At 38.4% G+C, this 72089-nt stretch overlaps 4 protein-coding genes across 4 annotated transcripts; 3 read left to right on the top strand and 1 right to left on the bottom strand.

Moving 5' to 3' along the window:
- Positions 1-7807: 7807 nt before the first annotated feature.
- LOC579568 (zinc finger protein 271) lies at positions 7808-20885 on the top strand. Its single transcript, XM_030987841.1, has 4 exons — positions 7808-7993; positions 15653-15974; positions 16213-17002; positions 17951-20885. The coding sequence occupies exons 3-4, from the start codon at positions 16219-16221 to the stop codon at positions 20080-20082; spliced, it is 2916 nt and encodes a 971-aa protein (XP_030843701.1). The 5' UTR covers positions 7808-7993; positions 15653-15974; positions 16213-16218; the 3' UTR covers positions 20083-20885.
- Positions 20886-25855: 4970 nt separating this feature from the next.
- LOC587802 (PRELI domain-containing protein 2) lies at positions 25856-34596 on the top strand. The gene is made up of 6 exons (XM_787510.5): positions 25856-26270; positions 27918-27972; positions 29223-29296; positions 30934-31094; positions 32781-32886; positions 33839-34596. Exons 1-6 carry the CDS (start codon positions 26196-26198, stop codon positions 33914-33916), a joined length of 549 nt encoding a protein of 182 aa, XP_792603.4. The 5' UTR covers positions 25856-26195; the 3' UTR covers positions 33917-34596.
- A 4687-nt stretch (positions 34597-39283) lies between these two features.
- Positions 39284-62394, bottom strand: LOC587780 (transaldolase). The gene is made up of 9 exons (XM_030987840.1): positions 62240-62394; positions 49875-49998; positions 48848-48955; positions 46720-46851; positions 45874-45934; positions 44519-44633; positions 42850-42979; positions 42015-42082; positions 39284-41219 (listed from the first exon to the last, which is right to left on the bottom strand). The coding sequence occupies exons 1-9, from the start codon at positions 62328-62330 to the stop codon at positions 41056-41058; spliced, it is 993 nt and encodes a 330-aa protein (XP_030843700.1). The 5' UTR covers positions 62331-62394; the 3' UTR covers positions 39284-41055.
- A 2326-nt stretch (positions 62395-64720) lies between these two features.
- LOC100888035 (phosphonoacetaldehyde hydrolase) lies at positions 64721-70614 on the top strand. Its single transcript, XM_011681279.2, has 6 exons — positions 64721-64958; positions 66654-66853; positions 67438-67594; positions 68346-68578; positions 69040-69111; positions 70063-70614. Exons 1-6 carry the CDS (start codon positions 64931-64933, stop codon positions 70249-70251), a joined length of 879 nt encoding a protein of 292 aa, XP_011679581.2. The 5' UTR covers positions 64721-64930; the 3' UTR covers positions 70252-70614.
- The last annotated feature ends 1475 nt before the right edge of the window (positions 70615-72089 follow it).

Below are 72089 nucleotides of genomic sequence, written 5' to 3'. Positions count from 1 at the left end.
TTTGCACTTTATAGTATTATCTTTTAACAACTATTTGTATCTGACTTGAAGTCAATTGTTGGATGACTGGAATGTACCAAAGTTCTTAGCAGTTCTTAATTTTGGCATGAAATTCATTACTCACCATTTACATGTAGGTGCCATTAGCATATATACCATTCACGATCCACATTGTTCTCCCATAGGTTTACTGTTATCATTCAATGCAACCACTGGCATAACATAACATTCTCTATCTACCATTTATTGTGACATACCATTGGTAAACCATTCACCACCACCATTGACCTACCATTGACAAACCATTTACCATCCACCTTTGGTCTTTTCATTGGTATACCATTCACTGTCCACTATTCGTGTACCATTGTCAGGCCAATGGTGGATGGTCAATGGTAGTCCAATGGTGGATGGTCAATGGTAGGCCAATGGTGGATGGTCAATGGTAGGCCAATGGTTGATGGTCAATGGTAGGCCAATGGTGGGCGGTGAATGGTAGGCCAATGGTGAATGGTGAATGGTAGGCCAATGGTGAATGGTGAATGGTAGGCCAATGGTGAATGGTGAATGGTAGGCCAATGGTGAATGGTGAATGGTAGGCCAATGGTGGAGGGTGAATGGTAGGCCAATGGTGGAGGGTGAATGGTAGGCCAATGGTGGAGGGTGAATGGTAGGCCAATGGTGGATGGTGAATGGTAGGCCAATGGTGGATGGTCAATGGTAGACCAATGGTGGATGGTAAATGGTAGGCCAATGGTGGATGGTCAATGGTAGGCCAATGGTTGATGGCCAATGGTAGGCCAATGGTGGGTGGTGAATGGTAGGCCAATGGTGAATGGTGAATGGTAGGCCAATGGTGAATGGTGAATGGTAGGCCAATGGTGAATGGTGAATGGTAGGCCAATGGTGAATGGTAAATGGTAGGCAAATGGTGGATGGTGAATGGTAGGCCAATGGTGGATGGTAAATGGTAGGCCAATGGTGAATGGTATGTGACTGGTATGTCAATGGTCAATGGTAGATTAATCGTACAAAATTTGCATATTTCATATTCAAATTTCAATGGTGAATGGTATTCCAATGGTGAATGGTAGAATAATTGTAACAAATTTGCATATTTTATATTCAAATTTCAATGTGTCAATGGTACCATTCATCTACCATTGGTGATTATGCAAATGAGCGTCCAAAAAATTATTATTAGGTTGATATGGTTGAATGCAATTTCACTGGTAGATGAATGGTGCCCACTGGTACGTTGCAAGCGTAATCTCATTGGTATCCGAATGGTATTTTCAGTGGTACTTCTGAATGATATACCATTGGTATACCATTGAACATTTTTTTGTAAGGGTTTACTCTTACAGATAAATTCCAAGCTAAGCACCAGATAGACCTGGTGTCAGAACAGATGAAATTTATTTTCAAATTACTAGCAATTAAAATTGTAGGCAAAATCATTCTTTCAGCTATTGCACTTAAGTGACACTACTAATAAAGGTAAAATAAAACACTTATGCTACGCTCCTATATATATATATATATATATATATATATATATATATAAGTAAACAGAAATGTTAGAAAAAAAAGAGGCAAAATGGATTTAAAATGATTTAAATTCTAAAAGGGAGGAGAGAACTTGTTGATACTTACTGTCTGGAATCTTCGTGCGAAACGAGCGAGAAGTGAAGGCTGATAATTTTACAATACGAGACACAAATAACACCTTTCCTCGGCAAAATTGGTAAAAATTCAGCCTCAAACAGTATAACAAGTGTATCATCAATATCCTGAGAAGGATTTAATGAAAATCTTCAGAGATGGTGATGATTTTCTGTGATTGTGAAGGAGCAAAAAATCCATATGCACAAGCCCAAGCACGTACAGGCTATTTTCGTAATGTAATACAATTTAACGCATACATCTTTGTTAAGCGCCTCAGTACAAAGTATTTCATTCACCTGTTCACGGATAAATGTAATTCCATAGTCAGTGTGCGAATTGCATACATTACGTGTTGTGTGGTGGGGCTAAATGTTTGTCCTACCTAGCAACAACTAAAGTATGCATTTGCATTCTGACTATTGAAATACATTTATTCGTAACAGGTGAATGACATCACTTGTAATGAGGCACTTTATAAAGAATTGTATAAACATGAATGTCAACTGGGGTCAATAGAAGATTTCTTTTATCGTTTCATCGAGATGTCATTCCTAGTCGGCAAAAAAAGGGACTTTTCGATTTGCACGTCGACATAGTGGAATGCTACATAATGGACTGCTACATGTGATGTCCTTAAAAGGACGTCACACATAGCAGTCCACTATGTCGACGTGCAAATCGAAAAGTCCTTAAAGTCGACGTGCAAGACTTTACTCTCGTGCTCCATCGTGTACGTCATGAATTGGGCACTATAAAGACAGGGCTGTCGTTACGTCCATCCCCTACAAATCAAGTAATAATAATATTATTGATTTGAAAAAGTTTCTTTTTTCATTCAGGTTTTCATCAAATTTTAATACTCTTTGCAATAAGTAAACGAATGATCAAAACCTTTTCAGCAAAAGTCCGGTGTGTAAAGTCAATACGGGTCGACCTTTTTCTTTTGTGACGAAAAGGACATTTTGGCAACACGCATGGGGTCCGTCCGTTCTCGGAGTGGGGGGGGGGGGGGGCGGGAGGTAACATAGTGCATCTCTATCTTATAAATACAATAATTTCTAATGTTATAATTAACCTTCTTTTGTCTTTCTGTTATTCTTTTGCTTCCGTCGCGCCTCTTCTTCCAAAAGTAGAAGGGCCACTGATTTATGAAGGCATTACGCATAGCATTCGGTGGGGGTGGGGTTTTCACCCAGCCACCCGTTACTCAGCTCTTTTTCTCTCTTTAACTCTCTCTCCGGCTCTCTCTCTCTCTCTCTCTCTCTCTCCCTTTCCCTTTCTTTCTCCTTTTCTCTCTCTCTCTTCCCCTCTCTCTTTCTCATTTCCCCCTTCTTTCCTTCTCTTGTTCCCTCCCCCTTTTCCCATCTCTTTCTATATTTCCCCTTTTACCATTCGAAAGGGGGAGGGTCAGGGGCGTCGCCAAAGGGGGGATGTGGGGGTGCGACACCCCCCCCCCCCACACCTGTCAGGATATTGTCGGTAAAATTGCGCTGCCGTCGGAAAAGGAAAAGGGGGAGGGAAAAAAAGAGAGGGAAAAAAAGGAGGGGAAAAAAAGAGAGGGAAAAAAGAAAGGGAAAAAGAGAGGGAAAGGGAAAGAAAGAAAAAAGAAAAGGAAAAGAAAAGAAAGAAAGTAAAAGAAAGGAAAAGAAAGGAAAGAAAAGAAGAAGAAAGAGAAAAAAAAAGAAGAAGAGGGAGGAGAGGAAAGAAAGGAAAAGGAAGAAAAGAAAGAAAAGGAAGAAAAGAAAGAAAAGGAAAAAAAGAAGAAAAAGACTGAAAGGGAAACAAAAGAAACGGGGATGAAAGGGAGGAGAGAGAGGGGAGGTAAGAGTCTTAGAGAGGAGGAGTGGGAGTAAAAGAGAGAAGGGGGTTGTTGGGTGGAGTCGTCTCGTCGAGGGAGCAAGAAAGACACGGGTAAATATGTTGCTGTGTCGGGTCAGCTGTGTCGGTATTCTTGCACAATCAATGCAGAAGTTTGAAGTCGGTGAGATGTATATCGTCGGTCGGCCGACAAGTTTTTTTTCCCGACGAACTGTGACTTCTTATGACGAATTCGAGAGTGACTACAAGTACAATACTTGTATTTTCCCGAAGATTCGCTTTCCGATAATATCAGCTAAAGAAATCAGAGGTTTAAAATTTTCGGGGAACTAAATTCGAACAAGGTTTAAGAGTCAACAACGGTACGACGAATCGTCTTCCTTTCTTTATATTGTGATGAAACGCCAAAAAGGGGAAACTTCATTTAGACGAGTCGAGACAAAACAATGAATCGTCTTCTTTCTCTAATAATTTAAGGAAACATCAAAGCTTCGCGCGAGAGTGGGAAACTGAATTCAGACAAATAGGGCTTATTAAAAGTCGAAGACGGTACAACGAATCGTGTTCTTTCTCTAATGATATGAGGAAGATTCAAAGCTTTCGCGCTTCGCGCGAGAGGGGAAAACTGAATTCAGATGAATAGGGCTTAATAAGATTCGAAAACGGTACGACGAATCGTCTTCTTTCTCTAATAATTTAATGAAACGTCAAAACTTCCGCGCTTCGCGCGGGAGGGGGAAGCTTCATTCAGATAAGGATTAAGAGTCGAGAACAGTATACCGAATCATCTGCTTTTTCTCATAATTTAATGAAACGTCGAAGCTTCCGCGCTTCGCGCGGGAGGGGGGGGGAACTTCATTCAGCCAAGGATTACCAGTCAAAAACGGTACAATTTATTAATCGTCTTCTTTTCGTAATAATTTAAGAAAACGTCTAAGCTTCCGCGCTTCGCGCGGGGGGCCCATCACCCACACCCCCTAATAAGCGCGTTTAAGTGATTCTCTTCCTCACTACCGCCCAGTGGCGGATCCAGGGGGGGGGCCCGGGCCCCCCCCCCCCCCCCTTGAGAAAAAAAAATCATGTAAAATCACTCGATTTTTACCTTTTTGGGGGTTTGGCCCCCACCCCCCCCCCCCTGGCGCTCAAGGGGGGGGGGGGGGGTGCAAATTTCAAAATTTTCGAGGACCAAAAAAAATAAAAATGTGCTCACTACACCCCCCCCCCCCCCCCCCCCCCCCCCCCCCCCCCCCCCCACACTGAGCGACTTTTCGGCTGGTTGAGTCGTTGCGATTTTTTTTTTGGGACTCCAAAAAAAAAAAAAAAAAGTGTCCGCTTACCCAATCAATTAAACACAAATTGGCAGCTCGGTAAAGGATCTTGCGAGCTCCCCTCCCATTTGCCATGTACTAAAAACTATTTAAAAAATCTGTATTTTCCATTTTAAAAAGTTTCGATCATTCATGCACCCTCAACATTATTATTTGTATACAACTCCCGTATGAAACAAATCTATTCCGTCACCAATAAATAAGAAAATGAAAGCTGATAATATCTTCTGTACGAGCCAATCGGAGTAGACCTTGAAAGATACCTCAGAGCGTTGACAACTTGCGTTTCACTGATCACAACTTTATAAATTCATACCTATTAAAAAAAAGGATATTGCTCAGACTTTCACCGATTTGCACCTCTCATTTTCTGCTTTTATTAAAACTAATATTATTTCAGGGTAGACTTCCCCTTTAAGATAGAAACATGGGCCGAGAAATGTTATTGAGCGTTTTTGAACGTGTCTGTATATTGCGAGAAGCTATATCTTATTGAAACAATCACGACGGTCAGATTTCTAATGCGACTAATATAATGCGTTCAAATGATAATGCTCGCAATAATTTTGTTTAAAGGATTTTGAGATCCATGATGATTTACTGTGATATATAAATTAAAGAATCAATAAGAGACTTGATTTAAATCTTTTCTACCCGGTAAAATATCTTTCTAGGTGAAAAAAGTGTGAAGATTAAGAAATTATCTAATATTTCTGCTTTATCTTAATGTTCTTCTTTTTCTTTTACTTCTTCTTCTTCCTCCTCTTTGTCTTTCCATCTTCTTCCTCCCCCTCCTCCTCCTCCTCCTCCTCCCCTCCTCCTCTTCACCCCTTCCCCCTTCCTTTTTGTCAACAAGATGTTCGAATTTCATTTTTTTTTAAATCAGAATTCCATGAACTAAAAGGGAAAAGTTACAAGATTCTAGACTAACACCAGGGCGACACCAGGCCGACGCCAGACCGACGATTGACCGACGCAAGACCGACACCAGACCGACACCAGACCAGACCGAATATAAAACTACATAACCCCGAATGACCAAATCTTGGTGGGATCGTCATGGAGTCGGTGTCGTAGGAGTGACTATATTGGATACCACATTAACACTTTCTTTTGTTTCACCTTTCGTGTCTATGCATTCGCGTGCGTTAAACGTGCGCACCCACCCCATTGATTTGGGTGTAAATGGTTTCCTTGAACTGCGCTGCTATTCTTTATATCCGTGGTATTAGTTTAGATTTAAAATATAAACACTGGTCTGAGCTGAATCGCGATCCTCTCCCCCCCCCCCCCCCCCCCCCTACAGAAGATGATCTGCTTCTAGCGCTGCATGCCTTTATAGAGAACTACAAAGTCTAGTGATGTCTTACGTATATTGACAATGAAAATGTTATTGCCAAGTATGGTATATATTCTTTTATTTTCGTTATAATTGCGACTGATCGTGATCGATTCGACCGTGCATAAAATTATTGTTTTCTTCATCTAATCATCATAATCATAGTCAGTGGCGGAATGAGCAAAAACTTTTAGGGGGTCAGAACAAAATCCTTATCACCACCGAGTAGCATAATGCAGGGGCGGCGGAGTGGGGAGGGTGGAGGGGGCACCAACAAAAAGGGGCCCTTTCTGGAAAAAGGGGCATCTACAAAGGGAAACATCAACAAAACCTACACCCTTTTTAGACATTGGTATATTCCCCTACATCGTCTTGATTGTGATTACACTACCAGGGATGATATCAATATTTGTTTCTTTCTTTACGTGGTACAAGATACTGCTTAGTTAGGCAACGTTCTTTGCAGTTAGGTGTGATGGTCTAAATATGAATTTTTGAGTGAGCGAAGCGAGCGAGCAAAAAAATTAAGATTTGTGAGGACCCAGTGCAAAAAATTACATCATTTAAAGAGGACCCCCCCCCCCCCCCCCAAAAAAAAACCCTAATGAAGAAATACTGAAAAATTCTTTTATAAGTAACATAATCATAACATCTATAAATGGAAGTGAGCGTAGCGAGCGAGTTTAGGGAAAAAAAATTAAAAAAGGATGCATGTTACGGAGAAAGGAAAAGTAGGCACTTATCAAAAAGGAAAGGACAGTTATCAGAAAAGAAAAGGTGCTATAGTGTCAAAGTAAAAAGGGCAATTGGCGGAGCCTGAATCAGGACACTCAACAGGGTACTTGAAAAGTTGGGTAGCATAGTGCCCCCCCCCAATCACTGTAAATCACTGGTATCGAGTTATAAATGAACCACGTTTGAATTTTCTTGGGGGCGGTCAACTTACCCCCCCCCCCCATCAGTACGTCAGTGATTTTATGAGTGGGACGGTAGGTATTGTGTGCACAAGGCAGGAGCGGTGACTTCTTTTTATGACCGGGCGGGAGGGGACGAAATGCGAGGGACGGGGGAGCAGTGGCGTATATTAGCAAAAAAATATTTTTTGAGGGGGGAGAGGAAAAAAAATCCGAATCACCCCTACTCTTACATGGTACATGCAGGCCTCGCAAAACGTTTTCAAAGTGGGGGAGGGGGCTATAGAATTTTCGATCAGGTAGAGCAAAGCGAGCGTAAATTGGCGTTGGGTCCAGGGGCAAAGCCCCGGTGGGGGCTCAAGGGGCGTAACCCCATAAAGCTCAGGGGTTTTAGGCATTTAATAACGGTGAGATGATGATCCAGAGGCCCGCCTTAGGGTCCCTCAGTGGCGGATCCAGGGGGGGGGCCGCCCCCCCCCCCCCTTGAGAAAAAAAATCATGTTAAAACACGTGATTTTTACCTTTTTGGGGGGTTGGGCCCCCCCCCCCCCCCCTGGCGCTCATGGGGGGGGGTGCAAATTTTAAAATTTCGAGTTGTCCCCGAGTAGGAGTTAGCCATCGAATTTCAAGTCTTTGGAGTTAGCCCGAGATGGTGCACACCTCTTCTCAATGCAACCTCAATCAAGCTTGCTATCGAACGGCGCTCTATTTTGCTGCGCCGCTAGCCTATACGCTACCTATACCGCACACACGTAGGGTAGGCCTAACGTTAGAATGCGTACTTTCTCTTCGCCATGTTGAATCGACGAAACAACGTGGATGAATTATCGGGTTAGAACGAAAAATCACCATTTTTCCCATCGAAGACCTCTTCTAATTATCATTTCAAGTTGTTGGAAAGATGCCAAGAGGAGTCGAAAAACATTGTAAGTCAAAATTGTAATTTAATACTACTACTAGCCTACCTCTTACATTACTTTACATTTCGAAAAAAACTGTGACCCAACCCACACATAGTCGATCAAAGTGCATTACTATCCTGGCTGTGTAGTACAAGCTGTGCTATTGATTCTCAACATTTTAAACACCACTGTACAAAACTCGACTGATTTCACTAAATATCGATACTTTAGTGACGATTGATGACACCTAAATAGCAGTAAAATACATTTTTTCTTCAAATTTCTGATGTTAGAAACAATAATTTTAAAACTCAAATTGTGAGTCCACTGTCAAACTTGCCGATCAGCCGCATCGGCATGATTGTGTGCATCTGTGTGTTGTGAGTGTATTGACTATTCATGTATTCAAATGCTGCCTATTTACACGTACTACGTAGTGCAGTGCTAGAGCAAACATAGGAGCATCACTATCCTGGCCGTGTAGTAAAAGCTGTGCTTTTGATTCTCAACATTTCAAACACCACTGTACAAAACTCGACTGATTTCAAGATTTTAAGAAAGTGAACAGCTCTGCTTTGACTGCAGAGGTAGTTGTGGCAAAAATTATTGAAGAAGGTAGGTTGCCGGTTGGTCCATTCCTTTGTGACTAGCATGTTTAGGGAAGAACGAGTTTGCATGGACATCAGTTCTTGTGTGATAAAGCTGGAATGGGTGGTCATGCCCCTGTGTTCTGTTGTGGGTATCTTTATCTGTATCTGTCCGTGACGTACAATCACCAACATCTGGTTGTCGCGTACGTTGGGTTAGGGTCAAACGCTTAACACGTAAATATTGAAGTGTGCTTAGGCTACGAGGTTTATAATGTCTCGTGAGTCCAATTTAATTTTAAAAGTTTTCACATCGGGTGGAAAGACAGAAAGAGAAAGTGATAGAATGATAAAAACAGAGAATAACATAAGAGAAGATAAAGGAAGAAACAAAGAAAGACAGAAAGAGAAGGTGAAAGAAGGGAAAAACAAAGAATAACATAAGGAAAATAGAGAGAGTACAATAGAATAATAAATGAAAAATAACATAAGAAGGAGAAATTGAATAAGTGCCGGCGGGGGCATTACGTCATCGTGTAGAGAATGGGCGTCGACTAAAATCAAAAAGGGTTATATCCTAGTGAACAGGGCGGGTGTCTGATGCCAAAAGCCCCTAATAATGATGGGTGGGTGGTCAAAAGTTGTGTAAGATGAGTTTCTTGAATGAAATGAATGAGTGCTTTGTGGAAAGCATTCTTCGGTCCCACAGGATCCTCTGACCAGTCGAGTCCAGGGACAAATCACCTCCTAGGATTATGTGTGGTGACTTTTTGCTTTTGCAGATTTTAGTGAGAGCATCTCCTAGATTCTCTTGGGTCTTTTTTCATTTGGGGGTCTATAGTAGGTTCCGAACAAGACAGTATCATCAGCTTGGTTCGATAATTAAGCTGGCACCAGACCGATTCGATGTCCGGTTGTGAAAGATCTTTTCGTTCAAAACAGGGTATATTCTTGTTTACAGCTGTAAGAACTCCTCCTCCCTTAGAGTTTCGGTCCTTTCTGAAGATGTTGAAGGAACTAGGACAAATTTCTGCAGAGTTAATGCTTGCATCATGCCTAGTTTCTGTTCCTGTACATGTACGTCTGGTTTCTCTTGATCCAATAGTGATTTAAGGACAGCGACTTTCCCATTAATGCTTCTGAAATTAACTATGATGACCTTGAGATCTCTGCGGTGATTTCTCGTTTTCTCCTTTTCGGCCGGGTATGACTGATGATCAGCATGGTTCCTTGGGTGGAACAGGTTCTTTTTTACTGATTGTGGGATTCCAATGCAGGGCTGACTGGTCGCACTCATTAGCGGTGTACTTGTAGTTGTACTCCCACATGCGTGTCCGACACTGTGTGTGGATTTATTCTTCCCTTTTACTATTATCCATTAACCCAGGCAGTTTAAAATCTTTATTGGAGAGACAGTTTGGTGGTCAACTCTATGCCAATTATTATCCTTTTTCCTAATCTTCACATCAGGCTTCTCACCACGGAGACTAGGCCCTTTAGTCTCACTTGAATGAGGCGTGTCCTTTGGTAAATTCTCTTTAAGTTTCACTTCAAGTTCATTAAGGGAGGACAAAATATTAAAAGAGTTACTTGTTGGCAGGTTACTATTGGAGTTTGACAAATTCATGTCATCACACACTGGGCATAAAATGAGGCTAGGGTGGTCAGCATGCAGTTTCATTGTATCGTTGGAGATTCCTGAGCAATTTTCATGGAACCATGCATCACAGCTTGAGCACTGTTTGCAACCAGTTTTGGCAGCATAGCCACAAAGGCCACATGGAAATTTAGGTTTGCGGCCTCTGTGTCTCTTTTTCTCAGGGGCCAGGTTTACAAGGCGATTTCTAGTGGTAGTGCAAGGGTCTATTTCTGTAGTCGAGTTACTTGTGACTGGGCCTGGATTTAGGCTTATACTGTATCTCCAGCCAGGAGGTTTATCAAAATTAGGAGTGGTAGCCTCCCATGTGGCAATCCAAGAAAAGGTGTTGAGTTTAATCTTGATCTCCCTACTAGATTAACTTAAGTTGCATCAAGTACGCGTACAGCGGTTCTGGTAGTGGTAGTAAAAGATTGAATTTCTTTACTAAATCTCGGGTTGAAAGTAGTATAAAAAAATGGTAAGATCCTACCGTATGTGCTCTCTTCCTGTAGTTCCCGTTGTAAATGTTGTGAGAAGCGCATTCCAGTGATCGGAAGTGTGATACAAACCAATGTATACAGGGCAAAGGCTGTTGGTGTGGTTGGTCCACTTTTATTATTATTATTATTATTATTTATTCGACCATAAAAACACATTCAGCATGTACAGTGTATATAGGTGTATACAGAGTGAAATAGGAAAAATACAAAGTAAGATAAAGAAGGAATAGCATGTGGGTCAGGGTGCACAAAAGCGAAATTCTTCCCTGTTGCCCGGGGGCATGTGCACCCTCACATGCCATTCCGAGACATAATAGAATATATTGCAAGGTTCACATTATATAAGTATACAAAATAATTACAAACAATCATTCAGAAAATCATGATTAAATTAAATTTCGATAAATGCATTAAGAGGATATGAAGCTGCAATGAATAGAGTGCTTTAAGATTTGTATGCAGAAAAAACTTAAAACTTAAAATAACCAGAACACAATTAACATAAATCGTCATTATTCAATTGATCCAACGGTGTCTCATTCAAAGAAATTCTAATTAAAAAGAAAAAAGAAGAGATGTGTAATTGTTCAAGGTAAATCTGACCAGCAATTTCTTGTATATAACAAAAATATACATATGAATAGAGCGTAAATATAGTTTTGGGCTATACAATCAAGGAAATTATAAAACGTCATGTACCACAATAATGTACAATTTTTGCAGAAATTAAAGGTGCAATAAGCATTAGGATTGATAATCATTCACAAAATATTGAGTAGGGCCTATGGTGTTATCATTTAAGAAGAGTGGCATAATGTGGATATGTATCAATGTGGACCATTGTTCCAGGTTCAATTAATATAATCATTGTATCATTGAAAGAGAAAAAAAAAAAAGAAAAAAAAAAAAAAAAAAAAAAATATTAAACAAGTAACATTCTGAATCCAGTGTTTCAATAAGTTCTTGGATATTGATAAACAATGATTATTAAAGAAAAGGAGGAATCCCCCACTCTCAGTGAGGAAGCCCCTCTCAGTTTGAAAATTAGTTAGAATCGAGAAGGGACCGCTTCATAGAGAGTAGAAAGGATGAAAGTGAGGAGACCACCGATGCATCCCTAACCTCTAACGGTAATTCATCCCATACCCGAGGAAATCTCCGGGAAGCGGACAGGAACAGGGCCTGTGTTCGTGATTGCTGATGAATGAAGGACAGTGTAAAGAGGCGTCTCTTGCTAATGGCTATGTTTTCTATTAGTGTTTCACAGTCACAACAAAAGTACAGACATTTGAAGGTAAATGAACATAAAAGATAATTTTGTCTATATATCTCTATTGCGTTAGGGGATGAAGGCAAGATGGCGGATATCCGGGTATTTATCAGGCTCGTCCAAAGCACGTTAGTTAAAATACAGTTAAATCACAAAATAACCAAAGGAAAAAAGACTAAACAATTCCACAGGAACGATGACCAAGTTTTAATCACAAAAACGCTAAAAAGTTGAGTTAAAAACTTTTAAAATCCCGATAGGCGCTGGATTGAAAAATTTGCAGAGTCATGTGGCACGATGTATCTTCAATGTACGCATACTCCACGCTGTATATCATGTACATTCGCTACTACACGAAATGCCACTCCTTCCAATAAGGGAGTTTACAGATACAATCTGCGCATGGGCAGATAAAGGTCATTTGTACCAAAATGGTAAAACCCACAGAGATGAATACTGGATATGCGCTCATGAACGTTATGTAACATTATTCATTTATGCACCAACGGTACATTCTATGATACGCAGATCTGTGGATATTTGGGGTCATTTGTACCATGTGCTATCTGTAAACTCCCTCATTGAAATAGCGCGAAAAGTAAGTCAGCTTAAAATGCTGAATTAGTGATCAGAATCTACTCTAACAGGTTCAAAATTAATCACTCAGGTTCAATAAGTATTTAAACCGTTTTCAAAATTGGGCTTTGGGGCAGTATTCTGAATATTGTTGTAAGTTGGTATTCTGAAAATCATTTTATCCCTGTGTTATCTCTTGAAGGACCGCCTCTATCTTATCTTTGACCACTGTTGACACGCCCATTTGCATGGACCCTACCATTAGTCCATTACCAATCAAAATCTGTTTTATATAAGCATGATAAGTAGGTCAACCAATAGGAATACTTTTTGCCATATCTGAAGATGCGCCTAGCGCATACTAATAAGTTATTTGAGGGCTTATTACGTGCGTCATCATATGCGCTGTGGCATGTGGATCATGAAGACAAGTCACGCTTTCACTATATTGGTTCAGATGAGAGCATTAAAAAAATCGTCATATCCTACATGTAGCATGTAATTTTTTAGAAAGTTGTCATCTGTGATGTTTCCGGTCAACACATAATCTTCTTCTACCTCGTCTATTGGCACAAAGTTGGTTCAGGGTAAGAAATATTGCCACCATTATATCACCACGAAAGATACAACAACCCCCTACCTGTTGTAAATATTGTTGTAAATACCATGCTAGATAAGATAAGATAAAAGATACAACAATTTTCAGAATACCAATTATCTTGTCATATTATATCTCAAGCGCATATGCAAATGAGGATTAAGCGCCATTTTATTACTAATAAGCACATTCACAAGCGCCCAAAAGTTTGAACGCAGGCACGACCAAACAGATGAGAGAAATGATACAACAAAAGTTACAACAATGTTCAGGATACCAACTTTATCTTATCTCCAAAGATACAACAAAATTAGAGATAACACAGGGTTCAGAATACGGCCCCTCGTCTGGAGCTCTGACGCCTTCGGCATCGGCGTAGGAGCTCCCGGCTCCCTGGAGTAAAGATTCGATGAGTGATTTCAAGTTCGGTGTTGTGAGAACACCAACACCAGCTACAACACCGAACTTGAAGTCATGCTGGTGTTGCAGAGATGCCAAGTTCAAAGATCAGCTATGCGTGACATTTTCATGAATCGGCGCGCGGGCGAGGGTATAGCGTATAGCCATAGTGTAAGTTTCGAAATCGCGTGCACATGAAGCGACTCGGGCATGTTACTGTTAGACTGATCCAAAGGTACCTTAATTGTGTGGGTACTAATTCTTAGTAATGCCCTCACTTTTGTGTATTATTTGTTTACTCCTAAACTACAAACAATGGCAATTTGTGAGGTCTATTAACCGTTGACGTTATGGACCATAAGACCTCGTACAAGCACTAGCGTTTAAAAGTACACACTTTTCGCACACATCCCACGTATAAATAAATGGCCAAAAAATGAAAAATCATAGTTGGACCAAAAAAAAAGTGCTTTACTTAGTTTTACTTTTACATCTTTTTAAAGAACTCCTGCTCAATTATTGCCCGGGCTTTTTCAATTTATGTTGACCTACATGTAATAATAATATTTTATTTTTATATAGCGCTTAATACAAATATCTCTAAACGCTTTATAAATATACTATTACCCCGGTCATTGGATTCAGTGCTTGCCCGCACACACTGTGTGCACAATCTCCACTCTCTGGGGAGCATTCCAGACGGGCGTTACTTGACACTCACAAGCTGTTTGACCAACAATGACGGTCGCATCCTACCGGGTACTCATTTAACACAGGGGTGCATGAAGAGTAGCAAGTGCAGGTTAATATCTTGCCAAAAGATATTAGTGCCGTGTAGGCATGATGCTTCAGAAAATTGATGTCCGAACAATATCGATCTTGCCCAACATGTCGACATATTATACTGATACCCCATTCACAGTGGTTTTGAAATTTGTAGCGGCGTTGTAGCGGAGCGGCGACACCGCCATAACACCGCTACAAATGCATTCACAGTAGAAAAGTTATCCCGCTGCAGCAGCGGGATAAATATCATGTACCCATTCACGCTGCAGCGGGTGATTTTTATTACCTCCGTAACAAACACGTGTATGCATGGCTCATGACCCGCGAGTGACCCCGATATGACCGGAAATACTTGCTTGAAATTGCGCGGTAAACATGTCAAGTTGCTTTTTGTATCCTCGATCATATTACTTTTTAAAAAACTAGCATTTTTATTGCTTCCAGTCAGAATATTTTAATTTTTTGAAGTGTGAAATATTTTTATTTGGATAATTATAATACCTACATAATAATAAAATCAATTTGAATCCACTGGTTACTTTATTTCTATTTCACTTTATGTTCCCCATTGCTGTAGAAAAGAGGTCAGTGATAGGTAAGTAAACAAATCACACGTGTTTGTCGCGGTGTTATAGCGGAGAGCCTTCACACTGAGTAAACACCGCGACAGCAGCGGGACTGTCCCGCTGCTGTAGCTAGGCGTCCCTAGCGATAGTTTGTGTCGGCGTTATCGCTAGGCGGTGTTATCCCGCGATAGTTTATAACGGGTCCGAGCCTTCACACTGAAGACAACACCGCGACAGCAGCGGGACAGTCCCGCTGCTGTCGCGGTGTTTGAGGCCACTGTGAATGGGGTATGAGTGCATGAATTTATTTTTGAGATTCTTCAGAAATTGGCAATCATGGGTGAGCAGTTGCTAGTTGAGAGCAATAGGTTGCCCCACTGTCATTTACAAATATCACGCTCTTTTAAAGTTGTATGTTAAACATTTAGGAGAGTGCTCTACTGCTCTGCATAACAATACCAATGTTTACCAGTTTATACCTGTATACAACTTTTTTTTCACTTTTGACCCTGCCCCTTATTCTGATGTACTTCTTATTCCATGGCTGCAAAATAATACCAAATATGGTACCATTTTAAAGATGAATAAACTAGATAAACACACTTTCAATTATATTATCCAAAGTAATGATTATCCCATGACAAGAGAGATATAATCAATCAAACTTTAGTTTACAAACTTTTTTTGAAGGGTTTTAGTTGAAAAAAGCAGGGAGAAATTAAGTTGTGGTTGTTATCTTCATTTTCTTTGGATTCCTTGCAGATTCTGGAATTCAACACCTGACAGCTGGTCCAACAATAATGGAGCCCGTTATGATACCAGCCACAGCCAGTAAATCTGCGAGCAGTGCTTCTAAGACCGGCGTTATAGCATGAACTACTCCTCTGGAATGCAGTATTTACGACAGCTACAGAGATCTGGTAATCATGGCAATACCTCACTCTTCAAGTCATGTTATTACTCAAGAAAAGAATGAACAAGACAAAGAGTAGCAGAAACATGTGAAAAAAACATTTGTGAGAGAGGAGAAGATGCCAAAATGACTGCATTGGCGATGTCCAGTCTTTGAATACGAGCAGTATAGGTTTATTTTATTTATTTATTTATTTATTTATTTATTTATTAGTCTTTTTTTTAGTAGGGTGGCTCCATCAGTAGTTCAATACTGTTTTCCGTGGAGGCCCTACAACATAAATACAAAATTAACAAACATATTGAAAAACAAACAATCCAAATCGAAACAAAGTGAATTAAGTTTAACAACATTAACAACATTTTCGAACAAAAGAAAAGAAACAAACACAACACAATGGACCAGAGAGGTTGCCATGTTGAATCCGAAAATGGCAAGCAATTTTAAAGAGAATGATGTTCAAAGGAATTGTTATGCACATGTTGCTACGATCGATTATAATATTGATCTTGCAGATAGACTTAACACTGAAAAAGATAACGTAACTAAGGACCCTCCCCCAGTAGCCATGACTGAGTTGCAGACCCCTTTATTGTCATCGTCGGCTCAATCGGAAACGGGCGACAGTGAGGAAGTGAAGGGAGAAATAAAGGTTCACAATCATTCTCTAAGCGATTCTTATCAAAATAATGATTGTGCTGATCTGCCTAACAAATCTACTGTGCCATGCTTTGTGTACGGAATCTCATCCAGCTTTAAGAGAAGAAAGAAGGAAGTGGTTAAAAGTCAAATCAGACGACAGACCTCGTCACTTTCCTTGAGTTTTAATGAGGAAAAACTGACGGACGAAAAGCACTTATCCTTGCCAATGTTCTGTAATGAGAACAAGCACCAGTCGTCATCGGCTAGCCCCAGAGATATGGCTGAATACCATTCTCACAGGACTGGAGATGAGAACGATTCCTCAGGACCACTTCTAACCTCAGAATCAAGTACAGGTGGTATTAATGATGAAACCAATGCGCCTTACGTCGACAGTGCCGACTCCAGAGTTCCATCTGAGTTGTGTTTGCAAGACAAAGCCTACGATTTAACAACTGCCCAGAGCATGAAAGATGTTGACTCGTGTGATCAAGACACTAAACATATATCCTACATTGCAGAGTTCAGTGAAGAGACCGAGAGCAGCAGTGCAGGAGGTAAATATACAGTATGTGTATATCATTTGGTTTTAAACTTTTAAATAGATATTTTATTCTCCAACCAATAGGCCACTTTCATAATGTAATCAAATTGAATGCAATCAAATTGAATGCACTAAACTTTGTTAAACTTGTGCCTTGTTACAAATAATTTAATTCACCTGTAATGAATAATTGTTTTTCAATAGTCAGAATGCCAATTCCATAAATTAATTGTTGCTACATACATGTAACTACGACAAACATGACAGCTTTTTCTACCTAACAGGTAACAACTAACAACACAAAGATATGTGCCTTAAATTTGATTACATTTATGAAAATGGTCTACATGTATACTGACAAATACAGCTGTAAGATGGGAATTAAAAAAACATTTCGTGGTAAATGTTCCTGTAAAGGAGTGGTTGAAGTTTAGTATACAGTTCATGAAAATAAATGAAAATGAAGGGGAAGCCAACCCTGATATTACTGTAGGTGGGTTTTGATAGATGATTTTAAAAAAGCAGAAAAATGAGAGAAAAATATTAGATCAGTGTAAGATTGAGCCAAAAAAAAAATTACAATTCTTCTTGTCAAACATTCCCATTTTTAATCGGATATTGCTCAAACATTCACTAATGTGTTTCTCTCATTTCATTTTCTGCTTTTATTAAAACCAAATAAGGTTGACTTCCCCTTTAAATGAATTACATTGTAGCATCTTGCAATTGGCATTAGAAATGAAATTTATAGCCAGTACTCTCTTTGTTTAGTGGTTTGTTTTGTTCAGGTTCATTTGTACATATGGCTCTTTCTATAAATTTTTTAACAAGGAATGGCATATATACCATTCCTTGTTAAAAAAGATTGAAGTAGAGGAAAAACATACCGGTAGTGCCAATATGGAAATGTAAAACTGATGAAAATTTCTTTTCCTCACATTTTTTCTCCATCCTCTCACAGATGAAGAGCAAGGTCTCAAGGGGAAGCCATCAAAACGGGGATTCCTAAGCATTACAGGGCTAATCCAGAAGCGAAGAACACCCATGATGAAACGCTATGAGATGAAAGACGTTGAACCAGTGACAGCACGTAAGGATGAGTTTCACACCGAGAGGCATCTCACCTGTGAATCAGAGCGCCTAAAGAGTGTGGCTTTAGCCCATCCTATGATGAAGTACTACGAGACGATACAAAGAGATTGTCAGTCAGTGCGACTGTCGGAGGATGATGTCTCTGAGTTCTTGGGAGACCCAAGCAGGGAGGTGAAAGATGATGTCTCAGGACCCTCAGAAGAGTGTTCAACAGATGGAGGTCTTGATGGTATGTCAAATTGTGAAGATAGCGGAGCGGAGTACTATCAGTTCATGCAGGGCTTGCCTCAGACAGGAGGGGAATCAGAGGAAGAGGACCTTGAAGATGACGAAGACATGGGCAGTATAACTCAAGAAAGGGAAGGTATTTCTGTAGTCAAACATGCAGATACTGAAAATGATACAAGCAAACGGTTTAAGTGCAAGGAGTGTGGTCGAGCGTTCCGTAATTCACAAGGATTATTTGCTCACAAGAAAATCCACACCAACGAGCGACCGTTCGCGTGTCATCATTGTGACAAGAAATTCCGATCCAAGCGGAATCTGATCACCCACATCCGGACTCACACGGGAGAGAAACCGCACTCGTGTGAGATCTGCGGACGTGGATTCGCCCAGCAGTCCACCATGGTGCGACACGTACGCAGCCATACAAAGGAGAAGCATGCAGAGACAGATACTGAAAATGAAACAAGTAAACAGTTTAAGTGCAAGATATGTGATCGAGCATTCCGTCAGTACCAAGGATTGACCGCTCACGAGAAGATCCACACCAACGAGCGACCGTTCGCGTGCCAGTATTGTGACAAGAAATTCCTAGCCAAGCGGAATCTGATAACCCACGTCCGAACTCACACGGGAGAGAAACCGCACTCGTGCGAGATCTGCGGACGTGGATTCGCCCAGCAATCCACCCTGGTGACGCACCTACGCCGCCATACAGGGGACAAGCCGTACACATGTGAGTGTGGTCAAGCATTCAGTCAAGCACAAGGATTATTATCGCACCAAAAAATCCACAGCAATGAGCGACCCTTTGCGTGCCAGCATTGTGACCTGAAATTCCGATCCACGCAGAATCTGAAAAGCCACGTCCGGACTCACACGGGAGAGAAACCGTACTCTTGTGAGATCTGCGGACGTGGATTCAGCCAGCGGTCCACCATGATGACGCACCTACGCCGCCATACAGGAGAGAAGCCTTACACGTGCGAGTGTGGTCAAGCATTCCGTCAAGCGCAAGGATTATTATCACACCAAAAAATCCACAGTGATGAGCGACCCTTTGCGTGCCATCATTGTGACCTGAAATTCCGATCCAAGCAGAATCTGATTAACCACGTCCGGACGCACACGGGAGAGAAACCGCACTCGTGCGAGATCTGCGGACGTGGATTCGCCCAGCGGTCCACCATGATGCGGCACGTACGCCGACATACAGGAGAGATGCATGCAGAGACAGATACTGAAAATGATACAAGTAAACGGTTTAAGTGCAAGATATGTGGTCGAGCATTCCGTCAGTCACAAGGATTAACCGCTCACAAGAAAATCCACACCAACGAGCGACCGTTCCCGTGCCAGCATTGTGACCTGAAATTCCGAGTAAAGCAGAATCTGATCACCCACGTCCGAACTCACACGGGAGAGAAACCGCACTCGTGCGAGATCTGCGGACGTGGATTCGGCCAGCAGTCCACCCTAGTGCGGCACCTGCGCAGCCATACAGGGGAGAAGCCGTACACGTGCGAGTACTGCCAGCGGAAGTTCAGCCAGCGGCACGTCATGATAAATCACGCCCGAATACATACTGGAGAGAAACCCTATTCGTGTGAAGTGTGCGGGAAAGACTTCAAGGAACAGCACAACCTCGTTAGGCATGTACGAACGCATACAGGAGAGAAGCCTTATACGTGTGATGAATGTGGGAATAAGTTCACTCAGAAGAATCATCTCATGAGGCATTCCAAAGTACATATTCCCAAAATACATACCATATAATGCTCATTACTCTGTTCTTGTTCTGATGGTGCCAAATTATTCAAAATAATAGGGGACAGACCTATCATTTTTGTGAAAGTTTCAATCTATGGTTCTATTGAGCACAGGTTACTGTACATGTTTATTGATAAGGTTTTTTTTGGGGGGGGGGGTAGGGGTCTTTGGAAAGTGTGGAGCAAAATTATTTTATTTTGGTAAAAGATTTCGGCAACTTTCTTTGTTATCTGATGGCATCAAGTTTTTTGTTGAAGCCACATAGTAGTCAGTGTCCATGTGTGTGGCATCATAATTTGCTGACATCAGATTTGGTTGAATTACCAACTAATGTGTGCAGAGCCACAGGTCTCTCAGACAGCAAAACTCCAACCAGAAAATTACTCCTGCTTGTCCTCCATATCTGGTGGGTGAGGAAAGCTTTATTATGATGAGAATTCCTTATGACAGTAGGTTCAGGGCACAGTGCATTGCTAAGACCTGTAGATTATTACTATGAAGTCCACTCTTGTGTTATTTCATTGTAAAAGGAAGCATTAATAGACCAGTCTACCAACCTATTCTAATTTATGGATGTTTCTTTCCTAGTGACCTACATGTAATGACGAGTTAATTCATCAACCCGTTATTCATGTATGAACTACAATATTTGGAATTCATTCTGCATATCACTTGTTGCTATGTCAGGCAAGCATTGGGCAAGCTTTTGGGTTGTCAAGAAGAACCTTTGTCTAAAGAGTATGCATAAGATTTGAATACGGTATGTTGTTAAACTGGTCCATTGAGAAAGATTGATTACGTCGTACATATATAATGTAAGGGTTTGGAATCATCAAATGATACGAAATTGATTGATCACATGCATTGCACACACAACTGGGACTCAACAATACACACACATGTGGCGTGATAGTTTAGATCAAGCTATTCAGCTTATTCTTGTTGTATTTTGAATAAAAGGGCTTGCAAGTAATGTGACCTTTTTATGCCTCCGTTACGAAGTACATGTAGCCGGAGGCATTGTTTTTCGGATTGTCCGTCCGTACGTACATGTACGTCCTTTTCGTGATCGCGTTATCTCAAGAACTGATTGATGGATTCCTGCCAAACTTGGGTCATGAATGTATCTTGCAGAGCTAATGATCCGAGTAGATTTTGGGGTCATGAGGTCAAAGGTCACGGGGCTCATTATGTATACAAAAATAGCTTGTGAACGCATTCTCATTAGAACTGATGGATGGATAACTATCAAACTCAGGACATGTACATGGATGCGCAGAGCAAATGAACTGGTTAGATTTTAGGGTCATGAGATCAAAGATTAAAGGGTCATACATGTACCTGTATATGAAAAACAGCTTGTAATCACGATATTCTGAGAACCTGTTAATGGATTATAATCAAACTTGAATTTTAAAAATTGCTTCTATTTTGGTTTGTAAAATGGCTCTATGGCGGAGGCATCATTTTCGACTGCACGCAGTCGTAGGGTCCATCTAGTTTGTTAATAATAATAATAATAATAATGTTTTAAAGTCCACCGAAATTCTTTTTGCCCAATTGATCGGCAGCCACTGAGCAACCCCAGATCGACGTTGCTCTATCCCTTATTGTTGAACGCCAAACAAGGTAGCAGCAACTCCCGTCTTTTAAACGTCTTTTGGTATGACGCGGACAAGGTTCGAACCCAAGCCTCCCGGTTGTGAGGCGGATGCTCTACTGACTTTGAAAGATGCTCCACCTCCCTGAAGGTTGTTTTTAACAAAAGAACCATTGAGACCTCGGTCTAACATACTTAATTTTTAATCTCCTGTAGAATACAGTATACAAGCTGAAATACAAATTTACCTGCACAAACTTCACAATGTATAAAATGTAGGAATCATGACAATGAACAACATTTTTATTTGTGGTACTGTGTTGCAATAATACTTAATGTTACATCGATACAACTCATGGTATTGTTGATTATGAATTCATTAATGATATTTGTTTAATGTCATGTTATCAGTTGAAGAATTCTGTTTAGAAGTCTTTTAGAACAATTATTTGTTTAAATCAGTAATGTGTGTAGCAAGGTTGTATTTTAGATTTACATGTAAGATCTACATGTACAGTATATGTTTGATAATTTGTCGGCCGGCTGGCAGAAGGGCGTTAGCGTGCGAGCCGCTCGAAAACTACTTTTCGAATTATTTGCATTTAAAGATTTGTTTGATATTTAAACTGCTTTCCGTCCTGAAAATTGGTTTAAAACATAAAAGACTAATAGAGATGTTGTGTAGTAGAACATGGCCACAATTTTTTTCTCGGAAATAAGTCAGTTTTTCATGAAAGTTTGAGGCGATTTAGTGCTAACGCCCTTCTGCTTAAAGTTTCATTATTGAGCTAACGCCCTTCTGCCACCCAGGCGACGAATTCTCCCTACCTCAAATACAATGTTTGACATAGATTTGGCAACCTACATTACCTCCCACACTGTGCAGATACTGGGAAGATGATTAGACAATTAAGGTTTCTTCCGGCTTCCGTAGAGAATGTACATGTACAACAGAGCAGTGTCAACAAATTAATTATTTTACTAGAATATCGTTATGGTTTCATGAACTCTCCCGATGATTTTATGAGATTTACAGTATATATGTAGGCACTATATTATTAATCTATTAGTTATTACTTGTACTTTATTTGTTCCAAAACTTATCGTTTCTATTAGACTTGCCAGTTCTTGACCCATATACACTATGAAAATGACGGACAAAGAAAGCGGACAAAATATACAGTTCCTCAGGTAGACAAAGGAACATCCCTTCACTGCTATTATGTAAAAAGTGAATATGCATGTGACACCTGTTCTACAAATTTTTACATAATAGCAGTGAAGGGATGTTCCTTTGTCTACCTGAGGAACTGTATATTTTGTCGGCTTTCTTTGTCAGTCATATTCATAGTGATATTTGCATCGAAACCGGAAGTGCCTCTGCCAAATATAGTATATCCACCACCGATGCTGCCCTCTCTGGCCAACTACCGTATTTGAGCTAGCAAGAATTATTACAGATAATGTTTTACTTGACTTTATGATGTATAACTTTTGTATTTTTTGTCAAATTTCATTCAAACTTTTACCAGTCTACTTCTCTGATTTTGTTCTGCTTTCCTCTAGTCTAGTACCGGTAGTTTGTTATCAACATGAGATCTTGTTGGATGTTAGTGAACATCTTCTCTAAAGCTTGTTTGATCTTCTCATTATAGTTTTCTATCAAGGTTGGATTTCCCTTTATTAAGTCCATGTACAATGTATTTCATTTCTCGCTTGGTATAGACAATGATGTTACATATAATGCGAAAAAGAGTCGCGTTATGACTGAATTGTAAAGAGCATTGTAAGTTGGTATTTCCAGAGATTTATTTGTGTGGTGCTAAACTTAATGTTTTTAAAGAGGGAAAGTACATACCTGTAGGTCATTTTTTTGACTGAGGACCTTTGTAATGTTAAAGATATTTATAGACAGTGTCGTAAACTTTGTGCAGAAAGTTTCATATGTGCTCTTGTAAAGTTAAGGTTGAATTATTTCGAGCATATTGTACACCTTTATATACTGCACATCTTTGGAATAGGTATAATAGGTATAAAAAGAGCAGTATTAAGAAACTCACGGTAGGGTATAATGATAATAATAATAATAATAGCTAGTTCTTATGTAGCGCTTTTCAGGACCGAAGGCCCTCTCAAAGTGCTTTACAGATATGAAGATACTCTTACCTACATGTAAGCACTCTAGTAGAAGTAAAATGTTTTCAGATGTGAATATACCTGCATGTCAAGCTGTTGTAAGAAATCTAATTTTCAAGTTTATTCAGAGGAGTGACATTTCAGAAAATATGATTGTTAAAATGTTGCATAGCAGTACAAGGTTCACCTCAGACCTGTCAAAGTTCTGGTTCTGTAGCTTGTTGTCATAGTCGGCAGAGGCTGATTAAAGTAGTTTAGTTTTATTTCTCGTATAATATCCATATGTGTTCATAGTAGTACAAGCTTCACCTCAGACTTGTCTGAGTTCTGGTTCTGTAGCTAATTGTCACAGTCGGCAGAGGTTGATTAAAGTAGTTTAGTTTTGCTACTTGTAAGTATCGGCTTGCATGGTGATGTAGATATACAGTAGGCAGTACAGTACTCCACCCATCCTCTCCAATCAGCGCTATAGTTCTCCTTAGAACTATAAGCTAAGAAAGATAACAAACTGTCTTTTTCAAGACTACACACCCTCAGGAAAGATTGCTGAGTCCTTTTCAGGACTCCTCAATCCTCCCTCTCTCTCACATGGTGCATCCGCAAGCCTACTGTATATTTAGTTTTGTTTCCTGTATATCCATATGTGTTCCCCTCTTAGTCTTGTTCATTGTTTATATATTGTTTGTACATGTAAATTTGTAAGTTTTTGATAGTATGTTCTTCTCTTATTCTTGATCATTGTTTATATCTACATGTACATGTAAATATGTTATATGGACCTCTGCTCTTGCAGCCGAGTCTGGAATAAAGTTTTGAATAGAATTGAAGTAAATCATATTGAAAAATTGCAATTTTTACATGCGTGACAAACTGCTTCTAGACCCTTTAAAGCCTATCTGCACTAGTTTGTCCAGGAGGGATTACCTCCCTGCATGATCACTGACAGGTGATTATCTCATCAAATCAGCTCTCAATTAACATACCGTAAGAAAAAGAGGATCATGGGGGACCAATGGGCACCACTTAGAGAGAGCAAGTAGATTGAAGTAGTACAGTGGGGCTTAAAGCCTATCTGCACTAGTTTGGCCAGGAGGGATAAGACCTCCCTGTATGATCACTGACAGATGTTTACCTCATCAAATAAGCTCAAATAACATACAAAAAAGGGGACAATGGGGGACCAACGGTCACCGATTAGGTATTGTTTGCTATATAGAGGGCGCAAGTAGCTACAATTAGTGCAGTGGGGCTTTAAAATGTTAAAGTTTATATATCATGTAATACTATCTGTAATGTACATGTAGCATCACTAAAGGCCTTGTTTAGATAAATACTTATTCTTGCCAATTGATGTTATTATTGATTACATATATTGAGTTACTTTTTGCAGATTTTAAGTATCTTAACTCAGTTCAACTCATATTGACTTTAAAAAAATTAAGTCATGAATTCATAGCATGTAATGTAGTGTTCCATTTTATGATTTTTTTTTTAAATTTCGTGCTGTGGGGAGTTAGGGTTAGGAAGGTCTGGCAAAAGTTTTCTTATTTATGAGAGATTACAACCGATGTTTAAAAAAGGGATGTCTACATGTTGCTCCTCCTTTATTTTTTTTAATTTTCTATCATGAGAACACAAAATGATAAAGGACTTCATGTGTATATGCGATAGACATTATTAGTATACCTCACATTACTTAGTGGCAGATCTAAGATGCTTTCGCAATATTCTCTGACCTGTGGGTTGGGGAACCATTTCAGCTAGGGTAGTTTTGTATATCACCTGTCAAATTTTCAGTCTTGTTTACTAGTTTGTTACGTTTTTATTCACTTCTTTCACTCAGTTTTCCATTCACATATATATCTATACCCTTTGGGGCATCTTATTTGATGGGCTTCTGTTCATATTTGTCTTCAAAAGTGAGTAAAGGTGATCGAAACTATTTGATAATAAAAAAATATATATAAACATTTGTTTTCTTCTTCAAGAGGCGTGCCCGGCAGCGTTCCATAGTTTCGTAAATAAACGTGTGTTATGAAATCACCTAATGCGTATGAGAAGAGGTGGCGCCGTTGATAATTTTGAGCAAATAGTCATTAATCCATGTTATAAAGTTCTCTTTGCTGTGTATGTTTGTATATTTTCAAAAATTAACAACGAAGTTGTCGGGGTGCCCTGTTTCAAAAGTAAGGAAGATCATCAATGTCTGAAGAACTGACGTAAGCTTAGCTAGTTTTGGCTTGCCTTGACTCGAGATTCCGCTCATCGACGAACGGACCGCACTCAAGCACCCTGGCCTGAGCTGATCCCGAGGTTTCGGGGTGATCGCTCTCATAGCTCCCGCTGGGCATCGGCGCGGCGCTAGTGTTGGAATCTGAACAAGATGGTCTTCGAGGTTGTTCTTGATCATGTCTACAAATTTCCGCTAGATCTTGTGATCAACACCCATCTGACCAAGGTAAGAGTCTAATTTCTGTTGTTGTTTTTTGGACAAAGTACAGTAGACCTCTAGGCCTAGGAGTTTAATAGACAGAAATAATCATCTGATTTGGGTCATTTCTTTAATAAAAGTTAAAACTGACATTTGTTGTAGACCAATCGGAGGTCTAGTGGAGCCAGGCCAGACGTAGACCGAATTTTCCGTCTCTTTCGTTCGTTAGCCTCTTATTGGGGTAGGGTCGGCTCTCTCTTTAGAGACGGAAACCGTCTATACACATTCCCTTGATAACGCCACGGCCATTTCAGGTCGTAGCGTTTTGCCCCCAAATTCCCCCAAAATGTCATTTTACCTCGTGCATATCCACATGTAAATTAGGCCTAGGCTATAATACATCGGTTCCACTTAACAACTTGACTGAAATAATCAGTTTAATAGTCCCTTTTAAGGAAATTATGGGTCAAAATCGAAATCCATTTTGAAAATCTTTTTCAACATGGATTTCGATTTTGACCCATAAATTCCTAAAAAGGGACTATTAAACTGATTATTTCAGTCAAGTTGGTAAGTTGAACTGATTTATTATAGCCTAGGCCTAATTTACAATATAACATGCACGAGGTAAAATGACATTTTGGGGGATTTTGGGGGCAAAACGCTACGACCTGAAATGGCCGTGGCGTTATCAAGGGAATGTGTATAGACGGTTTCCGTCTCTAAAGAGAGAGCCGGCCGACCCTACACCTATAAGAGGCTAACGAACGAAAGAGACGGAAAATTCGGTCTAGGCCAGACGTAGACAGCAATAACCATCTGATTTGGGTCATTTCTTTAATAAAACTGACATTTGTTGTCATATAATCGGAGGTCTAGTGGAGCCAGACGTAGTCTCAGTGGAACAACCGACGATTAGAAAGACTGAAGCTTTCGGTCTAGGCCAGACGTAGTCTCAGTGGAACAACCGACGATTAGAGAGACTGAAGTTTTCGGTCTAAGTAGGAGTAGGACGCTAGCATGTCAATTAGTCAGGCAAGAGTGGAGTGGGAGGCAGAGGCTGGCTGGGAGCAATTATTTTATTTTAAATTAATAAATTAAAAAATAGTACTTGGCCTACAGGGGAAGATAGATGCGAAATACTTCAGAACTCATCATGGTCATGATGGATTGGAGATTATACCGCAGAATTACTTGTAAAATACAAACAATTACAATTGTGAGTACTTTCATTTCATGAGTATGAATTTTTCCTCTATTTCCTCTATTCATAATTATAGTACTTGGCTATTTCTTTATAATAATGGCAAGAGAACGTATTTCACCCTCGGCTGTGTAAAGTACTCAAGTAAATATATTTGGCAATCATTTCATTCAAGAAATAACTACCGGTAGTAGACAGAAAAGGACATGTGGAATTCTTGTGGGAGGGATATATCAGCGGAACTGCTGAACATGCATATCCCCAATCTTGTTTGGGGGTCTAGAATTAACTTGCACTGTACCAATATTATTTAACTTACTTATCAGTGGATTGTATGGTACAGTGTACAGTGTATAGTGTAACATTGTACAAATCATGTGCCAAGACCTGAGACAAATGAGACTTATATTGAATCATTGCTACAATAATAATTAACTTAATTTAGAGTCTTTGTTTTTTCTTTACCATAGTATCCAAACAAAAAGCTGGATGTCCTAGAAGTAAGACTAGAGGAATATCGTCATGGTAAGCATGAAATGTTTGTTACGTTTGATAATTAAAATGGGTCTCGAGCTGAACTTTCATTTTATGTCAAAATACAAGTGGATGTGTTGGCAATTGTATGTCGCCACGGTACCAAAACTACTAACCCTGTTTAGGCCATCATGCCTCTCTTAGACTCTAATAAATAAATCAAGCATGGCCATTAGCAAGTGTTTCCATGAAATAGATTACAAGACATTTCATTGAAACGTGCTTTGACAGAAAGAATGTACATGTATACATCCTTATGCAAAGACCTTGATTAAATCATACTAATAAAGGAAACCTAACCCCAAAGAATATGTGTAGGTATTATGACAAATGAGATGTGGCCGGCCCTTTGATAGTTTGATGTATAATATTCCTTACGAAAATGTACAACAGATATAAATGAAGATATTCCTGGCATGATGTGATGCCTTTTAGCATGACATGGGCGCAGCCATTTTCTTGAAAATGTGACGGACCAGTTGAAGTTGTACATGTATCATACACCAAGCTTTACTTGGAAAGAATTTTTAAATCAATAACGAAACCTTTACTTTTCGATGAGGAAAAATCATAACTGAGAAGATAGAAATTATATTTGGTGAAAAATAAATAAAAGGGGAACAATTGTAACCAAATTCATGTATAAATACTACATTATAGCAGTTGACAAATCTATTTCATTTATGAGAAACCTTCACCGCAGAAGAGTACCAACTTATTTATGCAATTTGCGTTCTGGCAATTGTAGTACAAAGGATAATAGCAGGTGAATGAAATGCTTCATCACCACACAAGTCTGTAAGTATAGTACCTCAAGTTATCAAAATAATGGCGATGCCCGTGTCGTGCTGAGAAGCTGTACATTATTCTTGCTTTATGCCTCACTCATACACTTTGGTGGGCAATCTTGTAGATTAAAGGTAATACAAAGTTTTGGTATGGGGTCATGAATTTGGTTCAAATGAACATATTGGAAGCATATGCGATCCTACAATATTCAGTGATCAAATTTTTTAGTGGTTATATTACATCCACAAGGGCATCCAAATATATCAAAATTGTAAAGAATTACTATCCTGCCTATTTTCAAAATTTCCCAAAACTTTGTATTACCTTTAATGGGCAATAATATAATAAATCTCTCAGAATAAGTAAAGTTATTTCTTGGGGTTCGGTTTCCTTTAAATGAAAGATAAGATTTTCTCTGTAATATTTTGTTCTTGTGTCATATTTGATTTCAGATCCTAAAGATGATGTGGAGTATTGGAAAAGAGTCATGGTTTGCAGAAACATCATGCCATCAATCCTCAAAATGGTTAGACCAGTGCCCTGTTTCATAAAACTTGTTATCAATCACAAGTTACAACAACTGTTATCACAATTAGGTACTGAAATGTTGTCATTTGCTTGGCTGAGAGCAAATTTGTCACGGAAAGTAATTGTTATTGATAACAAGTTTCATGAAACCGGGCCCAGATTCCAGATTGTGTAAAGTAAAACTGTAAAGGTCTTTCTCTGACTGTCATTTTGTCTCATTAAATTTTGATTTTGACAAGCTTGCAGACGATGTAGAATTTTTGGAGATTTTATACTAGGCGAGGATCGATCAAGATGATGAACGTTGCAGGCGCAAATCAATATTTAAAAAAAAGAATTGTAAAGTTATCTGTTGTGACAGTGCACTTGAAATTGCTTTATCACTCAAGTCATTTGTTTATTGCACCATTGATGCATGACATATGACTACATGCATGTTATGTAATAGCACTTCCTCAGGCAATGTGTGTAGCATAGCACCATTTATTGCTGCGTGCACTTGATGCACACTTAGAAGTCGACATGAATTTGGTTGTGTTGTGAGGATCAAAGATCCCCTTTATGCCAACGCATCATGGGAATTTGAGCCATATTATTGTCATAAAGGCAGGCAAAGAGTTTTCACAGAATGGAATGGAATGGTGAAAGTTGCAGGCGTAAATCAATATTCCTAAAAAGAATTTGTAAAGTTATCAAAACCTATTTTGAAATTCACCATCAACATATGTTTCCAAGATACTAGTCTTTTACGATGAAGCTGGACAATGCTTGCATTGTTGTAATCAATTGAAATAAGAGTATGTAGCCCAAACCAAATTCCATTTTATTCAAGTGGCTGCATGGTTATGAGTTCTTAAGAAAATTTGAAAACCAGAGGGGCATAAAAGGGGAAATTTACTTTGATATTATCTTGGGTTTTTAATCAAAGCAGAAAAAATATATATGAGAGAGAACGAATTAGTGAAATTTTGAGATTTATCTAATTAAAAATAGGAAATTAAGTTATGAATTTTGAAGATATCATCAGTGTAACACAAATTGGCAACACTTGTCTTGCTAATTTCTCTTCAATATTCTCTGTACAGAAAAAATGTGATAAGCTCTCATTTTCTTAATCATTGCATGATGTTTCATACAGTGGTTGTATGAAAATATCTTTATATAGGGTGAATGTATGATAATTGAGATTTTTAAAAATTTTTATTACAGGGCTATTCGGAGTGGACCACGAAAATACGTCACAGAGTTTCCATTTTGTGTTTGATTGCTTGCACCTCAAAAATGTTATAACCATAATATTTGTAATGGTTATTTTCTTTCTCAAACTTGAAATCTAGCTCTCATTTACTTCTATTAAAGCCCATCAATACTAGTGAACAGGAGGGATTAACTACCCTGCAAGGTCACTAGACAGGTGGTTATCTCATCAAATCAGCTCTCAATTAACATAAGAAAAAGAGGATCATGCATTGTTTGTTATATAGAGGGTCAAGTAGATATAAGTAGTGCAGTGGGGCTTTAAAACTGACTTAATATCAGGGTTGACTTCCAGTTATGTGTTGAAGAAAGTGAGTTCACGCTTCCCTGTCTCTCAGCAGAACATTTCATTATGGTTCTTATATTTGTGTGCCCCAGATACCGGTCTTCAATAAAGCTGCCATCCTGTTGGAAGAAGAATGCTGGTATGACCACAAGCAGGAGACGCTGAAGATAAAGAGCAGGAACGTCACATGGTATGAATACGCACAGGCTTGGGAGGAATCACAACTACAAAGGAGCAAGGACTCGCGCCATTGGTAAGATGTATTCAACCAAGCACTATTAGAATCTGGGGACGGGGTGGAATGAAGGACTCGCGCCATTGGTAAGATGTATTCAAGCAAGCACAACTACAAAGGAGCAAGGACTCGCGCCATTGGTAAGATGTATTCAACCAAGCACTAGTAGAATATGGGGACGGGGTGGAATGAAGGACTCGCGCCATTGGTAAGATGTATTCAAGCAAGCACTAGTAGAATATGGGGACGGGGTGGAATGAAGGACTCGCGCCATTGGTAAGATGTATTCAAGCAAGCACTAGTAGAATATGGGTGGAATGAAGGACTCGCGTCATTGGTAAGATGTATTCAAGCAAGCACTAGTAGAATATGGGGACGGGGGTGGAATGAAGGACTCGATCCCGCCACTATTAAGATGTATTCAAGCAAGCACTAGTAGAATATGGGGATTGGGGTGGAATGAAGGACTCGCGTCATTGGTAAGATGTATTCAAGCAAGCACTAGCAGAATATGGGGATGGGGGTGGAATGACGGACTCGCGCCATTGGTAAGATGTATTCAAGCAAGCACTAGCAGAATATGGGGACGGTGGGTGGAATGAAGGACTTGCGTCATTGGTAAGAAGTATTCAAGCGAGCACTAGCAGAATATGGGGATGGGGGTGGAATGAAGGACTCGCGTCATTGGTAAGATGTATTCAAGCAAGCACTAGTAGAATATGGGGATGGGGGTGGAATGAAGGACTCGCGCTATTGGTAAGATGTGTTCAACCAAGCACTAGACTAGTAGAATATGGGGACAGCTAGGGCATGGAATGAAGGACTCGCGCCATTGGTAAGATGTATTCAAGGGGAGGTTACATCCTGCTATCGCTCGATGTAATAGCACGATGTAACCTCCCTGAGAGCCTATAATAACAAATTTGCATCAAATATTATTATTAAAGCAGTCAATATAACTTTTATATACCGAAAAGGGTTATACAATACATGTGTCACTTACCAATCATGGTAATCAAGTTTGTTTATGCTATCGAGACCTAGTCTTAACAGGGTGTCTGATCGCGCACCACTCAAGTTTGTGAGCTAATATCCTTCCCATTGAGATTGCACGCATTTACGTAAAATGTCAAAATCGGTCAATAGTCTTTTGAAAAGTTTTCAAAAGACTATTGACCGGTTTTGGCATTTTACTTTTTTTTACTGGAATAGCTAAAATCACGACTCCAATTTTGACCAATCAGATGGCTGGATTTTTAAAGTGAGGTGTGCCGTATGTTAAACTTTCCACAGCAACTTCTACATGTATATACCGGTAATAATGTTAATAATAATATTGGGTTCTTGTATATTGCTCGTATCTGTCAGACTTGATACTCCAGGCACTCCCAATTATTACCCCGGCTTTAGCATGGCTGCAGGGCTGCCATTACGGCGCTCTAGCATTTCAAGGAATTAATTCATACCAGGTACCCATTTACATGATCACCTGGGTTGAGTGTGGCAAATGTAGATTAATGTCTTGCAAATATAATTTGGAGCCAGAAGAGCGTACTCACATATTTAACACCCTTTGGACTCCGAACAGATGATATGTAAACTTCAACATCAACTTCAGTATCCAATCCAACATCAATTTCAAGTCATTTGATCACTTTGTCATTGATCGCTGTGACCCAAGTTTCTTTCCGTTGCCTAAAACAGGACAGTGATGTCTCAAAGAGGAGGAATGGATGTGAAGGTGTTTGGAGCCTTGGGGCATGTTGCTGAACTCTTTCTACATGGTGCGGCCAAGAGGAACGGAATGAGGGTAAAGACTGACTCCTTAAATAAATGGATTGATTGGTTGATAGATGGATGGATGGGTGAAAAGATAGATGGATCTAGATATCCTTCTCCTTTGTGTGAAGTTCATTTGTCATCTGTCCATCCATACCTTGATCAGTCCATTAACTGTACATGTACCTACCTATCCAACCATCTGTCTGTCAATCCAACCAGCAACCCCTTCCTCCATCTTCTAATATCCATTCATCCATCCATCTATCAGTTTGGCCATCCCTCTATCTATCAACTTTTTTATCCATCCATCTACATTTCCATGTCTCTTCATGTACCTATCCATCAATCGTTCCATCTGTCAAGCCAATCATCAACCATTTTATCCATCTACTAATATATATCTACTTATCTATCCATCCATCCTATCTGTCAGTGATTGTCTATCATTCATTCAATCCATCCATCTATCAATCCATTCACCAACTTATTTATCCATCCATTTTGATTGTCTAATATTTTGAAGGATGACTATAAAAAGAAACAAGTCACTTTGCGTACTGATTTATCCCCCCTAAGCCTCATTCAAATATTTTTTTTTTTTTGTGGACTGAAGTAATGGCAAGTGGGGATGGAATAAGTAGCTGCACCCAATAAAGGGGTCTACACATACTCGCTTATTTCCGTGTTATTTATATGAAGCACAGTATGCTCTAAAACTCCCATGGCAAACGGCTTCAGTTTAAATGCCCTTTAAATGGAAACAGCATGTTACAGTCAAACCTGCTTTAGCGACCACCTATATAGAAAGACCACCTGTCTATAAAGACTACATTTTTGGTTTCCCTTGTATACGGTTTCTAATTGAAACCTGTATATAAAGACCACCTGGCTACAAAGATAACTTTTCATGTTTCCCTTGAGTGGTCTTTATGTACAGGTTTCACTGTACATTGGTCCTTTTCATTGTTTTGTTATAACAGGCTATCAAGAACATGGAAGATTTAATGATTGCAAGAAGTGGAGCTAAGGACACAGGGAACCTTCCAGCAACATCCTGACTTACAAGGAGAGAAAGACAAGTGCAATAGAGGAGAAAAATAACGTCCATGAAATCTCAGGAATTATTTGCCCGACGGCAGGTGTTGTCAATCACCAGGATAATCCTTCAGTCTTATGACCAACCAGCCTTTATGCTCTGCATTTTTCGTTTAATATTTCCCTCACCCAAAGGCTCTCTGAGAGACTAGGGGGTATGTCTTGTTGGGACTATGGGTTTGCTGTGTGCAAGACTTGTACACCCATAAATGGTATTTCCACCAAGTCCGGCGTCAGCGAATTATTAATTCCTGTACATAGAAACTGACAACCATCTCACTTTATTAAAAGAGTATGACTTTTAGGGTTAATCAAAATTTCCTTCAGTGACAATTGCTCCAGGACTTAATAGGTTGAAAGTAATTTGAAGGGTTGGGAGTAGGTTTGTGTTTAGGGTTAGCTGGTTTATTACTGTAGGGTCGTGGATTGAAGTCTGGAATTGTTCTCGGTAGAAAATTACTGCGGAGCAATTGTTGCAGGAGCAGGAGATGTTTTTGCCATTTTTAAGTTGTCAATAATTTGGGTGATGATGATGCAATCTTGAACTCCCATCCATTTGCATGTGAGGGATTGTTCAGTTGATATAATAGCAATCACAACGCAAAGAATGTAATAACTGATTTAAAGAGCCCCCCCCCCCCCCCCCTTAACAAAAACAAAGGAGATGGTGGCAAATGGAGAGAATGGTTGAACAAACTAATGTAGTATGAATAGATGATGTATACCATGTGAGTCAAAAAAAAGTTTACACCTAGAAAATTGCTAATTTTTTTAAAAATCATCTATGAACAGTAAATTAGTATACACATTATGAAAGAGTGTTTTATCCCAAATCGTTTGGTATCCTTTTTGTGTGGTATGTGTTGTCACAGCAAAATTGTTGGCATTCTTATAAATCATTGAGCTGCCAGATTTTCTTTCATAATTCTCTTTTCTGTATTCCAGCTGTGTATATTGGCAAAAATATCACAACAAAGTGTTGATGACTTAAAGTACACTGATAATTCTTTCAAAAAGCAGGAAACTGAATAATCTTGATAGATATCCTGTATTATTATCTATATAAGACTTCCAAGTGGTACAATAATTCAGTGTATTCAATATTTTTAGCGCAGAACCCGAATGATTGACCAATATTGTTTTCGTATTGCTCAGTCATCCCGGAACTTCAACTAATCATTATCGATATCACAAGCTAGAACAAGCCATAATTACCAAGGCAAGTCAAATATTTATTTCGCTAGTCAGTCTGATATAGATAATAATATTATATGGCTTTGTTTTTGTGTGATACAAGAATATATTGCTCTCGCTATGACAATATTGGACTTGTCTCTGACTCGTTCAATATTGTCATAGCCCGTGCAATATATTCTTGTATCACACTCAAAGCCATCCAATTTTATACAAGTATTCAACTATGTATTTGTATACTAGATTTTGCAGTTTTTACCTACCTCAAAGTTTAATCCTCGATGTTGGATTTTAATCATACTTGTATATATTTAGCTTTTTTTATAATCCGAGAAATATTTGAAATGGACTTTTGTGTTAAAATCTAACAGAATGTGTTAATTTTCTGTTCCAGGGTAAAATGTACTAAGTACAAGTCTTTTAAGCCAATTTAATTTATTTAGAAGTCACTTTTTTATGGTTTTAGTTAGCACACCCATCAATAAGAATCTTACAAATCTTCCTTCTTCTTTTTTTAATTCACTGTCAACTCAATCTTATTTCCTTTGATTTTGTAATTGTGTGATGCCATAGCCTCACATATTGAATTACTCATTCAATTTAAGATTTATTTACCCCAAATTGATGAAAATATCTCTCCATGATTTTTATTTATTTTACTCCTCCCGCCAGAATTCATCATAATTAAAGATAACGACCAGTTATGGTCATGCGATTGCATTGTGAAAAAAATGTTGTGGAGTCAATCAGAAAAGGTTGATCATCTAGCATAGAAGTATTGGTGTGTACTGCAAGGTTCTGGAATCATCAAAATGATCAGAAATTTGGCCCAGTCTAGGTAAATTTACAAGCACTGTACACAGAAAGATGTATATGGGACTACGCACATGTGCGCGACACGTGCGTTATATCTATCAGGTCCAAATAGATATAATAATTTACCAAATATATCAATTAGTAGGCAGTTTCTCTGCAAAATTTATATGATCACGTATTAGTTGAAACATATTCTTTCACATGATTGGTAATACGAGCTTCCATTTCATTTTTTGAGAGTTAGGCGTTTCCAAAACTGGTCTTTACCTTTAAAGTATTCAATATTTAGACATCATGCCATCTATGAATCAATCTGGATTAGCCCTTGAGTACGAGGAAACGGCCATCGTCATCATGATCATCAGTAATTCCAAATCAAAAGAATATGCAATGATATCACTAAAATGTAATAATTCTAATTGGTAGATGTGATTTGTGTTGTATGTGATGATTATATTGAGAAGCTTTACATGACATTGTATACTTGCCTTGTAATGACATTACCAAAGAGAATAATATTTATTGTATAATTTTTTTTTTTTAACCGAGGTTTAATTATGTATACATGTAATATGCAATTGTGATGAATCATGTATGCTTATAATCAGAAGGGTGTTGAGTTAGTTCAGCTTTAGCCTCTTTGGTGTGGTAAAAGGTTATTTTAGATTTGTGGCAATAATCAAGTGATGTTTGCATCAAAGCAGGGTAGATATTAATGATGCGGGTGATACAAGTGATGCTCCGTCAATAGTACTATGAGAATGAATTTTGTATTCCCTTTTTCTTGCAAGTTGTAGATTTATGGCAATAATCAGATATTTGCATAAAAAAGGGAAAAAGTATACTTGTTCCTACGATGATGTGTGTGATACAAGTAATGATCAATCAATAGTATTAGAAGAATAAATGTTGTATTCCCCTTTTCTTGTAAGTTGTAGATTTATGGCAATAATCTGATATTTGCGTAAAAAAGGGGGGAAAATATACTTGTTCCTACAATGATGTGTTTGATGTATTCCGTGATGATCTGTCAATCAATGGCATTATAAGACTACATTTTTGTAATCCCATTTTCTTGTCAGTTATAGATTTATGGCAATAATATGATGATATTTGCATAAAAAGGGGAACAAATATACTCGTTCCTACAATGATGTGTGTGGTGTATTCCGTGATGATCAGTCTGTCAATAGTATTATTAGAAAACATTTTTGTAATCCCATTTTCTTGTAAGTTGTAGATTTATGGCAATAATCTGATGATATTTGCCTAAAAAAGGTAAAATTAATATGTTCATTCCTACAAGATGTGTGTGACATATACCATGGTATAAGTGACAATCTGTCAATAGTATTGTAAGAATAACTTTTTTATTCCCATTTTTCTTGTAAGTGGTAGGGATTTATGACAATAATCCAGTTATATTGGCATCAAAGCAAGGTCAATTGATATATGCTCATTCTAGCATTATGTGTGTGACATTTACGGTACCAAAATAAAAATGATTTGATCAGTAAGGTCAAATTGATACACTCATTCTAGCATTGTGTGTGTGACATTTACCAAAATAATAATGATTTGATCAGTAAGGTCAAATTGATACGCTCATTCTAGCATTGTGTGTGTGACATTTACCAAAATGATTTATCAATGAAATAGATTTTGCCATGATTTGAATAGTGTCTCTTCCAATTTGTTTCCATCTCTCTTATTATATTGATCCAGGCCTTTCCATCTGAAGAGTGTGATTGATGTAAGTGTCATCTCTCCTCCCTACGTTTTCTTATTTCGCCTTTTCCCCTTTACCTGTATGTTTAGTGATTAATGTTTTTTTTATAACTAAGTTTGTTTGTATCTCATGTTTATGCTATGTTTATTTATTTATGTATTGGGGGCCCCATTCATCAAGCCTTGGCTTTTAGGGGCACCCTGACCATTTACACTGTATCAATAATGTTCATACACGCATAATTTGTATACCGTTTTGATTTTAAATGGTTTAATAAAATGAAAATGAAATGAATACTTGTCTGCAGGCACAGACTCTAATTTGACTCTTTTAATACAATTTCTAAAGCCTTGAGCAGAGACTAGCTCTGTCGGTCTCTTCCAGGCCGGCTGTGGGTCAGCTTAAGTATAGAGCCTATGCCGAATGCTGTTGGCGTAGTCTTACAGTTTAGTCACTATTACACCAGTGAGTTTCAACTCCCTGATTACACATAGCAAAGGTTTTGAGCCTGCATACTAGTCTTATGTCCACATACGAGCACAGCACCTGACCAGGGAGGTGATAGAGAAGGAGTGGAATCAAGCCGCTCTCCTTTGACCCCATGCTCCAAGCTGCTATTCTGCAACTGTTGATCAGGTGGTTGGATAAAAGAAATATCAAGATTTAGAATTCCTACATTAGGAAATGTTTGCTGTCCCTTTCAATAATTTCTCATCAATTGTTGAATGTGTAATGAGATGAACAAGCGAACACAAACTTTTGTAATTTCATACGTTTTTCCAACTGCAAAAGTACAAAAAGCATGCATTAGCAACCTTAAAGTCATTGAAGATTTTAATCATGGATTAAATGATGGGACATTAAAACTTGCAAAAATAATCAGATTATTCTAAAATATTGAGTTTTTATCAGGATCTGATTTTTCTTTTACCAACTCTGGCACACAAGGTTACGCATCCCATTGTTACGCTTTAGAGCTCATGCATGCGTATTGCGCTTGAATAAATTACAAGAATTTCCACTCCTTCTCTATCACCTCCCTGACCAACAACACACTCGACATAAAATAAAGCTATCCAAAATAGCCAGCTGTCAAACACAACTTCAGTAAAAAGGAAAAAGGGCAAATACTTTGAAAACGGCTAACAAGGCACAGTGAATACTATGCCCTCATCATTCAGTGCAGAGCAGTGTGTTCAAAAGGCATGGGGACAGTCGACATGCTGTTACAAATATTTTTTTTGAAAAATAATGCTATGGCTGAATTACTTTCAAAATCCTTGGATGATTGGTCATATAGAATATCTTTCAAATGGCAAACATTTGAAAGAAATGTATCCACAGGTCGACCTCGTCTTCCCCATGCCTTTTGTATACACTGCATTATTCACGGTTTTCAAAGTATTTGCTGTTTTTCATTTTTCTGAGTTGATTAAAGTTTTGTAAAGCTATTGTCCATCTATCGCCACCTCTCTGACCCTTTTCCATTTTTGGGGCCAAAATTTTTAAGTCATACGATACCAACTGGTTAGTCATAGTTACAACATTTGTTTTACATTCAAAATCAAATAGACCACATTGAGCATCAACATACGAGTTAGTACATAACAATTTATTTGAAGTCATTGCATACTACATATTAGAAGAACCTTGAATACTCTTATTCACGTTCTTACTATTTTCCAAACTTCCATAATAATATGCACAGTACATTTATACTCTTATTCTCTGCCATTAACAAGACCTAACCGGAATGATTAGAAACAAAATACAAACATTACTCATTTATGTATCATTGTATTTGCATGCCATCTGTATAAAAACAATCAGAATTAGATAGAAATAAGCCTCTGGTATGGAAATTCTTTCACAAAAACTGATATTTTTCAACCCTAGAGGCAGTCAGTGCACCCAGACAGTCTCAGTGGAATAACTATCGATTTTGACAGAAACTGAAGGTTTTGGTTCAAATTGGACTAGGAAAATATATCGTTGTTTTTTTGTGGCACTGATTTTAATCCCTTATTTGTACATAAGAGAATACAAATGAATTTAATCTGGTGTGCATGATTATTAAGAACATTTGCACTTCAGTTCATGCATGCTTATTCAAATGAATGAAAAATTGTCAAAAAAGTACAATGACTTCAAGCAATATGAACTAGCTTTAAAAAAAGATATCCATGTTTTTAACTAAATTACTTTTGTATTTCAAAATGTAATGATGGATATTATTATGATTATGATCACAATGATGGCAATGAAAATATATGTTAGTTTCTTGGTATGTCCAATGAGCATCACCTCTTATAACATGCTCTTTCCTGTCAGGAGCTTTGAATAGTATGACTGACAGGATTTAGATATCTTAAGTCTGTTTGACAGATAGCATGGAGTGAATGAATTAGATTCTACATCAAAAATAAAATATACACCTCTAATACCAAATATATATTCAACAATCTATGCTTAGCCAGCTTTTTTTTTCTTTCTCACCAGTAACAATAGAATAGTTTCAATGATGATGTTCAACATCCACTTTACAAAAGGCTTAATGTTGATTTGAGTTGATTAGATGGTTCAGAGGACATAATTTGGCAACTGAAATTGTCTTTTTCCTTCCTCAGTGCCAGTCTAAAATAAAGTTCATCAACGTTCTTTGTTACTTCGCAAAACTGACATTAATAACGAAAATAGATTTAGTTACTGTTAGTCTTATTAATATCCCGATCTGTCACGACTGGACTTTGGAATTGGAAGTATAACTCTAGTAACAAATATTCTGAAATAGAATAGGTGCATAACTTAAGAAGAAGCAGACTAAAGTTCACATAACATTAATAAAGTATGAACATAGGTACAGGTTTGTAATTCCATGAATAAAACTCTTTGATGTTTTTATGTGTCATAAGAGAATAACGTTCAGCATGATGAAAAAACAAAAACATTTACTTTCTTGGCACCATGAAAACAGAGAGTTTATACCCATCAAGGATGCCCTACACAATCAGTGATTTCTACATCTTGAAACGTGATACAAGAGAGCACAGACCCTCTTCATGTAATCAAACAAGCTTCTATGACCAACAAATATTCATGATTTATAGTGTGTGTCTTTGTACTCTAAACTGCATGTTACTTCGCAAATCATGTCTTTCAATGTGATGACCACTGACAATTTGGTACATAGATAATAAGGTACAAAAGCTTAAAGGGTGTGTGTAAACCCCCCTCCCCCCCCCCCCTCCCCCACCTCCTCTCCCATACACCCTTTCCTCCCAATCACATATTACTTATGCAAAATGCAAAACTACCCATTGTCGATCTGAAGCTGATGCTATCCCGTTGCTATGGTAACAAGGTTTAAGCCGAGAGTTTCTCTCTGAGGATGTTTTCCAGCTTGACAGCATCGACGGCAAACTTCCTGATGCCATCGGAGAGCTTCTCGACGGCCATCTGATTCTGGTTGTGCATCCAACGGAACGACCCCTCGTTCAGCTCGAGCTTCTCCATGTCGAGCTTTTGAGCTGCCAAAGAGAAAGAGAGAAGAAACATCAAATACTGGGAGAGGGTTTGTTTCGCTGAAGACTTTTAAACATGAGTAATTCATGCCTCACAATCCAATCAAACTCTAAAATAACATTCGTCTAAATAGGCAAGAATTGCAATGAAATTTGAAGATTGAAATGTACATAACTTCCTGGAATGACTTAGTTATTATTTATTAACAAGGCATTTGCTGGATTGTCCAATGCAATGTAATCAACAATTGCAAGTTATTTGCCACAAGAGAATCTTGCAGGTCAACTTTAATTTATGACCTCAAACGACCTTTGACCTTAGCATGTGACCCTTGACGACACCATAGTGTGAAAGTCCACTAAGTGCATCTGTGACCCAAGTTTGGTCACAATGGGATTGGTGGTCGCAAAGTTACTTGTCAAAAGAGAATCTTGCAGGAAAACTTTATCATTTGACGGTAGAGCAGTAGTCTCGTAATCCAGTGACCCGGGTTCGAAACCAAGGCGAAGCGCTAGTGCCCTTTGGTAAGGCATCAATCCTCTTTACCAGGTCCCTCACAGAGGACCTAAAGCCCTCGGTCTTCTGGTTGCTTACTAACAAGCATTTATTGCTTTCTTAGCTGTCAGGTAAAATAACCACTATCACTATGTAGAGTAACGCCTCAACCTTTGTTGGGTGAGATAAACATTTAAAATGTCCCAAAAGAAAATATTGCCTTAATGTTTCTTCTAATGCATCTCTAATGCATTTTCTAGTTTTATACACGAGCTTTATTTATGATTGGAATAACCAGAACTTACCAACTTTGGCATCCAGTTTCATTTGCACTTCTTCAGTAGAATTCGCTAGCTCTTCAAGCAGCTTAGGGCTATGATGCAAAGAAAAGGGAAAGATAATTTAGTAATTTACATATATAACTGATTAAAGGAATACTCATCCAAAGGAATAGCTTTCATTATTCTGAGAGATTTATTGTATTCTTGCCTATTCATCTACAAGGTTCTGCACAAAATTCTAAGCGAGAGGTATAAAGCAAGATATTCTTTGCGTATAAAATATTAAGTTTCTCAGCATTAAAAGGACATCTCCATTATCTTGATAACATGACATACTATAAAGCAAAGTTGTTTATCGAGTAATAAACACTTAAATTTAAGGATGCTTATTTCACACGTGTGTGTACTGTTTTGCTTTTCTCGAGAGTAGCTCGTTATCAAGGTGGGATTTCCCTTTTACAACTGCAAAGATCATCTGAATTTGTGAGTCACTTATTTCGCCACAAGCAAAATTTTGCATAAATTGATGACTGGCTAATTTTGCAACGTTCATGCACTCTCTCACTTCTCTCTCCATCCCCTCTCCCTCAGCATTCCTTTCCTTTTCTCCTTATCTTCCCACTCCATATTTATCCTTTACTTCTTTCTTCCCTTTTTGAGTTTTACTGATTTTTTTTGTTCAATTATTGTTAAATAACAAATTGTAAATATATTTTTTAAATCAAATCTCTGTAAATCATGCATGCAATTCAGCCATTGGCTGCGATATGTTGATGAATAAATACCTTACCTTACTTTACCTAACAAAGGTCTCTTTTTATATTTTTAACTGTACCAAACAGAAAGGGCGCCCTCTTACCTGATGGTGAGAAGGTCAATACCTCCGAGCTCCTTAATCTCTCCAACATTCCTGAAGGAGGCCCCCATGACCACTGTCTTGTAGCCAAACTTCTTGTAATAGTTATAGATCTTTGTCACACTTTGGACACCTGAAAGAAACAATTTTCAAAATTGGGGGGTGTTTCACAAAACTTGTCATCAGTGACAAATGACAGTTGTTGTTATAAGCTACTGATATCCTTGCTTCTGATTGGTTATCAGCAGATTTGTCAATCGTATTTGTCATATTTCATTGAAAAAAGGTTTTGTGAAACAGGTCCCAGAAGAGAGGAGAGAGTGAATTATGAATCACTTTTGCTGGTGCAGACTAAAAAGATAAGATACAAAAATGTTTGTAATGTATGTTTAATGATGACTGTTTCACCCAACTGCTAGGAAATTATGTATATGCTTGTAAATAATCAACCATGGGACCGACAGCTTAAGTCCTCTCTAAGGGACTTGGTAATGCAGATAAATGCCTTACGAAAAGGCAAAGGGCACCAGGGGGGTGTTTCATAAAGAGTTTGTAAAGTTACGCATGACTTTACGAACGACTTGTATATGAAGTGCCAGATAGGATGCCCAAAGTTTTTTCTGATATTTCTAATAACCTCAATTAAATTATGGCAAAAAAATATCATTTGCATTAAAAATGGTTGTTATAATAAGAATGTTAATCTGTATCTGCACAGTTCAACTTAATAAATAATAATCAATAATGATTGAGCATCCCATTTGGCTTTTCATATACAAGTCGTTCGTAAAGTCATGCATAACTTTACGAACAGCTTCATGAAACATCTCCCAGGACACTAAGTACGTTTAAAACCCACTTACGAGACCACTGCTCTACCACCAAGCCATCACGCTTCCTTAGTTTAAACATGTTTTTAGTAATCCCTTATATGGAAAGATAATTTGCTTGTTTCCCTTGAACATTACTACAATCAAAATGACAACAATTTATATTAGTTTGACGGATAGGCTACAGTAACTGTTCTCACAGAATACAATGTTGTCTGTTTTCAGTAAAATGATATGAACAAACGCCCTTCTGGCTCCAAACAGACACCATGTAGATCCCTACATAAACAATGTTATACAATATGAAGATAAATGAATGTTACATACAAGCATTGTAGCTTTAAAAGATGCCAATTTGCATAAGAAAATCAAAATAATTGCTATTCGAAATGAAAACAATACCTACACAATTAAATACAAAGAAAGCTGTCTTGCAACGGTGAAAAATAATGAGGAAAGTGAACAATTCATAATTCAAACCTTTGGAAATAATGTAGTACTTGGCTATAAACCTGTGTCCAGTAATGACCAACATGTCATTGTTCGGGGGGTGACATGCTTTCAAGTAATAGCAATTTCAATTGCTTTTGTCACCCCTAACCAGCAGATTGTGTCCTCCTCTCTCTCTCTCTCTCTCTCCTCTCCACTTCTCTAAATAAAAGCTGTTTGTATGTATTATGATATTTCTATGTATTATCTCATTGTTATACCCACTGCATGTTTTCCGATTGGTCAAATAAATAATAATAATAATAATAATGTTATTATTGAACTCCAAAAGTTGCCAATTTGCACGAGAAGGACTTGTGCTTTGTTAGTAGCGGTGCGTGCATTATAGTTACCTGGATCATCCTGTGGTTCGTAGCTTGCTTTGCCAGAAGCTGCCTTGTGCCAGTCCAGAATACGACCTACAAACGGCGAGATGAGGGTCACCTTGGCCTCAGCGCATGCTACAGCCTATAGAGCAAGGATAGATCAATTAGTCATCAATGATCATCTAGATTATTCTTTGTATAAAGGAGGTTGAGCTGAGAGAAAATTTGGTGTAATTTGGAGTGCAAAAGATGGCGGCCAGGGAAGAAGAGAGCAAACTTAATCACTGTAACCGTAAAGGTCCCTCCCCCTAACCAACTGATGCACTCGGAAGACTGGTAAAAATATAGCATAAGGACAAATAAAGAGAGTAACGAATCAAGGATAAACAATAAGAAAATAAAGAAAGGAGAGGCACAAGCAAATGTAACGTCAAACTAGAAATTAAGTACCCATTATATATAACATATTAGAAAATTCACAATTTCAATAACATAATAGCATTGTCTCTCCCTAAAATTATGATGTAACATGTTCAATTTTTTATACCGGGGTTTCCATTCACCTAATTAATTGCCATCAAAATATTACAAGTATATCAAATAACTTTGAAATAAGATGAGGGTGCAAAATTAACACCTAAAACGTGCATGTTACAGCCTGTAGTTGACAGATTAGCCATCAATGATACTATAGCTTAAAAGGGGTTGAGCTGAGAGAAAAGTTGATTTATCTTGCATTTTGAGCAAAAAAAAATCCAAACTACCATGCTATTTCATCCCAATATCTCGTGATTAAGGTGCATGATTAACACCTTAAATTTGAATCTATATTTTCCAACTTATGGGTGATTGAATATGCCAATTAGAGGTTAAGACCAGTTCTGGTCATGCGATTGCATTGTGAAAGAAACGTTGTGGAATTGATCAGAAAAGGTTGATCATCTAGCATATAAGTATTGGAGTGTACTGCAAGGTTCTGGAATCATCAAAATGATAATAAATTTGGCCCAGTCTTGGTAAAGTTACAAGCATTGTACACAGAAATATGTATACGCGATATCTATCCATGCCTAATAGATATGATAATTTACCAAATATATCAATTAGTAGGCGGTTTCCCAGCAAAATTTGTATCATCACTTATTAGTCAAAACATATTCTTTCACATGATTGGTAATAAGAGCTTCCATTTCATTTTTGAGAGGGGGACGTTTCCAAAACTGGTCTATACCTTTAAAGTTGATACAACAATGCACGTGCAGAGTTGTGACTCAATTATTTGGCAGCATAAAACTATTGGGAATTTACTCTAATCTAATCTAATCTAATTTCATCTAATATTTTCTGTACTCGCAAATGCTTGAGGTTTTACAGTAGCTCACCTGGGCCATGGAGAAAAGCAGAGTCAGGTTACAATGAATGCCATCATCTCTCTCCAATACCCTGAATAAAAATAAAGAAAAACAAAGCATGTTAACCTTTCAGTTGCTTTCTTCGCCAATCTGCATGGCTACTTGTTTGACACACATGCCATTTTGCACAAAACAAAGAGGCAACCATTGATGGAAGGAGGACCTGTGCAACACAATGGCTTTGCAAAATTACACAATTCATATCTTGATTAGCTCCATGACAACCATTTTAACACCGGCATAGATTGTTCTTGCACTGGAAACATCTAAATAATCTTGAAGCCTTTGGTATGTCTATCCCATGATTAATACAAAGTGGCACAGTATATAAAAGAGCTAAACAAAATTTTGAACAACGATTCCTCAACATTTTCACTTTTTGATACAATAATATTGTATAGCTCTATTTAATATGATTTTTTATAATAATGGCTATTTCATATTTTTTTAATGCATAATGCAACAGTCTTTTCTTCTTTTTTGTTTCCCTTTTTTGGGGGGGAGGGAGTATTATTGAACTATCATATGTCAATGTACACTTTTATTGTAAGCTTCCACTACATATAGATCTGAATGAGCCTTTTCCAAAAATGGAAAAATGGAAAACGAAATTGATATTCTTGGTTTAACATTACACCTAAGAATTAATTGAAATTACATTTCCTGTTTTCCTTTTGTTTTACTGTCAATATGACAATGCTAGTCTTCAGACTTTTGCCATACATGTATATCCTTTGAATTGAATTGAATAAAACTTCTCCTTGAAAGAAAGAAAGAAATTAAACTGAAATGAAAAGAAGAAAGAACTGAATTTACTCTGCTGCCTTGATGCCTTCCCAAGTGGAGCTGAGCTTGATGAGGATGCGTTCTTTGTTGACTCCATTCGCTTCATAGAGCTTGATGAGGCTTCGGGCTTTAGCGATCTGAGCATCCTTGTCAAAGGAAAGCCTGAGAAGCAACAGGGAATGGAGAGATGGTTACATGTATTTTTTTTTTTTTTCTTCAAAATCTGTACCATTTATTCAAAATTGTGTCATCATTTTAGTTGTTAAATGTTTAAATCATGTTCAAATATGCAGTTGCAAACTGCAACATTTTTTTTTTTTTTTTTTTTTAATATGATGATGTGACGGTGAGTGTAAAATGCCTTACACATATCTGTATCTTATACACAAAGTTCCATGAGTACCGTAGGATTTTTTAATGATTTTTTTTTTGTTTTTTTGTTGTTGATTTTTTGTTGTTGATTTTTTCTTTCTTGAAAGGTCGTATTTGTCAGAACATCAACATAAAAAGTACAAATATGTATTGCACTTGTTTTGTAGAAGATAAACGATGATGCAGTTGTACACATTTATATTTTAACTTTGAAGAGACAATGTAATTAATTTTAACAAGATATATACGCTGACATTCAATCATTTAATGGCAGAGCATACATGTAATACATCACGAGACACAACATGAAAATGAAAACCTAGATTTCTCTAAAAACTCTGAACCGAAAAGTTATTTACACAATGTCGAGAAGCTAATGTACAGTATGACAAAGTGGCTAAATACCAATAGGTTTATCTGTGTAAAAATGTAATGTGAAAAGTAGGATTGCCATTCCTTTACATGTTACAAAACCGATGTGGTTTACCACCACATATAGATCTGAACGAGCCTTTTCCAAAAATGTAAAATGTTAAACAAAATTGTTATTCTTGGTTTAACATTATTACACCTAAGAATTAATTGAAATCTGTACTTGAGTCTGTTTATTCATTTATTTATTTTAATATCTACATGTACATGTACACGTACAGAACACATACCGGTATTCTATTTCATTCAATAATTTCCAGAAACACATTGTCAAAAGATCCAAACAAGCAAACAGTGATACACAAATAATAATGTTACAGGGAAGTCAACCCAGATATTTTCTTGGTTTTAATCAAAGCAGAAAAATTTGAGAAACAAATTAGTGAAAGTTTGGGCAATATCAGATTAAAAACAGTGAAATTATACACAAATAATAATGCCCGGGGACTGAAAAAAATGAAGTTTTATAAAAGGGCTCTTCTCAATGTTGATGGTGTTTAAAAAAAGCATATTACCCCCTCCCCATTTCAAAAGAAAGTGGCTTGAATGGATTCTGCATCATTTACTATTCTGGAAATCACTTTCCACAAGCAGCACAAACCATAGAGACCATAGAAACCATGTTACACCCGAGCCAGGACAGCTACTGTATACATGTATGTGTAGCTTAGTTTCTTTATCTGTATTTCCTAATGACTCAGCAACTATTAATCTTCTACTTAAGTCGTTTGACAAATATCATTTGTTTAAATATTTGAATGTTCACAGTATGTTTTGTTTGACTGCTTCTGTAGGACTTTATTTACCATCATTTTCTTCATATATATTTGATAATGTATCAGTAATTGGACATTTTCTACAAATCGACATCCGGCGCTTACATGTACATGACCAATTGTTTATTCTGTGGGAAGCACTGGGAACTCATTCCACCATTGTTTTCTTTATCTATAGATATTTGCTTATCATTCAAGGCCCGGTCTTATAAAGAGTTGATATTAATTGCAACTTATTTGCAATTGATATCAACCGTAACTATGTACACGTGAGATAGGGAACTGCAAACTTCAAAATATTCAAATATTTTCTACCAAAATTGTAAATTAAATTCAAACTGCAGGTAGAATTGAAAGAGAGGTTAGAAATGAAATTGAAATTGGTATTGACATTGAAATCAAAATCGACATTAAAATTGATATTGAAAATGACTCTGGGTTTGAGAATGAAAAAGCGAAAGAAAATGAAACTTAAATTGAAATTGGAATTGGAATTGACACTGAAATCACCTTGAAATCAAAATTGACACTAAAGTTTCCTTGAATTTCAAATGGATAACTAAAGACAAAAAACCTACCTGGCATCTACCTCTGTAGAGACCCGCCCTGGAACGATCTTAAGAATCTTAGAGCCAAAGATGGTCACCAGTTTGTCCATGGCTACATTCACTTGGTCATCCAGCACCCTGCAATAAAACATACACATGACTAGCATTGTTTGTTTGTTTGATTGATTGATTTTATTTCTGCGTTCAAAAAGATACAAATTCAAATTCAAAGTACAAAAATTCGACCAATAGCAAATACAATGAATAAAATGTTTACAAAAGTAATTAAATAGAAAATCATGTACAATTATATCATACGATAAACATGTACGAAGCATACAAATCAGATAAGAATTACAGTATATAGTAAATATTTTTCAATAAATTAGTGAGGTAATTTAGAATGCAGGAGACCACCACCATTGGACGACTGCTATGCAATCAGATTTCTAACAGTAGTCAAATTTCCTAACCTTATTCTGGTAGACATCCTTCTTTCTCTCAACAGTTCTCTTCTTTATTTTTGTATCCATTATTATTATCAATTTCATTACAAACTGCTAAGGTTATAGACATACCTGTACCTCACCTACATCTGATGTTAAACACAATTGTTCTGCAATATTGTAATCATGTGCTTACATTAATATATTTGATAATATGCTATAATTTGATTGTTTAAGCAACCACATTCATACATTTATGTACATCAGACAGTTTCTTTGTGTAAATTATTTCTACCATTGTTATGTATAGATCTGTTTGTATTTTTTATTTGTATTTGAAATCCTACCTTCTGGTTGCATTAAAGGAATAAAAGATGAATTCAGAAGCCACCCTGCTCCTGTAGGCAACGTGGCAGCATTTCAAGAAACCATCATATACATGTACAGTGTAAGCATAAGTTCACGGACATCCAATGAAACAGTTAAACTAAATACACACGTTTCAATGGGATGTTGTGCAACTTGCACTTACATGTATGAAGGTTTGTGAAAATATGCCGGGTTAACAAAACTTTGTCATACATGTATAATGGTTATCCCTGGTTACTTACGATGCATTCTCTTTTGCATGTTTCACTGCTTCGTCAATGAGGGCAGCATACTGTGGTTTTTGGGCGGCGGCCAGGATCAGCGAGGGGTTTGTTGTGGCATCTTGCGGCTTGTATTTGTCAATAGCTGTATATATAAAACACACACATACATTAAAGGGATCCGGTAACTTTGTCTCAGATTCTGAAACAAAATTCGGATTTAGCTCATGATGCAATGATAATTATAAACCTTTAGGTCAGTCAGGAACCCCATGACTTTTACAAGCCGATCGCCTGTCTGATTATCAAGATATTTATGATTGGAATTACAAATTTTGTAAACCGTTCGCCTGACGGTTTTCATAACACTACAGTCTATTGGGGAAAACAAGTATAGTAAAACCGGTCACTCACAGATTTTTACTTTTTGGAGGCACTTCTTGATCATTTTGAAGCGCAATTTTTTTAGGGCTTCAATATTACACCGTATCACAGACACTGATACACGTGGGGCCGTGTATCTCAGATTTAACATTGTTAAACGATCCCTTTAAAGTGACTTGTAAAATGGAGGGTATGATATTGGAATAATTCATAAGAACTAATTTGGGCTCACAGCACAACTGCAGGATATCTCACCATGCATCAGTAGACCAATTAGGGTTAAGCTAAGAGTTTAGTGTTAGGGTTAGGATCGGGGTTTAGGATAAGAGTTCCGTCCACCCTAATCAGCTGAGAAAATAATTTTTCAGGAGAGTGAGTTAATTGTTCTCAAGGGGTAAATGTCCATGGGATAATTTTCCATGGGGGGGGGGGGGTAATTGTCCTTGGGGGTGGGTGTAATTGTCCTAGAACCATCATAAACACATGCACATATAACTATAAGCTATGGTTTTATTGCTACATAATTTATTTTAAAAAAGCAAATGTGTGAGAAGACTTGTATACGACCAGCAGCAAAGCCTTTTAAAAGAAAACGACACAAAAGTACTTCTTAAATTCACTTATCTCTCCCTCTACAAACAAAAATGGAAAACCATTACAGTTTGTAACTTCCATTGATAGCTGGATTGCAGGCGCACGCCACAACGCCTAGTTATTTAGAGGGGAAAATTTAAAACACAATTGAATAAGGAAATTTGTATACAAAATAATGCATTAGCACCAATACCCAGAGTATATCCAGATTATCTACAGGTATATGCTTGATCAGGCATAGGGGAGATGAGCTCCAATGGACTGAATATGATGTACCCAGAGAGATATTCCAACATTGGTGATGGCTAGACCCAGGTCAAAGGTTATTCTCTGAGACCCTGGAATTTACAGAAATTGCAATCTACATTCATTTGAGGAATTTCAAGTACGCGTACAGTAGTTTCTTAAAATGGTTTCTCAAAAAGTTTCTTCACTTCATGTTTGATGTATCTGATGAGACACACAGATAAGGTGCAGGACCTTGGTTGTTGGTCAAACAGTTTTTGAGCATCAAGTCACGCCTGGCTGGAATGCTCCCCAGAGAGTGGAGATTGTGTATACAGAGTGCGGGGCAAGCACTGAATCCAATGACCCGGGTAATAGTATATCTGTAAAGCGCTTAGAGACATCCGAGATGTATTAAGCGCTATTATAAAAGCTGATTATATTATCATTATTATGTCGTGTATCTTAATGTTCTAGCAAGTTCCAACAAAAAATCAGTGTATAGACTGCACAGGCTTACTGTATACAGTCCTAACAATGTGAGCTACATATGTACATTTTGTACATGTATCATAATAAAAGTGCAAAACAAAAATTTGTTCCTAATTTATCGAAGTGACACAATGTTGGGTGGACTGGGCTAGACTTCCCCTTTAAGATGTGTACTGTTAGTTGCACATGTACAGTACATGTATATGTAGAAGTGTTGTTGCCACGTTCCACAAAGGCACCCTGGCAGGAATTAATTCCTTATAATGCTCAAATTGGCAACCGTGCTTAAGCTGGAGCTCTTGAGTAGCAATGTGCCAAACAAGAGCGCTATCTTTAATACAACACTCCACTAATTGTATTCTTATTCTTATTATTCTTCTTATTATCATCATAATCATCATCATTGTCATCATCGTCGTCTTCATCATCATCACCATTATTATTATGCACTGCAAAACTACACTATATTCGCATGTTTGTGCCTGAATTTGCAATTTGTACATTATGGACGACATGCATACAACATGAAGGTACCGTATATGTAGAGAGAATAAAATCACAACTTGGTGTACTATGAGTATGGAATACTGTACCGGTATGTACACGTAGCCTGACTTTCTCCATCTATTTGCTGCGACAGAGGGGTGTTAGCATGCGGAGAGCAGACTGGAGTCATTAATTAACGGCTCTTTGAGATGGCTACGGGCGGGCTCTTTATTTAGATTGAACAAAGAATGCAGGCTTTAATCAAGAGGCATTTGATCCACCCCCTCAATCACTCAAGACCCAGTTTACATTTCATATTTATATTCTCAATGGACTTTTTGGAAGAACTGTATACAGTTCTAGATCATTTACATGTACCCGTAAACATACAAAGAGAGAGGGGGAATAGAGGAATAGAGAAAGAGGGAAAATACAGTGAAACCTCATTATAACAAGGTAGTGGGACCATGGAAATTACCTCGTTATATTAGGAATCCTGTCATATCAGGGTAAAAAATTTAAAAGAATATAAAAAGCTGGGACCAGCAAAATCATATAACGGAAACCTTGTTATATCATTCATGAATATTTCCCTCGTGCCACACTTTCATGTACTTGTTATTGTTTATAATAATAATAATAATAATCTATATAGCGCTTGATACGTAATACAGTCTCTAAGCGCTTTACTACACAATTACAGATATTATGCGAATCTTTCCTCAACAAATGAAAGCAAAGTGCACCAATCTCTTTGTATAGAATGTGAGCTAGATCTTTATGGGGAGGATTTCACTGAATACTGGTCATTCACAAATGCAGGTGATTTTACCGTACATGTAAGTGATATCCCTGTGCAAAGACAGGTGCAATTTGCACAATACACAACTTTTATAAATCCATCATTAATATCGTTTTGACTCAATTCCTTGCATGTTTGTAAATGTCCATGTAGCTCAACATCACACATGTACAATACAAGTAGTTCAGATTTCGGCCTCAAATCAGGAAATTGAATGAATACACTGTATACTTGGTGTCAGTCTAAACTTCAAGCACAGAAGGTTTTGGTGCATTTTAATTCGCTGTCAGGGTTTCAAAAGGTGTACAGTTAATAGCAGAAAAGAATAATGGATATACCGGTATATTCATTTTTTATAGTACATGTAGGTTTGCACTTGGAGAGGTTTTCAAGATTCAAGATTCAAGATTCAAATAAGGTTTTATTCATGACTTGTCAAAAAGTCCAAGGACTAAAAATGCAAGTTTACATCAATAAAAAAAGCATTCAAAAACATGTGTTCATATAAAGATAACATAGCAAATGAGAAAAAATATATAACAATGAATAAATGTTTAAATCAAAACATTAAAGTAGTAACAACAAAAAGGATTTTTAAAAAAAATACAGGATAAGGATATGAAATATTGCTAACGAAAATGAATAAATTAAGGTTTATCTAAGAGACATTTACCATATTCAAAATTGCGTTCGATGATTAACTCTGTTCACTTTGATGTGTATTCCATATGTATTGTAATTTGTAGGTTTATTTGCACTTTTTTGTTTTGTTTAATATGTAATTGTTTATCAGTCTATTTTGTGTGTTAGAGCGCTTAGACTTAGAGACTTCGATGGTAAGCGCTTTATACATGTAAGTAAAGTTTTTATTATTATTATTATTATCATATTCCTAGTGTAGGCTATACTGTCTAATGCCAAGTACCGGTAACCCAAAGTTTATGTTATCATTTATGAGAATGATGGAAATATTTACACTTAGCAATTATCTATCCAAGCAACATATGTTAGTGAAAAATGTGAAGTTATATGAAAGAAACCTCAATTATTATCAATACATAACCCTAGTGCACTTTTTTTTTGTATTAACAAATTATTCAAAAATCTTAAAAAAGACCAAAATCATCACCTTTAAAATGCTTCAAAACTATCAGACCCATTTTAAAATTTAAAAAAAAAAACATTCTTACATGTACATGTAAACTTATTGTGGCATGCTCTTTCCAAAAGAGCATGTTACCAAAACTCATCACAAAATTTCCCAAATAGGAGGTTGTTTACCAGTTGACAATAGACTACAGTACATGTACATTGGTGATTGAAACTCTGGCTTTTCATGCCATTTTAAAGAAAAACAGTAGTGACTCAGCAAATTAAACAGGGAAAGCATTATGTGCCAGTACTTCCTTAAAGTTCCTTTGGATTTTAAAGGCCATTTGTTCAAAGGAGGATTCAAAGTTCAAAGTTTTTTCACCCGATAAGTATACAGTGAAATCAAACCAAACCAAAACAACACAAAACATGTACATGTAGATCTAAGTTTGGAGTTTCCCTTTCAATTCTCAATAGTGACTACTGATAAAAATTCTGGTTTTCAGGAAATGACCAGGAAATAGTTCTGTTCAGTTGAAATAACTACTCTTTTGAGGAAAAGCACCCAGGCATTCATATTAACAAAGGCCTGTGCAGAATAAGGCTAAATATGCACAGATAGGGATGGGGAAGCAGTGTCGTAACGCTTTTGAGCTGTGCAGCAATACAGGAAAAAATTAGGCTCTTTGCATGTACATGTTCAGTACAGTACCAGATATGAAGTGAATAATACATGTACTGACTGTATTGTACTGGTAATTGACAATTTTCTCAACATACACTAACATAAAAAAGTGGGCGTGGCACATTGATTGTAGCTTACATATTATACAGTATGTATAATGGTCTGCTACATTGTATGTCATAGCCCAGGGGGGTGTTTCACAAAGATCCTAAGTCGAACTTAACTCTAAGTTGGACTTAAAAATTATGAAGATCCATTTGTAGCCTCAAAATAAAATACACTGTATATTCAAAAGCAAAAATTCAAAGTTTTTTTAGACTTTTTATAAATTCCACATCAAGAACATAAAATTTCCTACAGCCTGTACATGTAGATAAATAGAAAATATGAATGATTTGTATCAACATTTTATGCCTTTTAAAATAACTTTTATAAATATTTGTATGGATGCTAACAGCTTTCCATAATGTTTAAGTCTAACTTAGAGATAAGTTCAACTTAGGATTTTTGTGAAACACCCCCAGGTCTCTTGTTTATTCAGTGTACAAATAACGAAATGGAAAATTGCATTGAAACTTTGAAAGGACATTTACAGTAACCCTTAAATGTAGGGGCAAAGAAGAAATAGGCCCACACTTTAGTTTTTGGTACATTATAAATAGTGTCTAGCGATACTGCATTTTTGGTTAGGTAAGCACACAAAAAAGTACATGTCTACCCATCCTAGACTGATGCCTAGACTAACTGATGCCTACTGCATTATGAATGATCAATGTAGCGGAAAAGGCCAGTTATTTTGTTTTTGTTGAAGACAACGGGGCAGGTTATAGGATTCTATACACATGTACCTGTGCACTGCTACCTAAATTTGTTTCAATTGGGATGGCCCTGTGCCAGAACCATTTAATTATAATACGCTAAAGCATTTCTGGTTGTACCTGCTTCCCCATGTTCAGGTTGGGCGTGATAGCCGCCCGCTGTTGTAGTTAATGTAATTATCACAATACTTGATATAGTAACTACATAATATCATCATCATCATCTCATTGTTATTAATTATCATACTTTGCTTGTCAAACTGTTGAAGAATTGAGAGTGAAAAAGCACTTTCATCATCTTTACCATGATACCATCATTGTTATTAGTATTCTTTGCTTGAAAAATTGTCAAAGATCAAGTATTTGCTATGAATGAACGTTGCGAATGAGCTTAATAAGGTCTACGGACATCCACGACTTCAGCAACGTTGTTGAAGTACAGACAGATGAATTACTGTGGTCGCAAGATGATCCTGAAGATAGGGAAGAGAGATGTTTTCCTTCAGGAAGGCATCCGGATCCAGGCCAGATTTTATCGGCGGAAAGGTACTGCGTACATGTAATTTTGGAAGAGAACTAGAGCATCGATCACCTTTTGCTTTGTATAGGATCAAAATTTTGAAAATTCAGAATATTCCAGATTTTCAGGTCCTAGAAATACAGAAAATCAGAATATTCCAGATTATTTGTAAGGGTTGGCAGGTACTGTATGGATGTCTTTTGATCAGAAAGTAGTACTCTTTTGTTGGAAGTCATCCATTGTTATTTCTGTGGCTAAAAAGCCCTGCCCGTTCAAATTTGATGATTATTGACCAGTAGCATTAACTTCAGTGGGGATGAAGTGCTTTGAACGGATCATCCTAAAATGTCTTCATGGTTTATATTAGTGCTGTAAGTCAGGTGCCATATTCAAGTTCGGTTCGGTTGAGTTTGAAAGTGCCATGTTTGGCAAACTTTCGTTCGGTTCGGCTACAGCACTAGTTTATATGACTCACTTAAAGATGAAGTTGAGTTGTGGTCATGCGATTGCATTATGAAAGAAACGGTGTGGAACCGACCAGAAAAGGTTGATCATCTAGCATATAAGAATGTATGTGTATTTCAAGGTTCTGGAATCATCAAAATGATAAGAAATTTGGCCAAGTCTTGGTAAAGTTACAAACACTTGCACAGAAAGATGTCTATGGGACTACACGAACACGTGGCGTAAAAAGCCGGCCCCCGATTTTTACGATGTTACATGCATATTTAGAATATGAAGGCATTTGAAGAGCCATGCTTTTCAGGGAACATGTCTTAACTGATGTTCTTCCACACTTGCATAATAAGAATGAGTAATGCTCACAAATTATTTTTCACCTCTTCCCACAACTCAACCTTCTCTTTAAGCTATAAGCATACAGGTGAAGCTAAATCCTACACGCACGTGTGGAATTCTCTTTCGCATTCAACACAATTCAGCCCCATCGCCTCGTTGATAAGTTGATACGCCTCAAACTAAGTTAAACTATCTTTAAAGGAAACCAAAACCTTCATACTAATTTACTTTTATTGTAAAGTTTAAAAGATTTGAATAAAATCAGTGAAAATTTGAAAAAAATTGGGCAAGGAATAAGGAAGTAAGAGCTTTTTGAAATTACTAGTCACTAGAGGGTGATATTCAATTTGATGACATCATCTGTGAACAACTCTCCATGCCTTTTGTACATAAAATTTCACAATTTTGTTGTTTTCTTCGTATTTATTTGTGTTCTTGATCCGACTTCATAACATGTGAAGTAGAATATCATTTTGCATTCTATATCTTCCTTTCGGGGGAGTACATTGTCATTGTCATACATTGTCATGGAGAGTTGTCCACAGATGATGTCATCAAATTGAATACCTTTAATACTACATAACCAACTTTCTAAAGAATCAAATTCAGGACGTCCACGTGCAGAATGCCGTAACAGTAAGTGAGCCCAAATCAACCAATACAGGCTCACCTCACGGTTTTGTGCTCTCTACCATCCTCTTTGTCTTCTACACAAAAGACTGCCGTTACCTTTCACAAAATGTCTCTATTCTTAAATATGCCGATGACACTGTTATTGTACATTTAATCAACGAATGTAAAATTATGTTGATTATTTAAACTGGTTTACCGTTTGGTGTAATGACAACTTTCTTGATCTCTTCAAGTCAAAACAAAAGAAATGATATTTCACTTTAGAAACAACAAATGAGTCAAACCAAGTAAGGTGAGAATAAATGGTGAGGAAATGGAAATAGTTCACATACATGTACACATATTGTGGTACTAATCGTTGACGATGGTCTGAAGTGCAGGGAATCAGTGCAATGCAATGTACAGGAAGGAACTGTACAACGGATTAAAGATAAACTTGAGTTCTGGTAATGCGATTGCATTGTGAAAGAAAAGGTGTGGAATGGATCAGAAAAGTTGATCATACATGTAGCATGTAAGTAATGGTGTGTAATGCAAGGTTCTGGAGTCATCAAAATCATCATAAATTTGGCAGAGTCTTGGTAAAGTAACAATCACTTACACAGAAAGATGTATATGGGACAACACACATGGTGTCGGGGCTAGTACTACCCTGATTTTATTATCTTTCTATGCTTATTTCTCAGCCAGTATACATTTTCTTCCAAAATTGTTTGGCACATGACATTTATTTGTAATCTTGAACATTCAGTGTAAGTTTCGTTAGATTCTGTGAGAATTCATTTTCTTTTTTTACCAGAACTCAAGTTTATCTTTAATGATCTTATGTTGGTCCCTTAATTCATTTTTTAATGTTGTAAATTGTTGGATAGCTGGCATGGTGAGATTGATGGAGGGATGGGGAAGTGGTTTCCATCAACAAGCGATTCTAGCGCTCGCCCATAAAAACCTCAACAACAAAATATTATTGTTACCAAAGCAATTGACTTGATGCTGAATATACTGTAGATAATATAATGATGTCGATAATAATAACACTAGGAAAAATGATAAATAATATATCACAATATTCAATAAATATATATAGACTCTAGACCCTAATAATAAATTAATAGGTCTAGATCTAGACCTTCTTCTTCTTCAAGATAATCTGCCTCTTTCAATACTGAAGATTCTTGCAGATGCCGTATATTCGGCCTGATCGGGGTGTGCAGGTGGACCATTACACCGTGGTTTCCCTTATACGAATAGTGCACTGGGTTCCTAACGTGCAAGGGTGGTGACTCTCCTGTACACAGGGCCTCCATTTAATGTCCTATCCGAGGGACGTAGTGTTTTCCACTTGACATAAACTGCGTCTATGAACAAGGGAAGGGGCACGTTAACACACACACAACGCAGACTTCAGTCATCCACCTGGGTGGGAGTCGAACCCGGGATCTTTGGTTCGACAGGCAGACGCTTTACCGACTGAGCCAACTCGCCTCCTAATGATATTCATAATCACAAAGTCAATAGTATTTACAGGTATGAATAATGTTATGTAGAGTAAAGGAGCCCATTTTCGGCCACTTAAGACAAAATCCTATTTTTAGGACCCTTTACATCCTATTTATTATCATTTTTTGTTCAAATCATGAAGCAAATATTATTATTATTTTTAAAAAACAAGAATCCCAGAAAAAAATCACTAATTGCCATGACAATATTCATTTCAATTTTTCACTGTTTCGAAGTCAGTTTTCGGCATAGCGTACCAGTTTTCGGCCGCATGTACAAAGTCAATAGGAAGCGCGCGCACGCGCCGTGCGTTTCCGCGCTGATCTATAGCACTAGCGGGCGGAGCAGATATCCCACGCCGGAGCTCCCCGGAGCTTGCCAGGCCGAAAACTAGTACTGTGGTGATCGGATATTGGAATCTGAATTAGACAGAGATATCGTGTGTGCGTTGCGGTGTGCGGCTGCATTGATTTAATACATGCGATGAGATACTTTTGAGCTTGCGACTAGCACAAAATCGGGCTCTAAATCTGAAAAATACTTGAAATAAAGCTCATTTTATGGTACCCATATTTCTTACAGACACGCGTAAGATACTCAATTTTTCAGATTCGGGTAGCGGGACCGCCGATTACATCGCTAAAATGTGATATTTTAGGATATATTTTTCATTGCAAATGTGGTTCTTCAGTGACACTGGCATGGTATGGTATGTGTGGGATATGTGTTATGCTATTATGCGATGTATTTTAGAGTGATTTTACCTTGCATCCAACCAATTGGCCGAAAACTGGAGCTGGCCGATTACCGGCTCCTTTACTCTATCGACAATACACATTATTCATACCTGTAAAAATTAATTGTCTTTAATTACACACTACTTAGCATTCACATGTACTATTTTCGATGCATGACTTGCCCCTATATTATAGACTCTTGATCTAGACAATCTATTATCTCTGTTTCATAATTAATTGTATGGGTTTTTGTCAACTGAAAAATTATTTTATTGAATTTGTCTTTTTGTATCTAAATAAAAATAATTATAAAATGGCTCTAGTATTTTAAGCATCATGATTGGTCAATACGCGTCACATGGCATTGACAAATTTTTGATGCAAGCACGATTTTGCAGAAATGAGTGCAGAAAAAGCGCAACAAAAAGTTATATTGCACGGCGCGTACGCGTGACCATGGAGATCCAGTGCGCGCGTACGTGTAGTACGCGCTCCCTCGAGTGCATTGCAATTATTGTAGGCTACGCGTAGCTAATATTGTACGCTCCACCATGATCCCCAGCGCAACGTACGCGTAGCTTAGCTCTAGCTAGCTAGCTAGAGCGGGGTATTATTAAAAAGCAAATTTTTATTTTACTTTTGCCTTGGATTCAGGCCTGTTTTGACTTTTGGATTTTATAATGAAGCCAGGAATTTCAGCTGTCTGATGTAAACTCGTCTCTAGACCCACTGTATGGATTTTATTTTTAATCAAGGCAATGAATCCCATTGACTTTTTGGTAAGCCTGCAAGGTCTTAGTCTAGAACCAATAACTCTAGATCTAGATCGAACTCTCGTCGTAGACTCTAACTTAAGATCTAAAGTTTCGTTTGTTGCTATTTGTGTCGCTATTTTATAAAACAAATAACGCACTTGACCCTGTTGTGCGAAACGTAAATGCAGTGTACGCTCGGTTTCTTCAGATGGTGCGCACTGTAAACTCGCCGCAAGCGGCTCGTTCACAGAGCGGCACCAATCTAAAGAAACCTCGCGTGTACTGCATTCACCGCTATTGCACTCAGGGTCAGGACGTGCGTTATTTGTATAATGTTAAATATTTGTGTATCCATTAATAAGATGGCGCTTGTTTAGTAAGGTATCCAAAATTTGGCAATCCTATACTTTAGTGTGTTTTATTATTTTGGGTTTCTAACTTCAGTTAATAACAGCTCTTCGTGCATAGCATAGGGTTAGGGTTAGGGTTAGGGTAGGGTTAGGGTTAGACAGCAATAACCATCTGATTTGGGTCATTTCTTTAATAAAACTGACATTTGTTGTCATTCCCCAATACAGATGGCAACCCAGAGATCTCGTACCGCGGGGGTAGCTATAGCCAACAATGGCAGCTTTTTGTGTCAAAAAAATTTCTCCCCGATTTTCTTTATTTAGATCTAATTTTCTGATTTCTAAATCAGATGTAAATTAGGTCGGTATGTCATTTGTCCTAATTACAGTTATCAAAATTTGATAACTTAATATTATATGTATAATTTACGGACTTACTTATATGAATTATCCAATTTGTATTTCCGAACTGTGAAACGGTACGTTCATGCATTCGAAATATTACCCGGCGGCCGATATATTTCCGGGTCCACCTACCAAAACATAGCCAAATGGCCAATCAGAGCACTCGTTTCGTGGGAGTTCGTTGGTCAAGCTGGGCCGACTCGTACGTAGCTACGGTAGCTATTGGACGTTCGAAAAGAAAAAATGAATATTCATCAACTAAAACCAAGACGGATAATGTTGACGACGAGACTTTCTCGGATTAATCATTAATTTAGGATCTAAATGAGCAAGCTATCGTAAGTCAAATAAGCTATATATATGTTATTTTTAATTAGACTCTAAATTATTGTCATATTGCAGCATGTATGAGGATGTAAAGAGTGATAATCTCGTTGCATATCTCATTCATGGCGGTCCGGTCGAACCGAACCATTTGTTCCGTACAGTGCCTCACAGAAAGAGGTCCCCAGACTTCAGTCTCTATAATCGGAGGTCTAGTGGAGCCAGACGTAGTCTCAGTGGAACAACCGACGATTAGAGAGACTGAAGCTTTCGGTCTAGGTTAGGGTTAGGGTTAGGGTAGGGTTAGGGTTAGGGTAGGGTTAGGGTTAGGGTTAGGGTTAGGGTTAGGTTTAGGTTTAGGTATAGGGTTAGGTTTAGGGTTAGGTTAAGGGTTAAACTGAAGTTAGAAACCCAAAATAATAAAACACACTAAAGTATAGATCTAGGATTGCCAAATTTTGGATACCTTACTAAACAAGCGCCAATAAGATAATACACCATGAAATTGTGTAAATGGACAATAAATACAAACTTAAAACAAAAACATATTACCGCGGCTGAATTTCTGCAATGTCATGATAGACCGAGCGCAGTCACTATCGACTCAGCTCCGTGCGGGACATGCAAGCATCGACGCCGAAGATGCGGCGGAGTGCACCATCACCTCTCCGATGTTTCTTCGTTTGCTTCTTCAAGCACCTACAACAAGATGGCGTTCGAAAATCAACGTGCTGAACTATGTTAGTAGTCACCGAATCTAATAATCTTGCTGAAAAATCAACTTACCCTCAAAATCACCAGTATCACAGACCACAGTGGTCAATGTTTTCAGCTGTTCTAGTGAAGACGCCATTTTCATTCGCTTTTCCTCTGACATAATGATTATGGTTGAGCGGATATTCAAGAGCTAACTTCCCTGTTTGTCATGCACTGGTTTTAACAAACTCGTCCTTACAAAAAACAAATATCTTTCTCGACGCGCGCACCAGAAAGGTCGATCCGCTAAACACCAAAAGTAGTCGTAAAAGACGTAAATTATCTGTTGATAATGATAAAGGATTCATAATGCTCATAAATATATCAATCAAAACCATTGAATGAATAAGATATCATTTTTAAATAGAGATTATTCAGTCTAGATAGGATGGACGGTTTCGGCTCAGTAATTCGAGCCATCTTTGTACGGAGATTTGTGTAGGGGCCGAGCTGTCACAATCGACTAACTTCGTTCAAAGGCTTGTAACATTTTTATCCATGACTCGATAACAGCAAAAAGATATCAAATTGTCCATTCTATCTACCCCCAAAAATAATTTTGATTGACGTGGAAGTAGGCCATTATTGCATTTCAACTGGGTCCGAAATTCCGTTTTAGCTCTCGTTTTCCCTTCCTTCTCTCTTTTTTGGCGGGGCGGGGGTGGGGGGCACAAGGGCCTCCCCCCCCCCCCGCCCCGCCCCCGATCCATAACTTGTTGGTGGGAATATTGCAACTGATATCCCCCTTCTTTTCTATTTTTCTTCCTCTCTTTTTCTTCCCATCTCCTATTTTCCTTTTCCTTCCTTTCTCTCTTATTTTTTGATGGGGGAGGGGGGAGGCAACAGCCTGGGAAGTAAGGCCTTTTCGGCCCCCCTCCCCGATCTCCTTCTTTTACCCCCTTTTTGTCTTCTTCCTCTTCTTTCCCTTTCCCTTTCTCTTTTTTGGCGGGGGGGGGGGGTGGGGCAAGGCCGGCCTCCTGAGTCGAAGCCTGATTTACAGTTCATTTGTAGGCTAAGTGAGACAGGAGGGCGCAATTAGATCTGGTCGAAATTTTCGGGCGCAGGGGCAGGGAGCTCCGACTAGGCTGCAGTTGCATACAAGACCAGAGTTTTTCTTTTTTTGAGGGGAGGGGAGGGCAAGACGCGGGCAAAATTTGTATCTGCACGAATTAGTCAAAACATATTCTTTCACATGATTGGTAATAAGAACTCCCATATCCTTTGTTGAGGGTGGGGGGGGGGCGCAGGCGCGGATCCAGGATTTCTTAGGGGGAGGCCCAAATTTGAAAATCGTGCCGGCCAATATTTCGCTCAGTGGGGGGGGGGGGGGGGGGGGGGGGGGGTGGAGTAGTGAGCACCGCCTTTTTTTTTTTTTTTTTTTTTTTTTTTTTGCCCCTCGAAAATTGAAAAATCGCACCCCCCCCCCCCCCCCCCCCCATTGAGCTCCAGGGGGAGGCCCAATTTAAAAAAAAAAAAAAAGTAAAATTGGCGTGTTTTTACACGTTTTTTCCCAGTGGGGGGGGGGGGGGGCGTTTTAAAATCTGGTCTATAACTTTAAGGGAACATAATTGTAGCGACCATAGACGAACGTATAGCGAGTAAACCGTCAGACTAATTTATTGGTCGTAATTCCGACAAAAAGCTATTTTTAAGCCCTTTCATTATAAGGGAAGTTCTAAATTATTTAGTATTGTCTTTCAAAATGCCGTTGGAATTAAACCTTTTCGATTCATTTGTGGCCTGCAAATGGGACATATTAATAGGCCTACCTTTAAATCGTTACTATTGGCGATGTCTACATTGTGTAGAGTGGCGGGCCCTGCAAGTTGTATTTCACGAAGTAAAACCTGTGCCTGTGTATTGATCGTACATAAGGAATCACAAAACTAGTAATGCTGTGACGGCTGCAATTGTTTGATGTGCGAGTGAGCGGAGCGACCGAGGGAGAAATGTTCCAAATTGTATATACTGAAGCCATGCATCCGTAATCCAAATTATCGTATAAACAAAATGTGTTATAAACTGGAAAAGGTAGCCCCCCCCCCCCCCCGGTTCCGTGGCCCATTCACCCAAACAATCCTACAACGCCCTTATGGTGGATCGTTCTGGTAGGTGACCGCCAAACATACTTTCGATAAACTAAGGAGACCTCCTTGTATAAACAACAACCTAGAGTAGGAAGAATCGTTGAATATACTTTAATTTTTAGCCTATGTTATGTTTCACTCATTCATTGAATGTAAATATGTATTGAAATTATGAAAATAAACACCTCGCTTGAGGATAAGAGAAAAATAAATAAACAACAACCCAAGAGGGAGTTTGAGAGAAATTCTTGCTAGTGATCTCCCTCGATCCCCAACTCATGGGAGGGCAAACAGGGGGCGTTTATTTTATATAATAATATTGTCAGTCTGGGTTGAGGCTAGGCTTGTAAACATTATCGCTAGAAACCACGCCCATTATTCCGGGTCATCCAGGGACCTATATAGGGATTGAGAAAAAAATATAAAGATCAAACACAAATTTACTGTAGATAACACAGGGGAGGAAAACAGAACAATTTAATTACAGTCATGTGACTCTTAGATGACACAGATTATAGATTAAGGTTGTAGTTTGAAGTCTTAGGTTCCGCAGATTAACAGCTATAGCAAGCAGAACTCTGGTGTATTTTCAATCTGCGTGGTGACTTATTGTCTACCATTTTGTTTTTAAAGCATGGCCTCGTCTATTAATTCCACAGAAGGTACGTTTTTATAAACTCGTATTTTTCATACAAGACAATTGAATGTCGGGTGAGAGATCATTAATTGCGAATGTGCTGCTAACATTATTGATACTAGGTTTTGTTTGTGTAGCGAGTAAGCGAGTGGTCAAAGTGTAATATATACGGTTTTACCGTGCGCCTATACTTGTATTGTTATCTATCTATTCATTATTTTCTTCGTTCGTTTTCATACAAGCTGAATGAATGTCTGCATGGGAGAGATCGTTAACTGTGCTGCTATAATATTATTATATTGTAATTTTCTACAGAAAGGGTTCATGTTTGATGTATAGCGAGGAAGCTAATGGGCAAAGTATAATGTGAACACTAAATGGTTGTTTGACTGATATCCGGTTATACGTATGCCAACACCTATTTCTGGTCGATCAGCTCGGATCATGTAATAGGGTTTTATTCTTCTATTCTTAACTTAGAAGGTCGGATAGAATTGAGAGCGAGTGGCATTTAACTCTAAAAGTGTATATACTCCAACTCGGCTGCGGGCGTCGCATGATGATGACGACACTACACTACAAAGGTGTCACAAAAGAGAGTAGGACATAAGTATATAAGGCCAAGCAGAACATTGATTCATAACATTAATAACCCGATTTTTTTTTTGGAATGAGTTGGAGGGTTTCCAAAAGTCCATGTTATCATATTTGAATGTTTTATGCTACCCATTTGTACCCCACAAAATATTTCAAATAAAAAACATCGAGGCAGGCATAAAAAGGTATGAGAAGGAAAGGACGAGTAAATACAAATCAATTATATTTATACGATAGCCTATGCAGTCTGTCTTTTTGTCAGAAATTGCTTTCTCTTTTTTTCTTTTCTTCTCTTCCTTTTCATTTTTTTGTCATTCAAAGATACACTGTAGAAGAATATAGGGAAACCATAGCGCATTTTCAGGACTTGTTCAATATTATTAGGGTGGGGCAAAGTGGGCAATTTGATTTGACTTTTTCATAGTTTTGATCAAATCATGGACCTACATGATCAAATCATGATAATCTCCCCATGATCGAGTATTTTTTCCCCCTAGCTCCTGTAAGAAAATATTGTACGTAGTCCAGAATCTGGCCGACTCAATGTGTAATGATCTCCACCACCTCAATCTCCCCCACTTGTTCAAGGATTTCTACACCCAGCGAAAGGCTGGGTGTACGAGCTCGTTGATAACGCCATCTTCGGCGGCTTGCAGCAAGTGTCCGGGGTGTTTCATCAACTAAAATTGCTTTGGATTTTAAAAGAAACACCCCCGGATTCCGGAGTGCCACATAGTTACGACGCTTCTCAGATACTCTTTCATCGATATAGAATGAGACACTGGACATCACGGGGGGTGGGGGAATATAATGCCCTGTAATTTTGGATTAAATACCATTGAGTAAATTAAGTAACCGATGTGGGAGAAAGTTTATCACTCAGTCTCCCATTCGATTTTTCTTCCATGTTGTTTCTTTTCATCCCCATCTCTCTCTCTCTCTCTCTCTCTCTCTCTCTCTCTCTCTCTCTCAGAAACGTCCTTGTTTTTAATCAAGGGGTCGGGGCACTGAGCGAAATATCAACCGGCGCAAATTTTAAATTTCACACTAAATTTCAAATTGATACTGGCAGTCGATGTAACTGCATGGAGTATTTCTTTCTTCCAACCTTTCCTTTGTACAGTTTGGTCGAACCCGATGATGTCATACCGCATGGTGCACCAGTATCGAGGACAAGTAAAACTCGTCATCTTCGACTGGGCCGGCACGGTGGTCGACTGCGGTGTCTTCGCGCCCGTCCAGGCCTTCACCAACGTGTTCGCTCAGGAGGGCATCGACGTGCTCGTTGACGAAGTCAGAGCGCCGATGGGGGCTCACAAAAGAGTGAGCTTGATTCATTTCGTAGGGCTTTAACAAAAACATATTGCAAAGGACTTGCATGAAGGGCGCCACATTGCACGGCACACGTACGTTGCAGTCCACTATGTCGACGCGCAAATCTAAAAGTCCCTAATATTGGTCTTTAAAAAAAGTGTCCCTGCAAGGGCAGAAACACTGATCAAGGATCGAACTCAGAACCTCTCGAATGAGAGTCAAAAGACCTTCACAAACTTCCAAAGCGATCACACTCTGCGTTGCCGTACTGTATGTGGACCGAGTGGTTAGCGATTCGAGTACCAGGCGTGGCTTTATAGGCTTAATGTAATTTGGCAAAACTTTCATCTACATTTGCTACTCTCGACCCAGGTTTAACTGGGTACCTGGGAGGAAGGCCTTGAATGCGTCATCCAAAGGCAGTTAGGCTAAACCCAGGGTAACAATAATTATCACTTTGTAAGCACATTCAGTATCGTCTGGGACATGTTGTGTATTAAAACTATTATAATAATCATGCTATTATGTAAACTGTAAAGATATTACTGGAATCGTATTTCATGAGGTTTATTATGACGTCACAACCATTGCAGGTGCACATTTCTCAGATGGTTCAGATGGATCGTATAGCTGCCGCATGGAATGCGAAGAACGGGAAAGCCCCTACTAAAGAAGACGTAGATAGGATGTATAGTAACTTCCTACCCGAACAGATCAAAGCTCTGGAATCCCATGCCGATATAATAACAGGTAACCAAAATATCATGAATATGGCTCATCGATTTTAACTTTAAATAATTGGAATTGAGGCAATGGGCAGCAAAAGAAAAGACCCCCTTTTTCAGGAAACCAACTCTAGAGGATCAAGAGAGGGGCCACTAGCTATTCTTATTCCTTGAAATAGTCTGTTTGAACTCTCGATAGTTTCTGCCTCTGAATGTTATCTTTACTAACATTTACCAACGTATTTTATTTACTTTTTCTTCCCTAGTCTGTATCCCCTATCAGGCGCGTACGCAGGATTTTTGCAAGGGGGGGGGGGGGTTAAAGTTTTTAAATCGGGTCGAAAATTTCGCAACGACTCAGCCACTCGCTGAATAAGCGGGGGGGGGGGGGGGGGGGGTAAGGTCAACTTTTTTAGGTCAGCCATTGGTATAAAAAAAAATCAAAGGGGGGGGGGTTTCATCCAAAATACACACATAAAAAAATACCAAAGGGGGGGTTCAACCCCCCCCCCCCCCTGCGTACGCGCCTGTCCCCTATGTTTATTGCCTCTGTGAAGATATTTCTTTTTCAACTATCAATATCCCTTCGTGATTCTCCTCTTTATTTCTGTCTCGTCTATTTTTCGCCGTCTTTCTTCCCCTTCTCTCTCTCTCTCTCTCTCTCTCCATCTCTCCCTCCCTCCCTCCCCTCTCTCTTTCACCCTCACGTACCACCAAACGGGAATCATGCACTTTCTTACTTTATTTTTTTCTTTCTCCGTATCTAACCCTATAAGGCATCCCCGACACCATCCGAAAACTCCGAGAGGAGTACGGAATCCGGATCGGGACGTCGACAGGCTTTACGAGCGAGATCATGGACCACCTCGCCCCGAAGGCTGCCCGACTGGGATTCGAACCCGAGTTCGTCGCCACGTCCGATCTGGTCAAGGAAGCGAGACCGACTCCGAGCCTGATCTTCCTTAACATGATGAGTTTAAATGTCCACCCCGTCCAAGCTGTCGTGAAGGTACAGGCCCTAACTAAAAATAAAATCGCCTAATGTGTGACCCCCCCCCCCCCCTCTTCTCCACACGCCACCCTCGTCGTTTTTGTTTCCATTGCGATGAATTCTGCTGATCCGAACCTTATCCTTACCCTATCTCTAAGCTATAATGCTTAATATATCTTAATGAACTGACAATGTATCTATTATAGAAATAAAATGAATCCCCCCACCGGAACCACGACTGGTGAAAAAACGAATAAGAAGTTAGAGTCAGTCGTAAAAACCGATTGTATCTTCAAACTTGCTGCAGTTGATTTATTTTACGATGCTCTCTAACATTAATCGTAAGTTGGTATTTATTGTAACTTCGTTATGAAGGGGATGCATGTCCGAGACATTATAGTGAGATGATGATTTGTTGGGAGATGCAATTTATCGCAACGTTTTATGTGACAGAGTCAAGAACATTTTCTTCATGACAGGTTGACGATACAATAACTGGAATCACGGCGGGGCTTGCGGCTGGTTGCTGGACAGTAGGCGTAGCCAGAACGGTACGTTTATATAGGTCCGCCCTTTCCGCCCTTTATTAATTTAGATTAATTTCTATTTTTTTCTCTTTCTATAATTTTGTTTCATCCTTCAATTCCAAGAATTCCATTGGAGGTCAATCAAACACATGATGCATACTTGATGCTCGTAGTAATTCAACGCAGTGGTTGCACTGTTTTTTCATCACTCGCATTTTGCACGATGGCATTCTCACAGGGCTTGTCTGAAACGGTCCTAAGCACTGACGCAGTCCTTTGTGTTCAACGGGCGGCATAACGCAACTGTATTCGAGGCTAGAAACCGTTCCGTCAGCAATCTTGATGCGCCGTATTATACCCGTTGGTACGATGCGTCATTTGCCTGACGCATATTAACCCGTTGAATACTGAATTGTTTAAGTTGGCTTAATATAGGAGCCACTCGGTTCCAAGAGTCAATGGGTTAAACGCATCAGGATTGTTGGTAGAACGGTTTCGATCGAGCCACGTTAGGCCAACATCGCACACAACAGTATTGCCAAATTAACAAAACACATTGCGTTAATAGCGTAAGAGCTATTTGCCCTCATCGGATGGATTGTGCAACGGGCAAATTAAAAATATTCGAGGCTTGAAACCGTTCCATCGGCCATCCAGGGAAGTGTTTCACAAAGACTAAGATCGACTTCAAGTTGGACTTAACTATATGGCAGGCCGTTCATGCCACTAGTTGCCCTCACCTTCGGTCTCTCAAGGGACGTCGCAAATCTACAAAATTTAACTTCTTTGATAGTGCAGTGTTGAAGAAAAAAAGTTACTTTCATTGTAAAATTAAATTAAATTTAAGACTTTCTTTCTTCAACAATGGTGAAAGCAAACAGTGGCATGAACGGTCTGCCATAGTTCAAGTCCAAGATAAGTTGATCTTCCTGAACCCCCCCCCCCCTGATTCGGTATCGTATTATTAACTTGCAGGGTAACTACATGAGTGCAAACGAAGAGGAACTATCCAATATGGAGAAGGGCATCCACGATGACCGTTTGAAGAAAGCCTACAAAATCCTCATCGACAGTGGGGCTCATTACGTCATCGATTCCGTCAATGACATCTTGCCTGTGATCAATGACATCAACCGGCGTTTGGCGCTTGGAGAAAAACCGTGATCGAACCAGACGTCCATGAACAGAGTTACGAAGTGTGACGTCATACTGGCCAAGTTGTCTAGGTGGCCGTTTTGGGGGGCTAAACAATGGTGTGATGATCCCACCAGTACCAAACACTTATTTTGCCCTGCTGCAGCCCGTTGCTTGAATGGTTTCGCGGTGAACCTCATGCACAGGCCCTGATGTTTAGAAACAGTGACCTGGACGATGGGCGAATATGACGTTAGCACTTCGGTACTTTATTGAAGAAGAATGAATGATTTTAGGTGCAGTAATGACATCACAACCTGCATGGCCCCTGATCAAGGGATCGGATGGTTGGAAGTCATTCTCGGTAATAGACCATGGGGTGTTTCATAAAGCTGTTCGTAAAGTTACACATGACTTAACGAACGACTTGAATATGAAGTGCCAGATAGGATGCCCAAAGTTTTTCCTGATGTTTTAACAAAGTGTGACTATATTTCCAATAACCTCAATTAAATTATGGCAAAAAATATAGTTTACATTAAAAACACCCCCTGTAATCTTAATCAGCCCCTGGATTAAATGACCCCAAATATCCATTGGTCTTGCACCTGAAAACTAAGAATAACCATCGGCTATACGTGGTACATTGATTTTAGCAAGGAATTTCTTGTATATACAGGCCTAATTATAGTGCTTGAGCACCATATCACAACGAAGTTTTCAAAATGTTATCCATTTGCCGTCCGGTCTACATAATAACATAATAATTATGTATGTGGCTTTTTGTTTCTTTTTTAAATGAATTGGCTACAGAACCCCCAGGTATCTTTCTTCTTCTCTTTCTTCCTGTGACTGTTCCCCCCCCCCCACCCCCATATATATATATATATATATATATATCTTTCTCTCTCTCTCCCTCTCTGCAGCTGCAGCTCCATCTACATTCATTTTGTAAGACAGTCCCTTCCATCTCTTTTTCGATGGACTTCTTTTCCTCTTCACCCTCTCTCTCTCTCTCTCTCTCTCTCTCTCTCTCTCTCTCTCTCTCTCTCTCTCTCTATATATATCCCTCTCCCTCTCCCTCGGTGTAAGGTTTTTGTCGGAACAGATTTAGACAGATTTTAGGGGCGGCACAATTACTGGCCTCTGCCTCCTAATCATGCATAAGGCCCCTTCTTAGAAACATGTGCCCACTGTCACTGTGGGTTCTTCTGTCTCTTCAAATTGTATTTCCAAAGTCATGGCTTGTCAAGCGGCATCACCCCCCCACCCCCCCGAAATTATACCCGTATATATACGTACTACACTGTTTTTCTATATACCAACAATGTTTATGGACAGTGGGGGGGGGGGGGGGGGAGTAGGAGAGAGAGGGAGAGAGAGAGAGAGAGAGAGAGAGAAGGATGGAAAGAGAGAGAGAGAGTAAGAGAGCGAGAGAGTGGGAGAGAGAAGAGAGAGAGAGAGAGACAGATTGGGAGAAAGGTGAAGAGGCGAGAGAGAGAGGGGAGAAACAGATTGGGAGAGAGAGAATCAGTTTATCTTCCTGGTGCTCAGCTTACTGAAAAAAATTCACGTCAAATATTCACGTCTGCGTTTCCTTTTGGGGAGATGTGAATATTTGACGCAGATTTTTTTTTTTTTTTTTTCTCCCTACGAACTGTAACTTTTTATCCGATGTGACGACTTCGAGAGTGACTACAACTACAATACTTGTATTTTCTCGAAGTTTCACTTTCCTATAATATCATCTATAGAAATCAGAGGTTTAAAATTTTCGGGGAAACTAAATTCAAACAAGGTTTAAGAGTCAACAACGGTACGACGAATCGTCTTCCTTTCTCTATATTGTGATGAAACGCCAAAAATTC

This window comes from Strongylocentrotus purpuratus, unplaced genomic scaffold, assembly GCF_000002235.5.
Source record: "Strongylocentrotus purpuratus isolate Spur 01 unplaced genomic scaffold, Spur_5.0 spur5_scaffold_17, whole genome shotgun sequence".
In the NCBI taxonomy this organism is placed as follows: Eukaryota; Metazoa; Echinodermata; class Echinoidea; order Camarodonta; family Strongylocentrotidae; genus Strongylocentrotus; species Strongylocentrotus purpuratus.
Note: the sequence above shows the minus strand (reverse complement) of the source record. Positions and strands in the feature narration are given on the sequence as shown.

Bases quoted from the DNA above. Each gene is read 5' to 3' on its own strand.
- LOC579568 (XM_030987841.1), top strand. From the start codon at position 16,219: ATGTTGAATCCGAAAATGGCAAGCAATTTTAAAGAGAATGATGTTCAA. The intron at 17,003-17,950 runs GTAAATATACAG...ATCCTCTCACAG, and splicing joins CGAGAGCAGCAGTGCAGGAG to ATGAAGAGCAAGGTCTCAAG.
- LOC587802 (XM_787510.5), top strand. From the start codon at position 26,196: ATGGTCTTCGAGGTTGTTCTTGATCATGTCTACAAATTTCCGCTAGAT. The intron at 26,271-27,917 runs GTAAGAGTCTAA...TCTTTACCATAG, and splicing joins TCAACACCCATCTGACCAAG to TATCCAAACAAAAAGCTGGA. The intron at 31,095-32,780 runs GTAAGATGTATT...TGCCTAAAACAG, and splicing joins AGCAAGGACTCGCGCCATTG to GACAGTGATGTCTCAAAGAG.
- LOC587780 (XM_030987840.1), bottom strand. From the start codon at position 62,330: ATGTCAGAGGAAAAGCGAATGAAAATGGCGTCTTCACTAGAACAGCTG. The intron at 48,956-49,874 runs GTAAGTAACCAG...GTTTTATTGCAG, and splicing joins CATGCAAAAGAGAATGCATC to GGTGCTGGATGACCAAGTGA. The intron at 42,980-44,518 runs GTAACTATAATG...TGTTTCTTTCAG, and splicing joins CGAACCACAGGATGATCCAG to GTGTCCAAAGTGTGACAAAG.
- LOC100888035 (XM_011681279.2), top strand. From the start codon at position 64,931: ATGGCCTCGTCTATTAATTCCACAGAAG. The intron at 64,959-66,653 runs GTACGTTTTTAT...TCCTTTGTACAG, and splicing joins GTCTATTAATTCCACAGAAG to TTTGGTCGAACCCGATGATG. The intron at 66,854-67,437 runs GTGAGCTTGATT...CAACCATTGCAG, and splicing joins CGATGGGGGCTCACAAAAGA to GTGCACATTTCTCAGATGGT.